Below are 72,089 nucleotides of genomic sequence, written 5' to 3' on the forward strand. Positions count from 1 at the left end.
TTGAGTTTTCTTTAGCTCAGTTCTGTAGAAAATGGTATCTAGGTTGTGGGTGAACATTCATACTTTATACTTTTCTTGTTCCTTGATTATCCATGTACACTTATTAAATCAGATCCTTGCTTGGTTCATGGTTTCTTTTTCAGCAGTGATTTTTTTTTTCACCCAGTTTGACCTACTCCCAGTTCCCCTTTGAACCTTCACCTAGTGATTAAGAATTCTAGTCAACACACTCTCTATTCTGCAATTTTAGATCTTCTCCCAACTCCAAGGATTTTAGTTGTTTGATACCTTGTTTCATGTTCTCCTAATCTCCACAATGATTTATAACTACAAAGATAAGAGCACTAATAGTAATGGTCAAGTGACAATGTTGACCTCCTCGAACACAACACTCTTCTGCACCTCTTTTACTTCTTAACCCAATTATTCTTTTCTCTTTCTGGAAACGTCTAGGTACTGCTAATGTCACCCTCATACTCAATGCTGGGAGACTGCATGGTGTCTCTTAAAGATCGGAAACGAGGACATTTGCTTCCATCACTTTTATTTACCATGTAACAGACATGACTGCTTTTGTCTACCAAGACCCGTATGTGAATTTTTATAGCAGGTTTTAGAGTCAGAGCTAAGGAAACTACCCAAATGGAATCATAAAATAGGAACATTAAATAGTAATGGGCACAAAGTTCATTAGGTGTAGCAGTCTGGATGAATCTCACAAACAAAATCCTGATCAAAAGAAGCTAAAACAGAATATAGCACAAAAGTTAGGAAGAGCATATGCCTTGCATGCACCTGACCCTGTCAATACCACATGGCCCTTGAGCACTGCTGAGTTAGCCATGGAGGCCCCGATGGCCCAGGCAATCCCCAGCACTGCAAGGCCAGATCATCTCTGCATCTTTGTGCCCTAGCATTGAACCACCAGACTTGGTTCCTGGCCCTCTGGACACCACTTGGAGGAGACTCCCCAAACAGGAAAAAAAATCCAAAAAAATAAATACATCTTAAAAATGTAAAATAAGGCCTAAACAAGAAAACTGTTGTTATAAGTCAAGAAAATAATCTGGAGAAACTACAGTTATTTGATCAATTTAGAAATCAAATTTTGTTATGTCTAAAGGAACAGAAGTAATATAGGGTATATAGTTCATCCACAATATAAACATTTTGTTTGATAGTTGGGTTTGAATGAATATGTGAAAATTCACTTGCATAGAATCAGAATTATAAAACCTTCCCACAGAAAAATGCATAACATTGTTGAGTGATAATTTAGAAATATATGGAAGAGGGGCTGGAGCAATAGTACAGTGGGTAGGGCGTTTGCACGTGGCCGACCCAGGTTCGATTCCCAGGATCCCAAATGGTTCCCTGAGCACCACCAGGAGTAATTCCTGAGTGCAGAGCCAGGAGTGACCCCTGTACATTGCCGGGTGTGACCCAAAAAGCAATATATATATATATATATATATATATATATATATATATATATGAAAGAATGAATATCCTAATTTATTTCTTGGGTATTTTGTGTTGCTGCAATTTTAAACATTTAAAATTTTTACTTTCTAAATGTTTTGAGAGGTCTGTAGCATATGATGGATTTTTTTTTGCACAGTAAGTAACTCAAAGCAAATGATGTTGCTGTATATACTTATTCCTTCAGTCTATTTGGAGATTCAGAAAGAAGTCATCCATGGAATATTCAACCCTGTTCCATTGGTCTGCCACTCTGCCTTTGTTCCAGTACCAAGCTGTTTTAATGACTACCGCTTTGTAATAGAGTTGGAAGTTAGGGAGGTTGATTCCTCCCATTCTCTTTTTCCCAAGAATTGCTTTAGCTATTCGTGGGGGCTTATTGTTCCATATGAATTTCAGGAGCGCTTGCTCCATTTCTTTGAAGAATGACAAGGGTATCCCTATAGGGATCGCATTGAATTTGTACAATGCTTTGGGGAGAATTGCCATTTTTGACAATATTAATTCTTCCAATCCATGAGCAGGGGATATTTTTCCATTTCCTCATGTCTTTTATTTACTGAAGTAGCGTTTTGTAGTTTTCATTATACAAGTCCTTTACCTCCTTAGTTAAGCTGATTCCGAGGTATTTGATTTTTTGAGGCACAATTGTGAACGGGATAGCTTTTATCATGTCGCTTTCTTCTCTCTCACTATTTGCATATAAGAAAGCCATGGACTTTTGGGTATTGATTTTATAGCCTGCAACTTTACTATATGAGTCTATTGTTTCTAGGAGTTTCTTGGTAGAGGTTTTAGGGTTTTCTAAGTATAATATCATATCATCAGCGAATAGTGAGAGCTTGATTTCTTCCTTTCCTACCTGAATGCCCTTAATATCTTTTTCTTGCCTAATCGCTATTGCAAGTACTTCCAGTACTATATTGAACAGAAGAGGAGAGAGTGGGCATCCGTGTCTTGTCCCTGTTCTCAGAGGGAAGGGTCTTAGTTTTTCCCCATTGAGGATGATGCTTGCCGTAGGCTTGTGGTAGATGGCTTTGACTATATTGAGGAAGGTCCCTTCTATACCCATTTTGGCGAGAGTTTTCATCATAAAGGGGTGCTGGATCTTGTCAAATGCTTTCTCTGCATCTATTGATATGATTATATGATTTTTATCTTTTCTTTTGTTGATATGATGGATTATGTTGATTGATTTCCGAATGTTAAACCATCCTTGCATCCCTGGGATGAATCCCACTTGATCGTGGTGTATGATCTTGTTTGATGAGTTGTTGAATTCTGTTTGCTAATATTTTGTTGAGAATCTTCGCATCTGTGTTCATCAGGGATATTGGCCTGTAGTTTTCTTTTTTTGTGGTGTCCTTGTTTGCTTTTGGTATTAGGGAGATGTGAGACTCATAGAAACTGTTTGGGAGGGTTTCTGTTTCTCCAATTTCCTGGAAAAGCTTGAGAAGAACTGGCAATAGGTCCTCTTTAAATGTTTGGAAGAATTCGCTAGTGAATCCGTCTGGGCCTGGGCTTTTGTTTTTGGGAAGACTTTTGATTACCGTTTCAATTTCCTTGATGTTAATAGGACTATTCAGGAACTCCAGGTCTTCTTGGTTCAGCCTTGGGAGATTATAGGAATCCAGGAATTTATCCATTTCTTCTAGGTTCTCTTGTTTCGTGGCATACATATTTTCAAAGTAGTCTCTGATCTTTTGAATTTCATTGGTTTCTGTTGCGATGTCCCCCTTTTCATTTCTGATTCGACTTATAAGTGTTCTCTCTCTCTCTCTCTCTCTCTCTCTCTCTTTCTTTGTGAGTCTTGCTAGTGGTTTATCAATCTTATTTATTTTCTCAAAGAACCAGCTCTTGGTTTCATTGATCTTTCGAATTGTCTTTTGGGTTTCCATGTCATTAATTTTTGCTCTAAGTTTTATTATCTCTTTCCTTCTGCCTGGTTTGGGCTCCTTTTATGTTCCTTTTCTAAGGTCTTTAGCTGTGAAGTCAAGTTATTTATGCAGGCGCTTTTTTCCTTCCTGAGATGTGCTTGCAGAGCTATAAATTTTCCCCTTAAAACGGCTTTCGCTGCGTCCCACAGGTTCTGGTAGCTCGTGTCTTCATTCTCATTTGTTTCCAGGTACCTTTTGATTTCCTCCTTGATTTCCTTCCTGACCCACTCATTGTTCAACATCGAGTATTTAATTTCCAGGAGTTTGATTTATTTTTCTGCATCTGTCCATGATTAACTTCTATTTTCAGTGCATCATGGTCTGAAAAAATAGCTGGTACAATGTCTATTTTGTTGATTCTGTTGAGGTATGTTGTGTGGCCCAGCGCATGGTCTATTCTGGAAAATGTTCCATGTGCACTGGAAAAGAATGTGTATTCCCTTTTTTTTGGATATAGAGCCCTGTATAGATCTATTAGCCCTCTCTCTTCTATTTCTTCCTTCAAAGCTATTATTTCCTTGGTGAGTTTTAATCTTCTTGATCTGTCCAGAGGTGATAGGGCAGTGTTGAAGTCTCCAACTACTATTGTGTTGCCCACAATGTCCTTCTTAAGGTCTGTTAGCAGCTGTTGTAGGTATTTAGCTGGCCCCTCATTGGGTGCATACACGTTTAGGAGTGTGATTTCTTCCTGCTGTACATATCCCTTGATTAATAAAAAGTGGCCTTCACTATCCCTTCTAATCTTTTTCAACCTGAAGTCTATGTTATCTGATACTAGTAAAGCCACCCCAGCTTTTTTGAGGGAGTTGTTTGCTTGCAGAATTGTTTTCCATCCTTTGACTTTGAGTCTGTGTTGAATACTCTGACACATCCCCCCAAATATATGACCATCTAATCTTTGATAAGGGAGCAAAAAAGGCGAAGTGGAGCAAGGAAAGCATGTTTAACAAATTGTGCTGGCAAAACTGGACAGCTACATGCAAAAAAATGGGCTTAGACCTCCACCTATCACCATGTACAAAAGTCAGATCAAAATGGATTAAGGACCTCAACATCAGACCAGAATCCCTAAGGTACATTGAAGACAAGGTCGGCAAAACCCTCCACGACATTGAAGCCAAAGGTATCTTCAAAGCTGACACGCCACTGGCCAAGCAAGTGAAAACAGAGATAAATGAATGGGACTATCTCAAACTAAGAAGCTTCTGCACCTCAAGAGAAACAGTGACCAAAGTACAAAGACAATCTACAGAATGGGAAAGGATATTTATGCAGTACCCATCCGATAAAGGGTTGATAACAAGGATATACAATGCACTGGTTGAACTCCACAAGAAGAAAACTGCCAACCCGATCAAAAAATGGGGTGATGAAATGAACAGAAGCTTTCCTAAAGAAGAAATCCGAATGGCTCAGAGGCACATGAGAAAATGTTCCACATCACTAATCATCAGGGAGATGCAGATCAAAACAACCATGAGATATCATCTCACACCACAGAGACTGGCCCACATCCCAAAAAACAAAAGCAACCGGTGTTGGCGTGGATGCGGGGAGAAAGGGACTCTTCTTCACTGCTGGTGGGAATGCCGACTGGTTCAGCCCTTTTGGAAAACAATATGGACGATTCTCAAAAAATTAGAAATTGAGCTTCCATTTGATCCAGCAATACCACTCCTGGGAATATATCCCGGAGAGGCAAAACGGTATAGTAGAGATGGCATATGTATTTCTATGTTCATTGCAGCACTGTTTACAATAGCCAGAATCTGGAAAAAACCAGAGTGCCCCAAAACAGATGACTGGTTAAAGAAACTCTGGTACATCTACACAATGGAATACTATGTAGCTGTCAGAAAACATGAAGTCATGAAATTTGCATATAAATGGATCAACATGGAAAGTATCATGTTGAGTGAAATGAGTCAGAAAGAAAGAGACAGACATAGAAAGATTGCACTCATATGTGGAATATAATGTAACTGAGAAGTACAAGTTGGCAATGATGCAACTTCTGGCAGATATCTCTCTGGACTTAGTTACTAAAATACAGAAACCCAAAACCGAGAAGCCGCTAAGTGTGGTCACTCGACCTCATACCTCTTCATCCTTAGCAATGGAAAAGAAATTATCTAATGCTTCCTTTTCAGCAGGTCTGACTTTAGGGGAGAGACTCTCCAAACAATAATAGTGAGTTTTGTTGAAATATTGAATGCAATCAAAGTGAAAGTAAAGTGAAATTTATTAGTTACACAGGCGGGGGGGCTAAGGGTGGGGGGGCCAGGGGCGTGGGGGGGCTAAGGGGGGGGCTAGGGGCGTGGGGGGGTTAGGGGTGTGGGGGTTCGGGGTGGAGCTATACTGGGATTCTTGGTGGTGGAATATGTGCACTGGTGAAGGGATGGGTATTTGAGCATTGTATAACTGAGATTTAAACCTGAAAACTTTGTAACTTTCCACATGGTGACTCAATAAAAAAAAAAAGTCATCTATGGAAAACAGTGTTCATTTCCAGTCTTAACCCACCTTGTGTTAAACTCCATTCTCTTCTGTTTCCATTAAATCATTGGAGATAATTTTATTTCCATAAAGAATTCACAGAAGAATCTCTGTAACTTCAGTTTTATGCAGGCAGCAATTTTCTCAGGTTCTGTCTGGAAATTTCTTTCACCTTAAAAAAAAACCTTGATAAAATGCTACATATATTATATATAAGCATACACATAATTTACATGTGGGTGAATTTTCACACAGCAACTCACTGGAACTCTACCAGATTTAGTTTCCTGACTTCTAATAGAGCATTTCCTCTCATCCTTTGTATTTCAAATACATATATTGCGCATTACCAGATGCTCCCCTTACACTTCTTCTGCCTTAGACCACATGTCTCTTTTTCTGTGTGCATATATTATGTGCATATTTACATCAGTGCAGCATTTTAATTTACCATTCATATTTTGGTTTTGTCAGTTGATACAATCATACTTAAAAAAATTCTTCTTAGATCAGATCAGAGCAAAGAATCTGATCTAGGTCAGAGGTTACATTGAGTTGTCAGCTCTTTAACCTCTTTTGCTCTGAAACATTTCCATAGCTTTTCTTGGCCCTTGACAGTGGTATTTTCAGACTATAGTCTTCCTAGTCCCATTCTAAGAGGAGTTTTCATATCAAATCCATCGTGTCAGTGTGCGTTGCACAGGACATCATCTCTGGTGTTGTGTGATGTCCACCTGTTCTCATCATCCATCTTACTCTTGATGCCTTAACCAGGTGTTATCCACTCCCTACTGAACTTGGGTGTTTTTGTATTGTGTTTTGTTCAGTAAGTGGTTTGTGTGAGGACAAAATCTATTCCTCACTGGGTTTCCCCTTGAATTTGTATCCACTGATGCTTAGCTTTTACTCGTGGGGTCTACACCTGGTGGTGTCAGAAGGAGCCAGGCCATGCTTGAGATTGAACCCAGACCCACACACATGCTAGGCATGTGCTCTACCACTGGAGCCATATCCCTTCCCCCACTGATGCTTTTATTTTTAGAGAGGAGGGACTTGTCTTCATCACAATGTTCACAAAATGATCTTCCAAACCTGGCACCAGAGCTCCTTCCTTTCTAAGAAGTTATTTATTTGCTTAATAACTAAAGAACTTCCTATTAATTTACATAATTTTTGTGTCCTCCTGAGTCCCTATTGTCCAAATATTGTTCATAATTATTCATCTTTGTGGATGCTGAAATTGTCCCAGGTGAGGCCAGTGGAAACCCTTTCAAAATGGTTCCAGTGTCCTTGCAATATTTGTGCTCCACTCTACCTTCCACACACACCTCCATTTTTTAAAAGCACTTATTTTCTGCTGTGACAAATCCAATCAATCATTTCAAGTCTATCTCGTTCAGATGTTGTCTTTTCCAGAGCAACAAGGCAACCTTGGGGACAAACTTTGCAACAAAGATGTTTTTTTTAAATTTTGTATTTATTTTGTAGTTTTTTTTCCTTTTTGGGTCACACCTGGCAATGCACAGGGGTTACTCCTGGCTCATGCACTCAGGAATTACTCCTGGCAGAGCTTGGGGACCATATGGGATGCTGGGAATTAAACCCGGGGTTGACCGCATGCAAGGCAAACACCCTACCTGCTGTCCTATTGCTCCAGCCCCAACAAATATGTTATTTTTTGAGCACATTAATGTATAGATTGAACTTTCATATTTCTTACCTTAGAACTTTTAGTTTTCTTGCAGTTTTTAAAAATTCAGTAGCTTGTGCTTCATCAGGATCAAAATCTTTTTCTTTCTTAAAAAAATCCCTCTGGAAACCTCACATTGTTCTAATTATACAATAGGTGCTTAGTAATGCTATTTTTTAGGGAGGAAGGAAACAAAGAAAGCAAGTGAGCAAATTGACTCTAGAAGAGTGTTTCTGTTTAACAGTTTTCAATTTATACCTTGATTAGGAATGGGCAAAATGTTGATGCAAATTAGGTTAGGAGGCAAAAGCGATGGGATTTGAATGGTCTCTATGCTAGTGACATAGAGAAGAAGAGTTAGTGACCTCATTGATGAATATTTAATTATCCCAGTTGCCTAATTGGCTCATAAATCATAATTTAAGGCAGTTTAATTATAATATTTTAGCAGCGTTGGTGTTCACTTATTGAGGCATAGCTGATATTTTAATTTGTTTGGGGGAAGACTGTCTTTGTTCTCATCAGAATTTATTTCTTGTATAGAGTATTTTAGTGGTTATAGAAGTCTTAGGGTTTTGTGGGGATGCATTAGTTTATTGTCAGGAGGGAACAGTAAAAGCCTTTGTCCTAGATGAGGCTGAAACAATCCTATCATGTCTCTTTCTCATGTGGCCTCTAGACCTGAAGAGTGGGAGAAAGTATGTCAGTGAGTACGCCTCTCTACTTATACCCCAGCGTATATAACCTTCTTCCACTTACTGAGTTAGGAAAAGTTCTCATCTGAGCTAGTCCAGGAGATTAGTGAATATCGTAATACTTAGATAATGAAAATCTCTTTTTAAAAAGGTAGGGTTGTACCAGGAACTCATCAGAATATGATCATTTTGCTAAAGGGCACTTAGAGACTTGCTTTGCTAAAAATAATGAACTACTATTCATTTTTATGCAGTTGGAGATGTTTTTCATAGACTCAGGGAGGTTTGTGCTTGATGTAACTAGGGCAGTCATGGATTTAGGGCCCTCTCATTTTACAAGTCAGATGATGGGGACCCAGAGGTCAGTGAAAATTAGGGGTAGAGCGGGTATAATAATCAGCTCTTCTGACTTCGGTATCTCAACACACCTGTTTTTCCGTTTGTTAAAATCACTAGCCTCATGGTGTGCACACTATACCTGATCATCTGCTCAGTAAACATTTATAGTTTGAGAAAGCATGGAAACTTCAGCCTACTGTAGGCATTGCCTTGATCCAGATATCTGAAGTCTAAGTTTATGTGCTATTACTGTAGTTGTATCTAAACTACGAGACACTTAGGAATCTTTTGGATAGAAAGTGAGTTTGCCATACACAGAAACTGAACTAGAAGTTTCTATAGATAGGAATTCAGATTAATTTGTATTCTAGTCACATTTCCATGTTATAGTAAATATTGATATTAGCGACAGCATCTTATCTGTGCTAAGGGTCAGGTCATGTTACATTAATTACCTCTTTCCATGCTCAGCTGCCTCCCAGCAATTTTGTTCATTCAACAAACAGTTGTGATTTATTATGTACCAACCAGTGCTTACAACTGGAGATACAAGATAACTTGTAAAAATCAATTGTAATTCTTACAAAGCCTTATAGATAACTGAAAACTTAAACTATTAAAATTAGAAATGATAATAGAGGAAGAGTATGGAGCAATTAGAATGTAGGCCAGTATGATATACTATTTCTGGATGTGATGTTGAATCACAAAGTATTGTTGGACAGGCCAAGACCACCCTGGACAGAAGTAAGCATGTGGGAACACCAAGAGGCAGGAGTGATTTCAACAAGAACATCAGCAGCTGGGACAGAATTAAGGAATTACAGGAAGAGGGGAGACTCAAGAGCTGGGAGAGAGTCTAGAGGACTTTGAAGACTACCTGAGAGCAGTCTGATTTTATTCAAAGCTACTACAAGGCCAAAGAAAAGACGCTTACCTCTCTGGAAAACTTGTCTTAATGGGTGTGCTTGCCTGGTAGACTGCATTCCTTGAGTGAATGTTTTGTTGTTGTTGTGTTTTGAATTAAGTATAAGGAGAGACTGGAGAGATGTCATAGGTGTTAAGGCACATGGGTTGCATGAGGCTGAACTCAAGTTTAATCCCTAGTACCACATATGGTCCCTTGAGCACCACTAGGAATTATCCCTGAACACAGATCCAGGAGTAAGCCCTGAGAACACTGAGTGTGACTCTAAAACAAAACCAAAAAACAACTTGCTACTCTCCACTGGGTCTATCTCTGATAGCATACAAGCTTCCTAGCTTCCTTTGCACTTGGAGTTCTGTTCAAGGGTTTCTGTAGCATAGGGAGGATGAATATCTGTGCTATTATAGAACTATGTCCCTAGGATCTGGTGTTTTCACCATACCTCTTAGAGACAAGCTTCAGAAATTAAAATGGAGTCCTGGAGCATAGGGTAAAAAGGTCAGCTGACTATGAGAGCATGGTGTTTTTGTTTGTCCCTCACAACAGTAATTTGGGGTTAAATAGTAAATAGCCAGCAAATAGTATGTGTTAAGAAAGCCCCACAGTCCTGGACTCATTCTTTCCAGGGGAGTGTTGACATTGCAAGGCCTCCCTACTTGGTGACCCCATTCTCATCACCCTCAGAGCTCTCCGTGCACTTTCCGCCATGTTTTAAATTCAGTCAGCCTCAATCATTGCTATTTACAGAGATGTGCTGGGGTTTAGCATAAAATCTTGACACTATTGAGTTATTTTGTTAATTCTTTTTTGTTCTGTTTTAATCAGGGTAAAGAAGTAACAAACTCATAAAAATAGAGTTTTTTTGACAGTGGGGTGCCAGTCTGGTTGCTTTAAAAATTGTTTTATCATTAGATGAAATATTTTTCTGATTTCGGACCCTTCAGGGTAGGTAGCGCAGACCTTCATTGAGTACTTATTGCCATGGAAACCAAATCTAGGCTAACTCTGTTATTTCCAAAATGTTTATTGGTCTGTAGGTTTCTTGTTGAAGCTCTTTGCCAATACTGCAATCCCTTATGATCCTTCCATTAATTAACACATGGATGTCTGTGTTCTGTGTGCTTCAATTGAATTAGTTACTTTGATGCAAATCTGTTTCTAAATGTATTCTATGGGTTAGGTCTAACCACGGCAGGTTCCCATGATCATATATGTAGAAATTTGATTGATGGAATAAATGCCATGAGTTCCCTCAGAGGTATAAAAAGGTCATTTTTGGGAATCTTCCCTTAAAGAGGCTGTTGTTTTTCCCTATAATTGTGAGTGTGTGTATGTTAGTCTGTATGCATGCACACATATGCAGGAAGGTGATTACCTTGATTTCAGATCAGGCTATTTATTTCTCTTCATTCATGTGACTCAAGTTTTATTAAATATTGTTCTAAATTAAGTTTTGGAGGTAAATCTGGTTTTCAGGACTACCTCACTGTCCCAACTTACAGAGTGCTAATAGTCCTCCAATCCAGTCCACTGTAGTTCCTTCATCCTTTCAGTTCCCTTCCCCTCCTCCTCTGGTAACCTTTGTTGTAATCAGAATATAAGATTATGCTTTTGCTTGGCTTGGTCTGTTACCCTACTTGTTTCCTTATAATCTATATGTAGAGAATTCATCTAGTATTTATTTCCGTCTGAGTTATCCCTCCTCAGCATGACCCCCTTCAATTGCATAAATGTAGAAAAGCAAGATTTTATTTTTTTGCTTTAGTTCTGTATTTTTTTATGAATAAAAACCTCGTTTTCCTTATCCATTGATCTATCATTGGGCACTTGTGTTGTTTCCAGATCTTGGCTATCGTTAATAAGCTTCTATGAAGACAGGAGTGTATGTGTCTTTTTTGAAAACTGGTTCTTTGAATAGACACCTGGACTAGAATTGCTAGATTATTTGATCTGTTTTAATTTTCCTATGAAATTTCCAATTTTTTCCACTGAAGCTGGGTCAATTTAAATTCCCATCAACAACTGAAACCCGCTCATGAACAGCTTTATAACTGTGTATCTCATGGTGATTCTATAAAACAAATCAAAAAATTCCCATCAACAGTGACTCAAGAATTCCTTTATCTTCATTTTCTCACTAGTACTTGTAATTTTTTGTTCGATTTTTCTATTGATTGAGATTCTGTTGTTTACAATACTGTTAATGATGGTTTCTGTGCACATAATTCTAACATCACACCCACAAAATGTGCCCACATCCCTCCCCTGAGGACCTTAGTGCCAGTCCTTTCCAACACCCCGCCCCTACCCCTCAACTCAATTGTGTAGATCAGCTCTCCTGTAATGTATTATCTGTGGCCCTTTGTTTCCAGCTTGCTGTGTACCTTTAGGTGCTGTATTAGAAAGATCATTCTGTATCTATCCCTTTTCTTCTAAAGAACTTCCACTCAACATATCTACTAATTCCATCCATATTGCTGTAGATTGCATCATTTTATTCTTTCTTGGAGTCAGAACTTTTTTTAAACTTTTGGAGCAAGGGCATTCTCATAGGTGTGAGCTGTTATGTCTTTGTTGTTTTGAGATGGTTCCTATCAGTAGGATGTCTTTTTTGTTTAACAATAGTTCCTTTAATCCCATTGTTTCTTCCTTTTTTTCCAATTTGCCTAGGTAAGGGACCATCAGTTGATTTTTATCTATGTGAAGAGCCAGTTCTTGATTTGATTGATTCTTTTTGTGTTATCTTTCTGATTTCTGAATAAATGCATTCCATATTATGGCTATTTTTAATCTCTTCTTGATCTAATGGAACAGACATATTATGGATTGGACTCTGCTATCTTTCATTTGAAACTCATAAAATACTAATATGCAAATCAATATTAGAGTTCCCTGACATTACCAATTTAGATGTTCCTTAAGTGAGTAGGGGTTTATATTTCAGGCTGAAACCACGCCTCAGTGGAAAATATAGAAACTAAAAATACACAAGAAAGTAATGATGTCCTTTGTAGAAGTGATAGCTAATGCAGTGCAACGGAAAGACTTTACTGTATTCTGCAGTTAAATCCAAAGTGTCTGTTAACTGATGGGACTTCAGCCCACTGAGTCCACAATGACCTTCTATTGATGGAAAACTGTACGGTGGTCACTTTCATTGTCAGAATGATGGAGACTAAGAGGCTATATTTGCTTTTTTTCTGAGCAATCTGGAAGAAACTTCAGTGCGTAGTAATCTTGAGCAGAGCACTGAGAGGATCAGAGCACTAGGAACGTGGGTGTCCTGAGTTCTAGGCTACTCAGTGGGTCATCTCAGGAGTCAAGTGAATTTGTACAGGGATGAGTAAAATTATTTGCTAGCTCCAGTTCTTAAAAAGTCAATTTTTCTTATGAAGTAATGTGTAGTGAAGAGAATGGCTATAAGTCTGCCCCTGTTGGGGACAGAATTTGTATTCATGATATGGGAACTGGATTAGAAAGTAAGGAGGTTTGGTGGAGTTGGAGTGTTTAGCCAGATAATGGAGGAGACCTTTCTAGGAAATGACAAGTGACGTTCAGGATAAAGAGTGGTCAATCAGCTGAAGAAATCAGATGATATTGCCAAAGGAATAGGAAGGAAAAGAATGGCAAGGGGAGAACTGTAATTGAGGCTGGTGAGGAAAGCAGGAGACAGACAGCAGAGTCATGGAGTCTAGTTTTCTATGTTGGCTTTCACTCCTAGGTCACTATAATTCATTGGAGAGGGGTAAAAGCAGCAACAGTACAGTCTGGTGTATGAATCTTGATTTGTTTTAGAATAGACTGAGATGGTATGGGGCTGACAGGAAGCAAAGGCTAGTTTAGTTACAGAGGCTTATAAGGGTGTAAATATTTATCAGCTTCAGTGGTACAATGTTACCATGCCACATCTGTCGTCAAAGTGCTAATTCTTCTCCAGGAAAGTACACTGCACCTTTCAGTCCACTCTTCCAACCAATAGGCAATCATTTTTGTGTCCAAATTGAGTGCCTTGATTTGCTTCTTTATAGCCATATATAAGTGAGATCATCCAGTATCTGTCTTTCTCGTCTGACTTTTTCTCAGCATGACCCTCTTCAGTTTCATTGAAGTTGGAAAAGGCAAGATTTCATCATTTCTAATATTTGAAGATTATTCAGTTGTACATAGGCACTTACCTGCCATTGGGCAGTGAGTTGTTTCCAGATGATGACTGTTGTATAGAGTGTGGCAACAAACATAAGTATTTAAAGGGGGAAAAAGGAAAACTAATATGTAGGGTGTTATGAGAAGTTTATAACCATTTTTATTAGAAAAACATGCATATTGACCACCCCAATTGTATGAAACCTAATCTTTGATAAGGGAGCAAGAAATGTGAATTGGAGCAAGGAAAGCCTCTTGAACAAATATTGCTGGCATAACTGGTCAACCACATACAAAAGAATGGGCTTAGTCCCCAGCCTAACACCATGCACAAAAGTCAGATCAAAATGGATTAGACCTCAAAATCAGACCACAATCCGTAAGGTACATTGAAGACAAGGTTGGAAAAACCCTCCACGATATTGAAGCCGAAGGTATCTTCAAAGATGACACAGAACTAAGCAATCAAGTAGAAACAGAAATAAACAAATGGGACTATATTAAACTAAGAAGTTTCTGCACCGCAGAAGACAGTGATCCAAATACAAAGGCAATCTACAGAATGGGAAAGGATATTCACCCAATACCTATCCGATAAAGGGTTGATATCAAGGGTATATAAGGCACTGGTTGAATTATACAAGAAGAAAACATCCAGCCCCATCAGAAAATGGGATGAAGAAATAAACAGAAGCTTTCTCAAGGAAGATACATGAATGGCTAAAAGGCACATGAAAAAATGTTCATCATCACTAATCATCAGGGAGATGCAGATCAAAACTACCATGAGATACCACCTCACACCACAGAGACTGGCACACATCCAAAAGAACAGAAGCAACCAATGTTGGCATGGATGTGGGGAGAAAGGGACCCTCCTACTCTGCTGGTGGGAATGCCAACTGGTTCAACCCTTCTGGAAAACAATATGGTCTCTCCTCAAAAAATTAGAAATTGAGCTCCCATTTGACCCAGCAATACCACTTCTGGGAATATATCTTGAAGAGGCGAAAAGATATAGTCGAAATGACATCTGCACATGTATGTTCATCACAGCACTGTTTATGATAGCCAAAATCTGGAAAAAACCCGAGTGCCCAAGAACAGATGACTGGCTAAAGAAACTTTGGTATGTCTACACAATGGCATACTATGCAGCTGTCAGAAAAGATGAAGTCATGAACTTTGCATACAAGTGGATCAACATGGAAAGTATCATGCTAAGTGAAATGAGTCAGAGAGAGACAGACATAGAAAAATTGCACTCATCTGCTGAATATAAAACAACAGAATGGAAGACCAACACCCAAGAATAGCAGAAATAAGCACCAGATTTGCTCCATGGCTTGGAAGCCGGCCTCACATGCTGGGGGGAAGGGCAGCTCAGATAGAGAAGGAAATACCAAGCAAAAATGTGGTGGGAGGACCTGCTCGGGATGGGAGAGACGTGCTCAGAGCAGATTATAGACCGAACACATTGGCCACCCAGACCTCCATTGCTAACCACAACACCCAAAGGGAGAGAGGGAACAGAGGGGAATGCCCTGCCAAAGAGGCGGGATGGGGAGGGGGCTGGGGTGAAAGTGGGTGGGAGGGATGATGGGGTCATAAGCGGAGGATGGGCACTGGTGGAGGGATAGATACTCAAGCTGTATATGACTGAAACACAAGCACAAGAATATATAAACCTGTATCTGTACTCCCATGGTGATTCATTAATAAAAAATGCATGTTGATTATTTTCATATGCATGGTAGTTATTGTAAAGCTGCCAAACATCTGCTTGGCCTTAGTGGACCATAGCTGACTTTAGAGTCAATATTTTTTTTCCTCGGGCTGTGCAAATCCCCCTCTAAAGTTTTTTTTTAATCAAGACCTCTTTAAAAGCATGTTTTCCTATAAAGTGATTGGTTGTAAAAATGCTTTTAAGAGGTAGAAAGATTGAAAAAATCACTTGTTATTCTATTACTTAGATATATGTTTGCTAACATTTTGTGATAGAGATGTTCATCAGATCAGATTAATATGAAGTCGTGAAGCTTGTCTGGTACCCTTTCGAGGTTATGATAGGGGACCACGTGATTTTGTAGGCATCCTTTTGGTATTCTTTCCACCAAATGGGTCTACTGAGTATTGTATAAATTTAGGCTGTGGGACAAGAGAGATAGAACAGGGGTTAAGGTGCTTGCCTTGATTACATTTGACCCTGCTTTGATCTTAGGAAACACATGTGGCCCCATGATTACTACCAGGAGTGATCCCTGAGCCCTGCTGGATATGGCTCCCAAAACTAAAAACTGAAAATAAAATTCTGTATGAAATCAAAATCCTGAGTCAGATATGTGGCTCCAGTGGGTAGAGCAGATGCCTAGCATACTCAAGACACCGAGTTTGATCTTAGGAACTACTTGAACTCCTGGAACATCACTGAGTGTGCACTTGGTTGCCCCTGAGCAGCACTGAATAGCACAGAACCATCAGGTCCACATGGTGGGCCAGATATTGCAGAGAGTGATCATGGGTTTTCATGAGCTCTGATGGGGGTGGTCCCTGTGGGATCGTATTTCTACCAGCTCTTCTCTCTTAAAATGTTATCAATGTTGTTTTGTGCTGTTAGTCTAAAATACAATTTTAAAAGGATCTTTCTTATACCTATATAGTACTTCATTTAATTAAATGACCACTTTTAATCACTATGAATCAGGCTGTTTTCTCTGTGCTCATGTGTGCTCCTCATTAAATTAATGGAAGGAACAGGCCATCCCCTGAGATCTGGGAGTAGTTCTGGAGTGAGTGTTGCTCTTGACATGGCTCTTTTCAGGAGTAGAAGTAAAATAATGTGTGTGAATCATTGGCGCTCTCAGTATTTCTCTTCCCACTACAGCCTGGATTTAAGTTCACTTTGGAGTGATTCTTGTTTTAGTTAAAACCAATGACATTTTCTACATATGAAATAAGTTAATTAAAAATTCTACTTGGTAATGTTTGTTTAAAGCTCTTTCAATTAGTAGTGTGCTCATTAGAACTGTTAGGTCAGTTTAAAATATGATATCTGGCTACTTCAGGGAGATAAAAATAGATTGGGTGGATGATCTCTGCACAGTATTTGCTACATAATTTTTAGACATATAATTATAACAGTATGAAATCATAATGGATTTCAGTATAATGTTTTAAAAAATGGTATTGGAGATAATTTTAGGAAACCAGAAAACTTCTAAAAATAGGTGATTTAATCTCCAAGAGAACACAACTATTTACCCTCCATAATTCTTGAACTAACCATGACTTTACAAAGGTAAATAAATTTAGTTTTCAGATAATGCAAACATGATATCTTTGCATGAAGTGGTTTAATACTAAGTATTAAATTGACTGTTCATATGTAGGTGTTAAAACCATTGTTGACTGTAGGTTGTTGGCTATTTTCTGCTTTGGGACCTGTTTATATTGTATTTTTTACCACCAGTGGTGGTACTTAAATACCTAGGGAAGACAACTTCCAATCAACATGACAGATAAGGGAAGTGTGGAGAGCATTGCCAACTGAAGTTGTTCCAGTGAAATAAAGTCTGAAAAAGGACACACAAAGGAATTAAGTGGGAACAAAACTGGAGCATGACTGTAGGTTAAATTCTAAAGATGAACCGAGTTGTGGAGACTTGGCATGATGGGCTAGACTTGACCTAAGGAGCTGGAGTTTTTAGAGAGGGTGGGTTGAAAATTTTCACAAGAATCCTGGGTGCTCAGTGTAAGTCACCTATCTACACTGGGATCTGAAAAACACTAAACTGTGTTGCCTGTAAGTCAGCACTTAGGACAGTTCACTCCATGGCCAAGGGACACAGCAACCACAGCAGGTACCATGGATAATGAGCAGGAAAAAAGTCTCTGTGGAGAAATGCAGTCTTGAGCCTCCTTGGAGGAGGAAGTTGAAGGATTTTTTTTTTTTTTGTAATACAAATTTGTTGAGAATTGGTATTGCTAGAATAGAAACAATTGGTGGTGTTAGGGGGAAATAGAAACGAAAATCACAGGAACAATAGCGCATTGTTCTTCCTCACCTCTTTCAGTCACCTGAACAGATAAAACATGCTAAGGGACATGCATGAATTCCAAGTGGCCTTTAGAGGCAGTGCAGTAGTCACCACTCTTCCTCAATTTGGTGGCTACGGCACAGTGCCTTTTCAATACCATTTTTTTTTTGTCCTAAGACCTGGGGGTCAATCATCTTCTGCCACCAGTTAGGAAAGAGGTTTTCCATGCATTGACCCTCCTGTGTCTACAAAATTCTCTGCAAAGATCCTTTGAATATCACAGAAATGGGCTGGTTTACAACAAGGACTATGGAGGTAGATAGCTTCTTACTGCTGTTGCTCTCGAAATCAAGATAAAAGGTCAGCCTCACTAGCTCACTTGGTTGTTTCTTGATGTCCTCTGATCTGCATGGTCTGCCTTTGTGGTGGTTAATAACTTACTTTCACCGTCAATAACGTCACAAAGGGAAAGTAGAGCAAAATCAATTAGACCCAGGGTCCAGCAGAGCTTGGAAGGAGGAGGTTGTGATGGAAGATTATTCTATCTTGTGAATTGGTGTTTCTGCCAAAACAGAGGGAGCCCTGACCTTTGGGGATGAGGTCAGACTGGAACAGTGTTTTATTTACAGGACTGATAAGTATGTGACTGCATCACCCAAGGAATATATTTAAAGTCCCCCTAAGAGATTAAATTATATTCTTTCCACCTGTGGATTTTTTTCATTAAAATCTTGAATATATCTGAAACACAGCTAAGATTATCTCTACTTTTTTGAAATTTGGATAGTTCTTTTATTCTGCTATTTTACATCATGATATAATTGCAGATCTCAAATGAGAACTTCTGATAGTCTGTATTTTGGGATTACGTGGCCTGGAAGAGGTCAAATATGGTTTTCTCTGAATTTACCAAATGCTCTTTGAGGTTTATGCAAAGAATTTGCTCATCTAGAGCACATGCTTTGCATGCAGACAACTTGTGTTCAATCCTCTGTACTGTACATGGGCATTACCAAGTACAGTCCACCAAAATAAGAACCAAAAATTGTTTTTAATATGTGATTGTTGGAACCAGGATTTTTCTGGAATTTTAGGCACTATTGTCCTTGATATCTGCATCAATGTTCAAATTGGCATAGCAGTTTCTTCCGAAGTAAAAACTTATGCATCAAATGCAATTTAATACATTTGAACATATTTATAAAAGAGTTTTGACAATCCATACTGTGCAAGCTCAAAGTTCTGCAGAAAATGGTACTAGAGAGCCTAAGATGGTTGGCAAAGTCCATGTGGAAAGGAGAGCAAGTCACCATATTGAATTCCTGAGGTCTTTATCACCCAGGCCGTCATTTCTTTTTGTAAAAAGGGACTCCCCCGGGGTGCTGAGGTGGTGGGGCTCACTCCTGCTGATGCTCTCCTGGCCTCTAAGACCTGTGCATCTAAGGAGCAGCTCAGGCCTATTTTCAGTCAGTGGTGCTTGGGGATCACTAGGGTCACACATAGTGGTGCTTGGAACAGGGGATATGTAATGCCAGGGGACATAGGGCCTTGCACACGCTGTACATGTGTTCTATTACTTGGTCTATCATTCCAGTCTCTTGTTTAATTTTTAAAGAGTTTTTGAGGTCAGTCTATGTGTTACATGTGTGCAAACTGAGTCTTGCTAAATTTCAATTCCTTGCTAAGCAATTTAGGACTCTGACCCCAAAGCCAGAGCTTTCCATATAATCCCTGTGATAGCCATAAGTGCACCAAAGTGGTCAGTGAGGAGTTTTCTCATAATTTGTTGGCTTAGACTTCTCCTTAGTGACTTGACAAGCTTCCAGACCACGATGCTTAATGCAGTGTGGAAAATTTCTTCTATATATCCTTAAGCTTCAATATCAGTTCCATAGTCTAGGTTATCTCCATCTTATAATTAAAATATGAAATGTTTAGCTGATCAATAGTTCTATGGACATTTATATTTAAGTTTTACTTGGATTTGTGGTTTTATATGTTGGGCGTTAATTTAGGAGTAGAATTTTTTTCTTTTTGGGTCACACCCAGTGATGCACAGGGATTAGTCCTGGATCTGCACTCAAGACACCCCTGGTGGGGCTCAGGGGACCATATGGGATGCTGGGAACTGAACCCGAGTTGGCCGCATGCAAGGCAAACGCCCTATCCTCTGTTCTATTGCTCCAGCCCCAGGAGTAGAATTGTTTTATGGTAACTGTTACACATTTTGAGGACCTGACAAACTGTTCTCTAAAATGGATGCTTATCCATTTACATTATTATCAATAACTTAGAGGATTCTCTTTTAAACACTTCATAATAACTAAATTATGGAAGCTACCCTAAATACTTGTCAGTTGATGAATGGGATATTTAATCTTGGGGGTCTAGTTCTACTGCCACTTGACAGGACAGTTAAAAACAGGGTGATGGTTGTGGAAATAATTTTTATTAAGCAGAAAGCCAACAGTTGGCAGATGATAGACTCAGGTTTTAAAAAGTCCTCTTCCTGCACTGTCACACAAATCAGTTTCTCTAAGAGAAGAACAGGGAACTGTTATATTTTAGATGGAGACATCTTGCAGACTGGTGAGCACCAGGGTGACCCATAAGGTTGGAGTATTCTGACAAATGTTAACCTGGTGGTCCTTGGATCTGATTCTGAACTGAGAGGATTCTGGATAGTGGGCTCCTGATTCTCTCCAATTCTGCTTCCTCTATCCTCTTTGGATTGCCACTGATTTCTTTCTGTAGGTGCAGGGAAGGGCAGGGTAAAGGAACAACTGTTTTTTGCTGGATCAGTCTGTGCTAGTTCAGTCTGTGCACTCAAGGGCATGTGCCCAGAGGAGTCCCTTGTTTTTAAAATTTTAAGTTCACCTTTAAATCCCCTTTGCTCACCACTTTTTTTTTTTTTTTTTGCTGGTCTCAGATAAACAAAATGTGGTACTTGGTTGGTTACATGTAGAAGCAAAAAGCAATAAAATACTGGTGGGAGTTCTGTGGTTGAACCTAGAGAATAGGCTAAATCAAAGAAGCCAGACATAAAAATGTCCCACGCTATGGAATTCTGTCACAGCAGGTATCCATCATCTCCGGGCTCTTGTGGGTGGCATGTAAGATTAGCATACCAGCCGCCAGAGGTCTTCTGTGTTAACAACTCTTTCATTTAACAGCTTTTTACTAACAGTTTTCTTTGGTATTTCTCTATTGCAACAAGGACAACAGGAAACTCCACTCCTGGACAGAAACTCCCAAAGCCTCCCTCCTTTTCCTCCTCATCCTCCTTACCACTCTTTTCCACATGCTGCTTGCCACTCTTACTTTTCTTCTACAGTCTCCACAGTTCCTTCTTTTTCCGTACTGTGACCTTAGTTTATATACAATGTGCCCTGTCCTTTGTCGTTTCTGCTCTATGGTTATATACCAGTCATGTTACACCTGACCTATGACCAGTCAGATCACAGACAGATATAGATATAGATATAGATATAGATATAGATATAGATATAGAGAGAAGGGGGAGGGGGAGAGAGAGGGAGGGGGAGAGGGGGAGAGGAGTTGGGCTAATCCCATTTGCCATAATTGTCATTCAAGGAGCCAAGATCTTTACTCCTTGGTGCTTATTTTGTTTCCCTTGTTACCTGTTTAGTTTGTGGGACTGACAAATTGGATCACATATGAGGAACAAACTGAAGGTTTTGATTGCTCAGTCTTCCTCTCCTTTCCTCCACATCTGGCTCCTTCCTCCTTACTTATTCTGTAAAAATTTATCTAGCTGAAATGTGAGAGTATGTAGATCGTTAGGGACAGAAACTAGATTAGTAGTTGTGAATACTTGAAACATTGGATTTTATACTTTGAAAGGTTGGATTTGTGGGAAATAGATTTTGTTTCTACAAAACTAATAATTACTAAAGAAAACAAAATGATGAAAGGTTTTACATATTTAAAGCAATACGTAAAATAAATGAAAGACGTAAAAATGATAAAATCTGTTTACTCACCTTCCAGCTTAAGGCATAGAATATTATCAATTTTAGTTTAGACATAGAATTTAATAAGACAGATTATTGCCAATTTTTATGATTCTTGTATATCTTACAATTATAGTTTCATATTTTCTTCCAAAGCAATCCATTAACCTAAATTTCTAATTGAGTATTTTCTGCCATTTTCCACTGTTTTCTTAGGTATATAAATCCCAACACAATATAAACTTAACATTAAATTTAAAATTTAAATTTAAATTAGCATTAAATCAAGTTTTAAATTTATATTGAACATAAATTCTATTTCAGCTAAGAATTTAATGTTAATTTATATTACTTGTGGATGGAATTCTTTTAAATATTTGCATTAAATAACATTTTATGAATGAACTATAATTTATTCTACTGATGGGCATTTATTTATGCTTCGTTATTTTTGAACATTCTATATTCTCAAGTCCATTCTCATGTTAATCTAGGAAAAGACTATATATGTAAACTAATATAGAATCTTGGCGTATAATGTATAGATGTATATTCTTTATATATTATAAAACTATTTAGGCTTACTTGAATATACTACATAGTTTACACAGGTGGTTACTTCAGCATATAGTCCTGTAAGCAAAACATAAGAATTGTCTTTCTTTACATATTTGCCAGTAACATATTAGTTTAGGAATTTTTTTCTGACTTATGTCATTAAATTTTTTTAATTTCTGTTATAAGCTCTTAGAACTATAATTTCTGCTGATGTCTCTTGCTTGTAATGCATGCATATTGCCCTTTGAGCATCTCTGTACTTACATTTTTGACATGTTGACTTTGTGTTAAAAAAGATTGTGAATTAATTTCATTAACTCATCAATAGATTCATTCAGATTTTCTTTCTAGCAAACTGTCTTCTGAAAAGATGTCTTTTTTTCCAACCCATATGTTTTATTTTTTCCTTACAATACCTTCATGCTAAGAATTCCCATTGAGATATTGATTAGATCTGGTAATACTGGACATCTGTCATGTTTCTAAATTCAAAGGCTAGTTATTCAATTGATGAAAAACCTGATAATTTATTGGACATTTGTTAGGTATAATTTTAAATTTGGGAAATTTATTTTTTCTACTTACTCAGTTTAATAAATATATTTTTAATGTTTTGTTTTCAGTGAGACTTAAATGGTTCATCTTTTAGTAGTCGTTATGGCAGTTTTTATTGATTTTGTAATTTTAAGATTAACTGATATTCATATTTTAAGTGAATTTCTTTGATATAACATCATTTACATGCCTTTGGACCTTGCTGTGCTAATATTACACCCAGCTGTGCTCAGGGCATACTCCTAGCATCGTGCTTGGGGATAATCCCAGGAGTGTTCAGGGGACCCTGCAGAGCTGGGGATCAAACCCAGGCCTGTGTATAGCTCACTGGGCATGTGCCTAACTTACTAAGTGGTCTCTGGAAGCTCTGCTGTACTAATAATTTATTCATAATTGAGCGGTATGGCTAGTCTATCAGAAATATGCTCTCCACTTTCAGTTTTCTTCCTTGAATTTATTTTTTTTATTATTCACTGTCTTCCTGAGTCTTTTTCTTTTCCTCCCTTCTCCTCTTGTCTGTCCAATAGTCTACCTTCTTTCAGTCCCATTATCTTCTTTTTTTCTGAGCTCTGATTGGTTCCAAAAAAACCTTCACAGCAATTCTCTTCAGCCAGATTGGGAGGAATCTACTTTGGATTTCACACTGGCTTATAATTAGAAACTGCAGCCTTTGAAGGACAGTCTCTTCAAATGACCCTGCACTTTTACTCAGGCCTGACCTCTCTCATCTAACTATGTCCCAAGAAGCCTGGTTTCTTGTTTAGGCACATGTCCTCAGGATAAAAATAGTTTAGTGCCCCTTAGCATGTACTGTCATACATGTATGTGACATTAACCATAAATATAACATATCATTCTTTTCTGCACAAGTATTTATTTATACCGATAACTTAATCTGCTATTAGCAGAAATAGAACATATTGATATGTTTCAAATGAGTCAGCTAACATTTTATTATTTTCTAGAAGAAAATTTTCAGAGAAGCTCTGCCATATTGCCAGTGTGAAAGTCTCCTTTTTTTACTGTTTATTTTTTAGACTTGTCTATTGAATATGTATTTGTTGTAAATACTGTCAGTTGTAAGTATCAGTGACCATCTTGGGGATACTGAGGGCCTGAGTCTGATTGTCTATTTACTTCTCTTATGACTCTTTTTTCCTTTGCAAAACCTGTGAGGAATCTTAAATTTCCTTTTAGGTTTTTGGCCCTGAGCCCAGTGCTGGGTTGCTCATCTCTGGCCAGAATTAATCCAGTGGAAGTTGTTTTTGTCCTACATAAGCTAGATCTCCAAAGTATAGCCTGCTGACAGGATCACAATGAAAATGAGCGCAGTTAGCTGTGGTTTCCCTTGATGACTGGGAAAAAGGTAGCTAGGATGGGCCAGGCGCTCTCCTCACTGCCTGTGAGCTGTGCTGAGATTGTTCTAATTGCTGGGCTTACAGGCAGACTATTCTAGATTCTCTATGCTTAATGTACTTGGGATCTAACTCATTTTAGGATTTAAAGTCTTTTACTTCCCAGTGTGCACTACCTGGTCCTTTAATAATATTTTTCCATTTCTATGTATATCCATGTATGTGCATCAATACTTTGTTTGAAGGGTTATATGCTATTCTGAAAGAACACACACACACACACACACACACACTTAGAGGGATTCATGCAGACACATCAAATACAACACATGCAAAGAGATTTCGACTTTTTCCTGAAGCCCCTCAAACCTCTTTATAGACTCTGCCTCAGGACTGAAAATTACAACAACTTGTTTCAACTGTTTCAGTATAAATTTTATTTTTATTTCTAAAAACTTAAGTTTTCAAGGATGAAAGACTTTTGGATATAAAATTGATCTTCACTAGGGGCTGGAGAAATAGTCCAGTGGGTAGCATGCTTGCCTTGCACTTGGCTGATCTGGGTTCAATCCCTGGCATCCTGTATGGTTTCCAAGCACTTCCAGGAGTAATTCCTGAGCACAGAGCCAGAAGTAACCCCATAATACACCAAATTTGACCCAAAATCAAAACAAAACAAAACATACTGATCTTTGCTTAATTTTCTTTCTGTCTGTCTTTTTCTTTCTTTCTTTTTTCACTTTCTCTTTCTCTCTCCCTCCTTCCCTTCCTCCCTCCCTCTTTTACCACACCTAGCTGTGTTCTGAGCTTACTCCTGAATCTGTACTCAGGGATTGCTCCTGGTGGGCTCAGGGGACCATATATGGTGCCAGGGATGGAATGTGGGCCCACTGCATTCAAGAAAAACACCCTATTTGCTGTATTGTTGCTCTGACCCAGTCTTCCTTGAATTTTGAAATTAATTTTTAACAGTAGGTTTTTAGAACTTTCACTTTGTCTCATCTGTTTCCTTTCTGTAGAATTCTCTCTCATTGACTAATTTTCTTTCCTTGACTAATTTTTTCTTCTCCTTCACCGAGGCCTTTCTTGACTTTCTCTTCTATGTAGGTTTGTACAGTTTTGTGTGTTTTCTTCTGCTATACTGGTTCTATGTTGTAGCTATCAGGCAAGAGACTCAGAGACAAAGCGGGTTCCCTACCAGTGTAGAACCACATATTCAAACATTGGTTTCGTGAGTGCCAAGCTCTGTGACTGTGAACTCATTAACCTCTTTGTGTCTCGGTGTCCTCTTCTGAGGACAGGTTAGTATTTCTAAGAGATGCAGTTTAATGCCATGCATGGAGAAGTTGACATGGTTTGGAACTCAGCACGTACAAATATGTGATATGATTTTTTAAAAATTCTAAGCATATTGGGGCTGGAGTGATAGCACAGCAGGTAGGGCATTTGCCTTGCACGCGGCCGACCTGGGGTTCTAATCCCAGCATCCCATATGGTCCCCTGAGCACCGCCAGGGGTAATTCCTGAGTGAAGAGCCAGGAGTAACCCCTGTGCATCGTCGGGTGTGACCCAAAAACAAAACAAAACAACAAAAAAAATTCTAAGCATATTGCATTGAGCTTTGGTTCTCTTCTGTGAGAGCTTCCCGGCCTATGCCCATGCTGAGATCAGTTTGAGGGGTGAGATTGTGGTCTCTATCCCCCTTCTCAACTCCTGGCATGGTGCCCGGGCTCTGGCCTGTTCTCAGGAAGAACAGGACTAAAGACGGAATGAATTCTTGCTTCCAGAACTCTCAACAGATGTTCAGGCCTATTTGGTGTTGATGTTATGACCTTTAATTCCCATTGCATATCTTTTCCAAAGCCTGATGCCAGGTGCACTAATACACAGAAGGTGTGATGATTTGTGGTGACAGGAATTGCAGATATCAATGATGGGCCTGGTTGTGTATATGTGTGTGTGATTGGGGGGGGGAGGAGTCAAACCTGCCTAAATCACGTGGCTGTCTTCATGGGCCAAGAACCCTTAGAGTCTACACCCCTACTTCCTCCAGTGCAGGCCCACGAAGAGAGGTATGTGGGCAGTAGCAGTCTCAGGGCCCTTGCTGCAGTCCCCTCTTGCAGGTTCCCCTTGTGGTAAATATGCAACATGGAAGCACCGGCCTTCCTGTGACAATGCAGAGCCCAGGGATCAGAGTGCAGGGCTTGAGAAGACCATCCCAGGGCAGCTCCTCTGCTGCTCAGTCCCCCTCTTTCTGGAAGTAGCGCGCCCCCCCCCCCCCCACACCCAGCCTGAAGGTGTGTGGTGACCACACAAGCTCACTGGCCAAAAGGTTCACTGGTAGTGACCAAGTTTTCAGGCTAGGGAGACAAGACCCAGAGACTTGTCTGACTTAGGCACATGGGGTCAAAGGTCAGACCTTGATGTACCACAGCACCCCTCCTGTTCTCCAGCACTGGGTGTTTGCCTTTGGTTTCCTGTGGACTCCAGGGTCCTTGGCAAGCTTGGCTCAGAATACATTCCCTGAGTCCGGTCACCCCATAGCTTTGTCCTTTGTCCGTGTCTTGCCCAGCACTGCCCTCCCAACCAGGCAACACCTCAAGTTTGAGAAAGGGTTACACTCGGAGTCAGAACCCAGCTTGTCCCTGCCTCCCCCAGCTCTCACTTAAGCCTTTCATTTCTAAACTGGCAACAATTCACCTGCTTTCTGCCTAGGCTGTAATAGAGGATTAAACTTGGAAATTAATTACAATCCCAATAAGGGTCTCTGAGTCTTGACTTTATTGATGTTGCAGTTTGGTACAATGTATTCTTTTGTTGGATTGTTTTTGTTTTAGGGGGACTGAAGTGACAGCATAGCGGGTAGGATGTTTGCCTTGCACACGGACGACCCGGGTTTGATTCTTCTGTCCCTCTCGGAGAGCCTGGCAAGTTACCGAGAATATCCCACCCGCACAGCAGGCAAGCTCCCTGTAGCATATTTGATATGCCAAAAACAGTAACAACAAGTCTCACAATGGAGACTTCACTGGTGCCCACTCGAGTAAATCAATGGACAATGGGACGACAGTGGTACAGTGCTTGTTTTAGGAGCCTTTACCCAGTGGTGCTTAGTGGTTGCTTCTGATACTTTACTCAGGGAAACCTTTGCTGAGGATGGAATCAAGGGCTCCAGTATGCAAATCATGCACTCAGTCCATTGGGGTACCTCCCTGGGCCGTGGTTTAATGCTCTCTGTCTTTCTAAGAGAGGAACAGCTGTTTAAGAATAGTGAGTAAAGCATATTTTGCAGTGGATCAAAGTATTGTATATTTTTCAGTGAACACCCTACATACACATCCCCAAAATTCATTGTATTTGAATTCTTTTTCCAGTCTCAAAAGTCTTTCTTGATTAACCAGGGGGAATTTGGGGGAAAAAAAAGTACTATTTTTTGTTTTCATGTCTTTGCCCTTCCTTTAAACATTTCTGTTCAAAAAAGAAAGGTGGTTTTAGGCTATTTCAAGTGCTTTTATTCAGATACTATTCCTGGGATCATTAGCCGCGAAAGAGATCAGAATCCCAAAAGGAAGCATTTTGCAGCTTAGAAGAATCTGTACATACCTGACATAATGAATTCTTTATGAACCTTACTGAGTTCTCTCAGACTGCTGGCTCCTCCAGGACAAAGATTGGACTCTATTAATCTTTGAATCACTTCATAGTAGGGATTAATACTGGCATATTAAATTAATAAGGGCATTCACAGAAACACTGTGGAAGAGTAGATTTGTCTTTAAACCGTGTTGCACTTTTCAAATTCTCACACATTTAGAAAGTATTTCTTGAGCTCCTCTAGTGGGCTCGAGAAGAAAGGCAGAGAAGACCCCTTCTCAGAAATCCCACATTCTTGGGGAGAATGGTCCAGTAAGCAGGGTACATTCCTCCAAGGGCCTCACTTCCTAGTAGGTTGTGAGGGGTCAAAGATCATTCAGGTTCAAACCATGAATTTTCCCAGGAGACCAGGAAATTCCTCTGGCAGGCTCTAGGGAGGAACAGTTTGCCCAGAAGGTCAGAAACCAGAGACCATTCTCAATCTGAGCCCAGGGCCAGTAGCTCCAGTCATCTTTCTATTTTACCTGCTGCCCTGGGAGGCTGTTCTCACTAGGATGCCTGAAGCAATGGGGCATAATCACATAAACCATTCTCTTAAAATAAAAGCTATGAACCATTGCAAAAACACTACAGGTTTCTGTTAGGAAAAATGAAGTCAAGAAATTCGCTTATACACGAATGGACATAAAGAGCATCATGCTGAGTGAAATCCGTCAGAGGGAGAGGGACAAACAGAATGATTGCACTCATTTGTGGGATACAAAAAAAAAACCCATATATGTGAACAAGACCCAGAAACATAGGAAGGAGTGGTCGATGGTAGGAAGCTTACCACAAATGGGGAGGGAGAGTGCAGTTAAGACAGAGAAGGGGCCACTGTGACAATGATAATTGAAAATGATCACTCTGGACAAAAACTGAGTGCTGAAAGGAGGTAAAGTGATGTGCATAATAATCCTTAAGTAACAGTATTGAAAACCACCGTGCCTAAAAGTGAAAAGGGAGAGAGGGAAAGAGGCAAGCTTCGGAGATGGGTTGTGGGGGAGGGGGTCACATTGGTGTTGGGAAATGCGCATTGGTGAGCAATGGGTTTGGAATGTTGTTATGACTGAAACTCAATCATGAACAACTTTGCAACCATATATCTCATGGTGGTTCAATAAAACAAAAAAAGATTTAAAAAAAATCTAGGAAAATCCTTCATACTGTAAGAAAATCATGCATGACTTCACATTTTTCAAAAAAGTCATTGAAGTAGCATTGGTTTATAGCATTTGAAAGGGTTCAGATTGCAGCATTGTATGTCAGCATTTGTATATGCCATGTTATGTTCTCATGTTATGTTCTTATTTCTAGCTTTGACCATAAAATTGATCTGATCTTAAAATCTAAATAGGGTGTCACTCAGATTCCAGTCTATAGTTTATAGATATAGTTTATAGATATATAGATATATTTGTGTATAGTTTATATATATTCCCCTGACCCTGTAAGAGCCTCCGGTATGGCATCGGCATCGTTGGAAGGACGAGTAGAGAAGGCTTCTAAAATCTCAAAGCTTGGATGAATGGAGACGTTACTGAGACTGCTTGAGAAATTCGACGATCAACAGGATGATGATGATGATATAGTTTATAGATATAGATATAGATATAGTTTATAGATATGCAGTATGCTCCCTAAAATATTGTGATATTATTTTATGTTCCTTCAGTCCCTGAGCTAAGCTCATTAAGTAAGCGTAACATATGGATCATTTGCAAACTTACCTTAACATCCCACACTGATTTATATATTCTTTTTCCTCCTTCCCTTTGATAACCAACATTTTGCCTAAGTTTTTTAATTTGATCATAATTTTTTGTTTTCCATATGTGAGTGAAGTTATAGAGAATTTGTTTTATTTGCTTTCAATAAGTGTAATATGCTCAAGGTTCATCCAAGTGTGGCAAGTGGCAGGATTTCCTCTTATTTATTTATTTTTTTAATTTTTACATGAATCACTGTGAGGTACAGTTACAGACTTACAAACTTTTGTGCTTATATTTCAGTCATACACTGATTGAGTCCCCATCCCTCCACCAGTCCCATTCACCACCAATGATCCCAGTATCCCTCCCACCACCTCCACCACCACTCCTTCCCCTCCACCCCGCCTCTGTTCCTCTTTTGAAGGTTGAGTAATCTTCTGTTGTGTTTAAATACCAGAGTCTCCTCATTCAGTCATCTGTCAGTGAGCACTTGTATTGTTTCCAACTCATGGCTATTAGAAGTTATACTGCAGTAAACGTAGAGGTGTGGTTATCTCTCAAAATTGGTGTTTTGTTATTTGGGGATAAATACTCAAAAGTAAAATTTATTGCATGCAATTAAAAAATTGTTTTTGGTATTTGGGCCACACCTGGAACTGCTCAGGGATCAGTCCTGGTGGGGCTCAGCAGACCATTTGCAGTGCTGAGGATTGAACCCAGGTGAAAGTACATGCCAGGCACAGAGGCTCACCCACTGTGAGCCTCTCCAGCTCCTACAATTTACATTTTTAACTTTTTTGAGGACTCCCCAAACAGTTTTCCATAATGGCAATAGATTTATATTCCCACAAGCTGTGGAACAAGGGTTCCCTTTTCTCTACACCCTAAAAACATTGTTTCTTGTCTGATAATAACAATTCTCAAACAGATGGGAGGTGATGCCTCACTGTTTATTTTTCCATTTAACTATGAGTTATAATCATGAACACTTTAGTTTCATTTTTCTATGAAGATTGTTTTATACAGTTGTGATTAGACTATAAGTAGTTTTAAATACCTGAAATTTATGCATGTTTTTCTTAGCAGCTTTTTGGTAATAAATTTCTGACTCCAGGCGGCAAAACAGTCCTTATTTGTGTATTGTTGATACTGGAGATCTGATTTCTGAATGCAGAACTGAATTTTTCCATTATTATACTATTAAAATTATACCTTTTGTATTAAAAGCTGTCTCAAAGTTCATTCTTTACAATGCAGTGCAGATTTATTTTTTCAAAACACTTAACCTGCTTGGAGCCCCTGCTTTGTATTTATTGCCTGTTTCACTTTAGTCTCACCTGCTGGAGGGATTCTCAATGGAAAAATATCACATTGTGTTTCTTAGTAGGCAAAATTAGGGTACTTTGTTAAAAGTTCCACTTTGATCTTGTTAATAATGTATTAAATGCTTCTTGTATGTTAGCATATTCTTTTGTGGCCTATATAGTCTTTTAAAATATTTTTTTTCTATTAAGAGGTAGGGAGTAGATTAGATAATTTACTATATTTTGTTTAATGTAAACACACATATGGTATATACGTGTGTGATCTTGATGACTTTTTAAGTAGTTATATCTTTAATAGACATTTAGTATTTAGAGGGGTAATTTGGGCCACTGGCTCTGTGCTCAGGGCTTGTTCCTGGGACCATCTGTGGTACCAGGTATGGAATCTGGGTCAGCTCCTTGACCCAGATTCCATCCTATAAAGGTTTCATATTATAAAGTGCTTTACCCAAATAATACCTCAGACTCCAACATTTAATATTTTCAGGTCATCAGTTGTGTCAGTATTCTAAGATTTGGGGTTTTCCTTTTTAAAGATTTCATTCAGTCCTAGAATGTTCTTTCCTGCTTAAAGTAGATGAATATTCAACTACACTTCCTTCTGTTTTTCAATGTCTTCATTTTACCATTAAATTCTTAACCCATCTGGAATTTATTTGGATAATGGCATGAGAATTGAACAGATTATTTCCCAAATAGCTAAAAGATGGGCATAACACTGTTTCAGTGTGTCTATCTTTCTCTCTTGTGATGGGGTGTTAATTTTCTATATATACCAACCTTGCTCCCTTTTTTACATGGCTTCATAGATTTGCTCATATATTTTCTATTAGTGCAACACAGATTAGGTTTCTATTGTTTTAACATCTCGTGTGTTAAATAAAAAAGTCTTTATTCTTTCTTCAGCTTTTTTCCTTAGCCCTTACAGATGAAATTTGGAATCATTTTGTAAAAATATTTAAAAACACAGTTGGACTTTTATGGGGAACACAAAAAATTTTCAGATTAACTTGAAAGGAATCTATACTCCTTAGTAGTCTTGTCATCCACAAACCTGGCTTCTCTATTTTAGTCTCCCAGTACTTGGGTAGATTCCATCTCCTCCCCGCCCCCTGTCCCCACCAGTACAAAACTTTATACTTTAACTTGTACTTCCTTTTCCTTAAAAATCTAGTGTCACTCAGATTCTAGTCTACAATTTATAGGCATGCAGTGTCCTCTATAAAATATTGTGACATTATTTTATGTTTCCTCCAGCCCAGAGCTCATGTTAAGCTCAGTAAGTTCAGGTTATGGATCATTTGCAAATTTACAGTAATATATATACATATATATTTATATATGTGCCTCTTAGAGAGCCCAGCAAGCTACTGAGAGTATCCTGCCTGCATGGAAAAGCCTGGCAAACTCCTCATGGCATATTTGATATGCCAAATACAGTAACAATAACAGGTCTCATTCCCCTGAACCTGAAAAGATCTTCCAATCATTGGGAAAAATGAGTAAGGAGAGGCTGCTAAAATCTTAGGGCTGGGACAAATGGAGACGTTACTGGCTGGTCCCCACTGGAGTAAATCGATAACAACAGGATGACAGTGATACAGTAACATCCCATGCTATACCATGTTCACTGGGTATGATTTGGTTATATCATTATATTTCTTTTCTTGATTACACAATACATTCACATCCAGTAATGTGCTCATTTGCACACAATCTTTCAACAGACATTTGTATGGCTGAAGAGATACCTCAATGAGATGACCGCATGCATTGCATGTAGGAGGCCTAAGTTCAGTCTCCAGCACCAAATGTCTTGACTGAGTATGACCAGGAGTTACCCCCAAATACATAGTTGGGAATAACTTAAGTACCACCAGGTTTAGGCGCCAAACTGAAAAACCAAAAGGCCCAGAGACATTTGTAGAAAACTCAATACCAAAATGTCCATGGCTTTCCTAATACAAATAATGAAAGAGAAGAAAGATGTTTTTAAAGAAAGCATTGCAATGTGTATTAAAAGACATATAATGGGTTGGAACATGGTATGATTGAAACCTGATTATGAACAGCTTTGTTACTGTGTATATCCTGGTGACTCAAAACCCAAAACCATCTGTAGAATTTGAGATTTGTTAAAGAGATTGAGGAGACAAAAATTTGAATATTAGGTAAAACAGTTCAGGTATTTTGCTTCCCCCCCCCCTTAAAATGGTTTCAGATTCAGAGTGCTATGGTTGGGGGACAACGCTGCTTCCCATGATGCTCAGCCTTGGTGATGCAGGCATGATGGTTCAGTGCTTTGGCTCAGCATGGGAATCCAGGCTACACCTGACAGTACTTGAGCACCATGTGGTGCTGGGAATCAAATCCAGGGTCTTGTACATGGCAGGCAAGTGTTCTACCAATTGAACCATATCCTCAGCCTAACTGAGGATTTTTTATGTGTGTATGTGACCAGCCTCCTTTGAGATCAAAGACTGGTTAATATTTGTAGAGCAGACTCGGAGACAATATAAAGGGTACAGGGAGAAGCTGAGTTCAGGTGGAGAGCACATACTTAGTTTAGGGTGTCCCGAGTTCAACCCCCATCTCTGGCTGGCTGCCCAGTAGGTTTCTAAACCTTTTCAGTGAATAGAGATAATAGCTATAAGGGACTGGAGAGATAGTGCAGAATTTAACGTGAATGTCTTACATCTAGCCAACCCCATTTTCATCCCTAAAACTAGGTATAATTCTGCACACACTGCCAAGAGTGAATCCCTGAGCACAGAGTAAGCCCTGATCACCACTGGGTATGACCCAAAAGAACAAAAAAAATGGAAATAATATCATTACTAAAACTTTAAACATCCCCTCTTTTAAATAATAGCTAAAATGCAAACTTTTATTCAACTTAGATTTTATATCATCATCATCATCCTGTTGATCATCAGTTTTCTCGAGCAGTCTCAGTAATGTATCCATTCATCCTAGCCCTGAGATTTTAGAAGCCTCTCTTTACGCGTCTTTCCCAACAGTGCCACATTAGAGGCTCTTTCAGGGTCAGGGGAATGAGACACATTATTGTTACTGGTTTTGGCATATGAATACACCATGGGGAGCTAGCCAGGCTCTCCCATGTGGGCAGGAAACTCTCGTTAGCTTCCGAGAGGGAGAACTAGGCTGTAAGATATCGGGAGATTGGTTTTATAGTCTCTGGATGTTGGCTGTTGATGGGATTACACAGCATTGGAGACAGTTTCTGGGTGTGACCACCTAGCTACTGGAAAATGGGGGATCTGGGTGGAAGAGGCCCAGTCCCGATCCGAGCAGGCTTGGAGATCTCAGCCCTGGGTTCGCACACCTGGGTTCCTCTGCCAGTTCCTTCATGTGTGAGGCTCATCCGAACATGTGAAGAGGGGCCTTGAACATGGCTGTGACTGGCTCCAGAGGTCTTCAGCTGCTGGGGCTCTGCTTGTGGCAAGGAGGGAAAACTCAACCCACCCCCTCCAAGGGGCCCCAATGAAGACAGCCAGGCACAGGGTCAAGAGACTCTGCATGAACAACTTTATGAAAATAAAATTTAAAAATAAAAATGTTTAAATAAAAGAATAAATTAGAAATACAAACCTCTAGCTAGACTCATAAAGAAAAAAATATTCCCAAATGAATCAGATCAGAGAATGGGGAGAAATTACAGCAAACCCCTCATAAAATATTAGTTTTTTACTTTATACTACTATGTCACTAATTTACCTTATAAAATGATTTTCTAAAAGTAGTTCTAATATTTTTACTAATGCAATTAAAACTAAGATTACTTAAAAATGTTCTCAGGACCTACATTACCCACAAAGGGGTGCAAACTGCTGCCCCTTAATATTCTTGAAATAATTTCTAATTACTTGATCTTCATAATATATTTCTTTGTACTTTATAGTCGTGAGACACAGATTCAAAGATAAATATACAAAATGTATTTGCATATAAAAAGGGTCTTGCTTTTCTCTCTGAGCTCCCTTCACTGTTTCTTTGCTCTGAGTAACCATATTTTATTAGCTTGTGGCTTATCCTGCTATTTGTTAAGTGATCATACATTGGCTTGTGTTATTTTTTCCTCTTATAAAAGGTAGCATACTCTATGTATGCTTTTTTAAACTTTTTTTTCCTTTTGTGTTTAAATTTTTTTTATTAAAGAGCCATGATTTACAAAATTACTGATAGTTGCAATTTAGCCATAAATAATTTCAGCGACAATCCCTCCACCAAGGTCAACTTCCTCCACCAGTGTTCCTAGATTCCCTCCCCATCCCAATCTCCATCCCACTCCCACCTATCAACTTGACAGATTTCAGTGGTTGCTGCTTAGATCTCATCTCATGTTTTTTCAGTTCTTTTGAATCTGTATTTTGAGTATATGGCTATACTCATATCACTCATATCACTGGTATAGCTGAAGCTCTGATGCCTGTTATTCCATTATTTCTTGTTCCACCCCCTTGATTTCTTTCTTATTCTGTCTCCTTTCTAAACACTGGGGTTGAGAATGGTCTAAGAATACCCTCTTTTACTACAATACATTTCCTCATTAAGTAGTCTATATTCCACAGATAACTGAGATCATCCTATGTTTGTCTACTTCTGGTTTACTTCACTCAACATATCTTCCAGTTTCAACCATGTTGCATGATTTCATCATTCCTTGCAGCTGCATAGTATTTCATTATACACACACACATATATGACATATATATATATATACACCATGTTCATAATCCATTTATCTGTCATTGGACTCCTAGTTGATTCCATCTTAGCTATTGTACTGAATGCAGTGATGAATAATGGGGTGCATATGTCCTTTGGCAAGCTCCCCTTGGCATATTCATATGCCAAAAACAGTGACAATGATGGATCTCATTCCCCTGACCCTGAGGAGCCTCTAATGCAGCACCATTGGGAAGGATGAGTAAAGAGAGTCTGCTAAAATCTCAGGGCTAGGATGAATGGAGACATTACTGGGCCCACTCAAGCAAATCGATGATCAATGTGATGACAGCGGTACAGTGATACAGTAATATGTCCTTTTGAGAGAGTGTTTTTATGTCCTGGGGATAAATGCCCAAAACTGGAATTGCTGGGTCATATGAAAGTTCAATTTGAAGTTTACTGAGAACTTTCCATACTGGTTTCCACAGGGATTATACCAGACAACATTCTCTCTGCATGTTGAATTTTATTGCTATGACTTGCTATTGTATTTTATAACTCCTTCAGTTCCATTTGTATGGACTTTTTGATACCTTGGATCAATTTCTCTTTAAGCTGAATTTCTTGGGGGTTCAGTGATTGCTTTAGCTCAATGGCTGTTGTATAGAACATTGATTCAAGTTCATCATCAATGACGCTTGAGGTTTTATTTGAGCTTCGTGTTTTGCCAGGACTTCTGTCCCTTTCTGACAGAGCAGGTGAAATCTTTTGTTTCACCATTGTTCGTAAAGGCTTGTGGGTTCTAAAATTTGAGTTAAAGATGCCTGATCCAGGATGGAACAACAGTACTGCGGGTAGAGTGTGTGCCTTGAAAGCAGCCAATCCGAGTTTAATCCCTGGCATCCCACATGGTCCCCCAAGCGCTGTCAGGAATAATTCCTGAGTGCCGAGTCAGGAGTAACTACTGAGCATAGCTGAGTGTGACCACCTCCCCCAAAAAAGGCATTGCTAATAAGTCAATAATGACAATTTATACTTTGTTATGAATCAGAATAGTTGAATTATTTCCTTAAAAGAAAAACATAAAATTTAAAAAAATTAAAGATGCCTAATCTGAGATCTGATCTAATTTGTTATATTTCAGCAAGAAGTCCTCTTTATAATCTATTAATCTGACAATATATGTGCACTCTGGATGTTTTCAATTTCTTATTCCAGAATTTCCAGGACATGCTGCACCTTCAAGTACCACTTATCAGAGCCTGGAGGAACTACCAGTTCTGCCAGATGTTCTGTATATGCGTGGGAGGGGAAGGGTTGCCCAGGAACTGCTATTCTAAAGGGGGGGGTCTCCAATGAATTCCTCTAGTGGTGACCCTCATTGGCCTCTGCCCCTCACATTTAGTCCCTTTGGGTTTGGGACATCTCCTGTGCATCCCTTGGGAGGAACTGTTCCCCCATGTAGTTTGAACAGATGGTTGGACAGCTGTTCTCTTTGCTATGGCTTCCCTCAGATCCTGGCAATTTACTGACACTTGCATTTGTCCATGTTCCGAGCCAGATGACATCCTTGTTTCCTAGTACTCTGAGGGTTTTGTGTCCCTGGTACACAGACACATTCACACTGCTGCTGTGAAGAGCCAAGTACCTCTTCAGGTTGGTTCCTTGTTCACGTTGTGTTTGACTCTTGTTCTTTGGGTGTGTTTGTCAGTGTCCTCTCATATGAAGATGCTGTGTTTTCTTCCCTTGACTTTTATGTAATTTCCCACGACCTAATCCAGTTTCCCTCACTTCCTGGACTTCATGTATTTTTTCAACCTCTTCTGGGGACAAATGCTTAGAATAATGCTTCAGTTTGATAGTCAATGAATACTTGAGTCATTTAAATCAATCATGGTATCCCCCTCTTTGTATTTTCACCAGAGCAATTTTCTTTAAAACATGTTGTGTAACACCCCCCAACTCCATGAAAATAGTGGCCTCTTCCTCAGTCTTGGCCACCACTGTCTCCCTTTCTGTGGCATTTCAATGTCCAGGCCATTTCTGACTCACAGATCTCTCCCATGGTACTTGATGAAAGTGAGGGAGAGGTCAAGATGAGGTTAGGAGTAGAGGTCAAATGCAACTGCAGGATTCATTCAGGTGTCAGATTCACAGTGTATTTAGGCTCAGTTTAAGCTTGAATCACAGGCTAGTACTTCTCATCTTTGAGAATGTGGGAGTAAAACCCACGCAGAAATGAGAGTCTGCATCAGGTATATGTACGTCCTCTCATTTTTCTTGGTCTCAGGTGTGGATGACAGGCTGTAGAGGAGCCACTGCCGAACAACACCTGGACTTTAGGCCAACAAGATAAATGTTGCGCGTAAGGCTCACTAGGTTCTCCTAGACTCCCCAATTCAGGGTTGATGGGTGTGGTGAACAATCTTCCCTTCCACTGAGGGTAATTCAGGTCAAATTGGGGGTCCTCAGCCAAGAAAGACCCAGAATATAGGATTTAAAATTATTCTGTATGTTTTTATTCTCCCTCCCCCCTTTTAAGTGACCTAGACCACTTTTGACCCAGTGCTCAGAGGTTGCTCCTAGTGGTACTTCGGAGACCAGGTGGTACCAGGGATTGAACTCAGGGCTCCAACGAACAAAGCACAACCACTAGCCTGTGTTCCACCTCCCCAGCCCTTTTCTGGTGTTCCACTGTCACTGCCATCTGTAGAAGCTATTGCTCTTGGCCACAAAGCAGCTTTTGTCTTGCCAACCAGAAAGGTCTTTTTCCTAAAGCTGCAGGATGAGTGGCATGAGGGCCTCTGCATCCTTCCTTTGCAACCTCTTATCCTCTTACCCTGCAACAGAAGCTTGTGGGAAGCAGAATCTGGAGCGGATCCAGCCTTGGGATGGCAGCCCTCTACCCCAGCACTTCCTCTGCCTTGGGACTTTTGCACGTTGACAGATACCACTGGGTGCTGAAAGGGCTTGTTAGCTTATTGTGCCAATGACTCCTGCCAAAGTTCGAAAGGGGAAAGAGCAGCTGAGATGCCACCATAACAGCTGTGACCATCTGCTAGTGGAGCAAATGCATTGCTAAGAGCAGCACTGTGAGAAGGGGAAAAAGGGGGGCCGGAAGTATGCCAGCTGCCTGGCTTAGAGGCCAGAGCACAGCAGAGTTTATGGATGGCTTTTTTTTTTTTGCCTTTGCAAAGGGAGCCATCCCCCTTTACTATTCTGCATTTTCCTGCTCTCCCCTTTTGGGGCTGGTGAACATTTTGACAGTCAGGTCCGTTTCTACCTCCTTTGTGGGGACTATTTTTCAGAGTCTGTGCTCCTTCCTGCAGAGCAGGGAACATTGGACCTTTGGGTCATCAGTTCTAGTCTTGTCATTAAAATCAGTTCTCCCTTTGGCTCCCGTCAAGTCCCTGTCATGAAGCTACCACTGGTCAGGCAGACCTTCCCGAGAGGCCACCACGTTTCTGCTATGAATATGCTGCTCAGTGAGGTCTGTAAACCAACACCTAGATGTTAAGTCCAGTTCTGTAGACCTCTGTGTTCTCATTGCTAAAGCAGGAGGTAGAATTGAGATGCTGACATCTGCTGAGCACCTCATCTGCCAGATACTCATTTACGTGCTTTCTGTGACTTCACTTGATCCTCATGACAACTCGGAAAAGTTGGCATTATCAGTCCTCTGTACAGATGAAGACAGAGGAATAGAGAGATTGGTCCTTTGTGCCTGCAGCCGTAGATGATGGGGCAGGATCATGTCCAGAAAAGGGGTTCTGATCTCGTATTTCTCTCCCCTCCATTTTATACTGCTTCTCCCGAGTTCCTTCTGTTTTCAGAACCCTTTTCTTCAAGTTTCTAGCTTAGCTCCTTTTCCTTATGGAGGCTATAGTAGTTGCCCTCACAACCAATGATCTCATCCTGAAGACCGCCCCCATTCAGTGCAGCTCCAGTCCTTGCTACCTTTATTACTTTCCAGCTGCATGATGTCCCCACTTTTAGGCACAGTCCTTCTTTAGTAAAAATTGTGTTCTTGTTTTCCTCTCTTCTCACTTTATTTTGCCCCTGAACATTCTGTTTTCAAATTGAAACCACTTTTTTGTTGTCTTTCTTTTTTGTTGTTGTTGTCTTTCTTAATTGGTTTGCTTCATTCACAGCACTTCTTCACCTTCCCCTATTGCATTCCTTGGGCCCTCCCCAGCAGGTGAGGAGGCCACCCGCTGAATTCTTACAATCTGACCTTGATTTTTAAAAAATTTTTTATTAGTGTATCACCATGAGGTATAGTTACAGACTTACAAACTTTCATGCTTGCGTTTCAGTCATACAATGGTTGAGTATCCATCCCTCCACCAGTGCCCATTTTCCACCACAATGGTCCCAGTATCCCTCCCACCACCCCCACCCCATCTTCCCCCCCACCCCACCTCACCTCTGTGGCAGGGCATTCCCTCTTGCTCTCTCTCTCTCCTTTTGTGACCCTGATCTTTTAACCTCTGGACTTGTCCACCACAGTTTATTCCTGTTCATTGCTGTCTGATGACTGAGAAAAAAAATAAAGCTGACCTTATCACTCCCTTACCTCAGAGCTTCCAGTGAGGCTCCTGCTTACCAATTCCCGCTCTGAATCTCCCCCTCTCCTGGCTCTCCTCTGCTCAGTGAGTCTTAGTAACATAGAACTAAACAGAGTCCCCAGAAGCCACCTCCGACTTTGTTCCTGTTCCTCCTGAGTTGTCAGTTCGTTCTTTTAGTTGCTTTCCAATTCCTATTATCCTCAAGGACTCTAACCACCTCCTCCAGGAAATCTACCTCCCAGGCTTCCCACTCCATGATTATGCTCCCATAGGCTGCCCTTTCACATTTCAACATTCTTAAATTACAATCTTATAATTGTTATGTGCCCACTTTCCCAAACTCGTTCCGGGGCATAGAGTGGTATCAGCTACAACTGACATTTTGGATCTTTGCATTGCTGAATTTTGCTAACTAAAGTATCTTGGCCTGAATAGACCTGGATATCCTTCTTTTATTGATTAGTAAACCTCGACTGAGAAAGTTGAAAGCAGCTTCTTCATGGTCTCAGGTTAGAAATGAGAGCCCACTTGATGTTGGTCAGTGCCTTAGAGTTCTTAGTTAAGTAAGCATTATGTAGATATCAGTTATTCATCATTATATATAGCTTTTCTATACAAGTTATTATTTAGATGATGTTGAATATTTTTAAATTTTATATAAAAAAATCGCTTCCCTTTTGAAATGAATCTCTGATCTACCTTTCCATCTGTGTCCTCTCTCAATTCAAGCATATAATGGCTCTGTTTAGTGGATTATCTGTTTTATATATGTTTACATATTTACTGCTTGTCTCTACTCTTTATGTCAGGGGATGCTGCTTCTCTTGCTTCGTTGGGATCCAGTAGGTCAACTTTACTGACAATCAGTGCTTCTGACTGAAATACATCAATGTACGAGAACAGCACACTTGCCTACTTTAGGAAACAGTTTTAAAATCCTTACTCTATGCCTAGTTCTTCTATGGTTCCCCTAATTTCATCCTCTTTAAGTATACTTCTCCAGCTTCCCACTGCACCTCATTTCTCCAGTGGCTTGGCTGAGCAGTTCTGGCATCTGATGGGGCCTAGGGAGAGTTGTCTTCTTGCCACTGCATGATAGAAAAAACAAGAGTGTCAGAGGCTCGGGCCTGTGCCTGAGTCCTGGCTCTTTGGGTTCTCCGTCTGTCATCCAGAAGTTGGGTATCACATTATTCTTTAAGTTCCAGAGTTAAGATTAAGTTACACTCCCCAGGTGTAAAAGGAGATAATGCAGATGAAACTTGAAAAAATTATGTGGCTCTATGCACACATATTTTTATACATAAACACTTGTTTATAGTAGTATTGCTACATATACATAATATTATATATGTGGCATATTATGTGAAAACTATATACTATATTATAATTGATATGATTTGTGGACTCTTCAAATTTGCCTAAAATTGATTTATAACCTTAAAATCAACACTGCTGGTGATTTCATGGTTGTTTGTTGACACGGACAGGACTGTGAAAAATTTGAGTCATTCAGCCTGCTTGTTTCCACCTGAGTTAGGGCAAGTGATACTTTGCCTTCCTGGTATTTCTACTGTAAGCAAGTGTCCTTTTTAAAATCTGTGGGGTTTTTTTTTTTTTTTTTTGTGTGTGTGTGTGTGTCCATGATTTCATAGTTTAGAATATAGTGCTAAAACACTGTCTAGTTTCCCAAATGCCTGGAGCTATGATTTATCTTTTTGGGAAAATGTATGTGTGTAGTAAGCTTCATTCATGCTGACTTACGGTGTGGTTGGCTCTAAGGTTGAAATTTATATATCGACAATATGTCATTAAGCTAGATATCTTTAAATAGAGCAAGGTTGTGTATCCACTGGTTGATGAAAGCTTGTGGCCAGAGAGCCTGTGTTTGTAAAAGTGGTTGTTTCATTCTCAGTAGTTGTGTTCTGGGTAAATTTTTAGAACTTCTGTGCCATGAATAGTGTCATTCCCCTGTAAAAGATTCAAAAAGATCTATCTAGTTGAGGCTGCTGTAGTTAGGCTATTCTGTCTCTGGTCGTTCCCATTCCTCAAGGTGATTCTGACATAGTTTGCTTCCTTAGAGTCAGGAACAGCCTGAGCTAAGCAGACCCCAGTCATAACTCCATAAATGGGCAGCTTTCCTGGAGGAAGCGGCCTAAGGCACACATAGAGAAAACCTTTGACTCAGACTCAGGGCCAGTGGGGTGGGGAGGTAGGTCTGGAGAGCCACTAGCTTTTGATCTCAGGGTTTAGTCAACCTCTTGGAGACTTTCTCTTCAGCCTGCTTCTCTGTCATCATCTGGCCTGCCTGGATCCCTGTGTGCATCCTTCTCCTGTCTCTCAGAGCTGCTGGAAGCAGACCATAGGGAAGGCCTTGGAGGGGAGGAAGCAGGGAAGCCCCACCAGCACCAGCCACTCAAGCTTCCTGTGCTCTGGAGAATCCTAGGCCCACCCTATTCTTCAGCAGTTCCTTGCAGTGTACCCCAAGAGACAGATGCAAAGCTAAATTGTCTCCCGACCTCTGACACCCCTGTTAGACACCTGCCTCAGAAGCAGCCAGGATGATGCAGCACATTAATGCCTCATTCCAGGATAAGAGGCAACGGCGGCCAATACTTAAATTCATCACGTTCATCAAGGGAATGCCAATTACTTATCTACAACCATTTGCTTTTCCAATTAATCTCTGCTCCCAAACATGACAGGAATATTTAGAGACTTTTTTTTTTCATTTTTTCCCCCTCAAGATGAATACTTTATGATGTGTCCAGTCGGGAAGCAAAATACTTCTGAAGCCTGGGATAGGAATATGGGGTCCGTGCCAAACTCAGGGTTGGGTATTTATATTTTCATGGAGTGAGGAGAGGCGGGCATGCAGTGGCAGTCTGGGTCTGGGTTCCCGTGCTGCTATTTCCTAGTAGCGTGATCTTTGGGAGATAGCCTCATGAAGAGGAAAGGAGGTGATGGTTTTGTGACTGTTAGAAAAGGTGCTGAAACAACTTCCAGGAGGTGGCTTCCCATTTCTGTCTCTGGCTGTGCCCCAAATTCCACATGAGGTGCCTCTTCTCTCCTTTCTCTCCTCCGTTCCACTAACAGTTTCCTTTTTCTTTGGCCTCATGTGGAGATGGCCTTAACTGCTGAACTCATGTTATGCTGGTGTGGTTGTGAACAGGAAGGAGTTAATGCCTCACCTTTCCCAGGTGACTTTGTTCCATTTTCATCAGGGACTTTCTGGGAAAGTATTCAGAGGATTTCTGAGTGGCTCCGTCTGAGGTGGCGGCTTCTCTCCAACCAGCAGCTGTCAGGACGTAGAAAGGGCTCGTCCTGACTGAAACACGTTATTCATCCAAGATAGCTGGAGGACTCTTTATTTTATTTTTTTGCTTTTTGGGTCATACCTGGCAATGCACAGGGGTTACTCCTGGCCATGCACTCAGGAATTACTCCTGACCATTTGGGAGGCTGGGAATTGAACCTGAGTTGGCTGTGTGCAAAGCAAATGCCCTACCCACTGTGCTATTGCTCCAGCCCCAGCTGGAGGACTCTACTCAAACAAAGCCAGCTGTCACTATAGGCACTGTGTCACCTTAGGCAAATGGCAGCCCTTCTGAGCCCAGGATTCTTACCTGTTGAGAATAGCAGTCCTTGTTTCCAAGAGATTTTGTGAAGAGAATCAGTGTGTTCAGTAAACATCTAGCTCACAGGGCATCAACCAATGATAAATACTACAGACATGTGAGGTTGGCTGGAGAAACAGCTGGTGAGCTCAGACACTGTGGCCAGTAGTTTCCATTTAGATGCACAAATTACAACCATGACAACTAGTTATGATAATTTGGTATAATCTGATTTTGCGATGAAACAGCAATTTTTCTCTACTGACAGTTAACCACTATTTGAGGTCATTTTTGAATACGAATCTTTTCCTTTTAATATTCCTAAGTGAGAAGGGAGGCATGGGTTAGCAACCAGTTATCTGGACATGTACTTTTGCAAGTGTATCTTGGATGTGACCATCCTTCATTGTGGATAGTAAGTGCAGTGCCACTGAAGGGAAGTAGTGCCAGAAGCAGGTGTTATCAGGTGTCACTGATGACACCCTGAAGGACCCCTGATCCTCATACACGTCACAGTGTACCTGAGTCCTGTGAGCACACCCAGTTAGCTGTGTGAGACTCTCTATATCCACGCCCCTGTTCTGACTGGTATACTGCCACTACCCTTATCTTACTCTGGGTACAGATTGGCACAACCTTGATTCTTTGGTTTTGATGGAACTGAAGTTTCCCATATATATCTAATGGCCCTACGCCTGGAATTCCTGACTTCACTCAATTGGTTGTTTGCAGCATTTCCTGATAGATGAGCTGGAGAGTTGTCATTAGCAGACTGAGATACACTTTAGAAATAGGATTTATTTGTCCCTCAAAAATTAGCACCTCCTTCCCCTTCTGTCATATTTATTCAAATCAATTACTCTGAGGTGTTGACAACAGAGAGAAAGAGATTGGTCTCATGAACGATCTACCTTCCCTAGGTTGAGTTGGGCATCTCTTCTGTAGGAGTCCACTGCATTGTCTTTGGTTCTTTATTTCTTTTGTTCTTCTGATTTTTCTTTATAGTTCAAATATAGGCTCGTAGAAAATATGAAGTAATTTTTTAAAATGGCCAGATACTTATATTTGTTCAGTTTCAGGGATATTGAGCACGGAGAGGGGAGCTACTTTAAAAGGAAGCTTCCAGGAGACACGTCAGAAGGCTTCAGGTTTGCAGCAAACCACGCAGAGCAATAAACAAACAAATCAGGTGCTTATTGAATTGATTGCCCCAGAAACAATGGCCCATGTGGTGTTTAGGGGCTAGAAAATAGGTAAAGTAGGAAACAGGAATGGTTATGAAGTCAGCCCTGAGCCAGGAATATTTATAGTCAGTTTGCTCACCATATAGGAAGGCAAAGGCACAGGGCATGTAAGTGATTTATCCCTGATCACACAATATACATTACACAAATAGGACACCCAGAATTTGAACTAGATTTGACTTCCTTACCTCCTCTAGCATTCATACACCACCTAAATTTTGAGGTATAAGTGGATGTGACATAAGGATCCCTTCAGTTGTAACACAAGCATTTAGATGGAGTTGCTCCAACATTACATCAGCAGCAACAACAATAAACCTATGCTTTTCATGGAAAAGAAATTGGAGAAATTGAGACCAATATTGTTACCACTAGGTAACAATAAATATATTTGATCACATCACCACTAAGTATTTCTATTCAAGGACACCATAGATTAAGAGATGGTACGTTACAGTGAGATGCTTAGAATAAAAAAATCACGTCTTATCTAAAACAGACAAGGAACCACTATGGCAATGATAGTGCTGAACATAGATAAAGAAAGAAGCATGGAAACCTCTCAGTATCTGTATTGCAAACCATAATGCCCAAAAGGAGAGAGAGAAAAAAGAGAAGTGCCAGCCATACAGACAGGCTGTGTGTATGTGGGCCGGGGTGGAGAGTGTGACTGGAGGGAAACTGGGGACATTGGTGATGGGAAATGAACACTGGTGGAGGGATGGGTGTGGGAGCATTGTGTGACTGAAACCCAATCATGAAGAGCTTTGTAACTGTGTATCTCATGGTGATTCAATAAAAAATAAGTAGATAAAATAAAAGGAGACAAGAAATTTCTCCATTTTAGTAGGAAAAGACAGGAGCCATTATAGCAGGTGGGCAGAAAAAAAATGCTCCAAATAGACATTTTTTAAATTGATGAAGTAACACCAACTCAGAATCAGATGTGTAAATAAATTAAACTCCCCCCTTTTCATTTTTACTGGATGTATATAAATTTGTTCACACTGGGTGTTACTAAAGAGTGTGGGTGTGTGGTGTGCGTGTGTGTGTGGTGTGTGTGTGGTGTGGTGTGTGTGGGGGGTGTGTGTGTGTGGTGTGGTGTGTGTGTGGTGTGTGTGTGTGTGTGTGTGTGTGTGTTGGGAGGGCAGGATCCCTGTTCTCAATTAGTGCGATTCTGGGGCACGGACTTACTGTGACACCTGGGGGCAGTCCTCAGTAAAGTCAGGGCAGCTGCCATTCCTGGGGCTCGAGACCGGGCATGAGCCCACATGAGGATGGGCAAAGGGAAGGCTGGAGCCACACTGGAGGCACCCCTGAGCTCGCAGCAGCAGCTTGATGGCAGGTGCAACAAGCCATGGAGAGAAGACAAAGAATGAAGTCAGTGATGCGGTCCTAGATGCACTAGTTCAAGACCAACCAGATTGTTAAAAAAATTTTTTTTGGTACCATGGTTTAGAATACTGTTAATAATGGAATTTGGCATATAACAGAGTCCAGCACCTCCACACCCACCCCAAAGTGTCCATTTCCTCCATCACTCTGTGAGGATTCCCTATACCAATCCCTCCCTGCCCCACCCACCCCATACCACTCACACACACAGATCCTGCTGTAAGCTTCCTACTCAAGACCAGTACTCTTTTCCTTTGCCTTTCAGCCTTTGTTTTACCCCTATTTGGTTTCTTTATACCCTGCATATGAGAGAGATCATTTTGTGTCTGTCCTTCCCCTCTGACTTCACTCATCACGATACTCTCCAGAAGGTCAACCAAGTTTTACCAGAAGAGTGACCAATGTCAAGTGGACATTGTGATGATACCATACACATAGATAATTGTCAAAGGATTTTCTCTGTCTATGGATGAAAAGACATATTCATTATCTCATAGATTTTTTTTTCTTTTTAGTGAACTCATTTAAACTGTACTGTCTCAAAAAGTTTAAAATCAGCATTTTTAAATGAAAAAATTCTGCTCTCAGCAAATTTCACTTGTGCAATACAAAATTCCCATCTTTAATCATTGATGTACTTTATGCTGTACATTGATGCCTAAAATCTGTTCACCTTATAGTTGAAAGTCTGTGCCTCTTTGAAACATAAAGTCAGCTTCTAATCTCAAGGCCACTTTTCTACTCAGTTTTTTCCCAGATATAAGTGATAAATGTATATTTGTTTTTCTCTGGCTTATTTCACTTAGCATTGCCCTTTGGATTTATCCACGGAGGCCCAAGTGGCAGGATTTTCTTCTAAGATAGTATCCCATTGTGTATGTGAATGAATACATGAATAATGTTGTGTTGTTTATGTTAATATTTATCACATTTTCTTGACTTATCGGGCACCTGTATGCTGAGAATGTTTCCGTACTCTGAGTATTATGAATAATGTTGCAGCAAGCAGAATATGGATGTTTCATAGAAAAGATAGCTTTCTGTCCTTCTGATAATAGACCCAGAAACAGTTTTTAATTTTTTGGAAAAAAAATTGCCATACTGTTTTCTATAGTTTCTAAACAGAAGCATACAAGGAGTTCCCTTTCTATAGGTTCTTGATAGAATTTAGCATCTTGTGTTTTTCTAATGATAGCTGTTTTGCCAGGGTCAGAGTAACTCATTGTGGGTTTGATTTACATTTTCCTGATGAGTTGTGACATTGAACATTTTTAATATACTTGATGGTTGTTCAGATATCTCCCTTGGGAGAGAAAAGTTGCCAATTTCTTGTTTTTTTTTTTTATTGCTATTGAGTTGTGTAAGTTGAGTTCTGTGTATATTTTTGGAAATTGGCCCCTAAGTGGATATATAATTTTCAAATATTTTCTCTTTCATATTTTGCTTATTCACTTTGTTGCAGTTCTCTTTGCTTAGCAGAAGCAATTTAGTTTGATAGAGTCCAATTGTTTAGTTTTGTTTTTGTTGTGGTTAGTTTTAGTGTCAAATCCAAAACTCATAGCCAACCAGTGATCCTTGAGCACAGTGCCAGAATTGTGCTGTGAACACTGGTAGGGTGACCCCCAAATAAACAAAAGACAAAAAAGGAAAGAAAAACAAAAATAATAGCCAATATGAAGTTCCATGTCAAGGAGCGTCCTGATTTTCTTGGAGCTTTATAGTTTCAAGTCTACCTGCAAGTCTTTAATCCAGTGTTAAATTGGCTATACATTTACATTCTTCGGGAAATGAATGTAAATGTATCCAGTTTATCAATGATGTTTTAAAAGAGACTCACTCTGGACAAGAACAGAGAGCTGAAAGTAGGGAAAGTAGTACCTGTATTGCAAACCAAAATCCCCCAAAGGAGAGGGAGGATAAGGGAGTGGGAAAGAGAGGGGGAGGGAGAGGGAGAGAAAAATGCCTGCCATAGAGGCAGGCTGAGGGCGAGGTTACTGTTAGGGCGTGGATCGAAATCTCCCTTACCGACAAAGAGTCCAGAGACTGTAAACAGCAAACAGAGTTTATTATAAGACTGGCTAGCCAGGGTCCAGCTGCCTACACGGACACGCAGGTCCAGCAGGTTGGGCAAGACCCTGAGCTTCTCCAAAGGAGATCTTATATAGGCCTTCCTTAGCTGTTAAAGCAGAGCCCGCACATTTCATAGCCAATAGATTTGTAATATTACAAACTCTCTTTTTTTTTTAATTTTTATTAAATCACCATGTGGAAAGTTACAAAGTTCTCAGGTTTATATGTCAGTTATACAATATTCAAACACCCATCCCTTCACCAGTGCCCATATTCCACCACCAGAAACCCCAGTATACCCCCGCCCCCACCCCTACCCCCTACTATATAACTAATGAATTTCACTTCATTTTTTCTTTACCTTGATTACATTCCATAATTCAACACAAAACTTACTATAGTTGACATAACTCTCTCTCTCTCTTTTTTTTTCCTTTTTCCTTTTCCCTTTTTTTTCCTTTTCCCCCCTCATCCCCCTTCCTGCGCCTCATAGTATGGTGTACGCCACGCCGCGTTGGCCAGCGTGGGGCTTTTGCTTAGTTCACAGTCCAGAGGTGGCTGCTACATTAAAAACCTTCAATATTTCAACCAAAACTTACTGTTATTATTTGGAGTTTCCCCCCCAAGTCAGACCTGTTCAAATGGAACCGTTTCACATTGCTGACAGTTATAAATGTTAAGTCGCGCGGACGCGGCAGCATCCACGCAGTTTTGGATTTCTGTATAAAGTCCAGGGAAAATTCTGCCAGAAATTACATAGCCCAGCTCACAGTCCCAGTGCATTGCTGTAAGAAGTCTCTGAATTCAAAGTCTTTAGGCGCAGAGGGTCCGATTTGCGCTCAGCGGCTCCGGATTTATCTGGGCCGAGGGCGTGCCGGTTACGCCCCCTTCCCATGAGTTCCTGGGAGCCCCAAAAGTAAAATCTGAATACCTGTGGGTTTGGAGTCACAGAAGATGGCGCCTGCCACATGGGTGCCGCCAGCCCGCCGCTTTCCGTGCAGGAAGACAGGGTGGGGAGAAAAAAAAATCCACCCCCGGCAGCACAGAGTTGTAGCCCAGTTCGGTGTCCCAGTGCATTGCTAACGGACGCTCTGCTGGATGCCCGAATGTGTTACATCTTTGGAATCAAAGTCTTTAGGCGCAGAGGGTCTAATTCGCGCTCAGCGGCTCCGGATTTATCTGGCATATTACAAACTCTCTTAACCAATCCATTTAAAAGGACATCACTCCTTAGCCTATGGTTTTAGAGATCAGTGTTCGCACCAATATTCAGGAATGTCCTGGTTCTGGGGGCAGTCTTGAGTCTTGTGACATGGGTCTTGTGATATGCATCTGGTTATCTGGTATGACCACCACCCTTTTTGTGACCCAGGGTGCCTGTATCCAAATTCCTTGCTCAGGGACAGATAGACAAGTTATTCTACAATGCAGGCTCCTGTAAAAAGTCTTAAGAAAGCTAAATAGATTCCTGTGGTCTGTCCTGGGCCAGTCCTTCACAGGTGGCAGGATGGAAACTGCAGACAAAAATTGGTGGTGGGAAATGAACACTGATTAAGGAACAGGTGTTGGAACATTATGTGACTGAAATCCAGTTATTAACAACTTTACAACTGTATCTCATAGTGATTAATAAAAATAATACTAAATGAGTGAAATGTAATATAAAATAATATTAAAAATTAATAAAAATAACTTAAAAATAGACTGCTCTTTCTCCATTCTATACTTTTGACTCTTTGTTGAGAATCAATTGATCACATATGAATGGTTTGTTTCTGGACTCTACTTTGTTCCACTGATTCACTGTGTCTGTTTTTGTTTTTTGAATACTATAGCTTAAAATATGGTTGGCATTAGTAAATGTGACAGGGTCAGTTTCATTCTTTATGATCAATTTGACTATTTGGGGTCTTTTGTGATTCCCTACAAATTCAGAATTCTTAATTTTGTGATAAGTGCCAATTTTGATAGGGATTGAAGTGGGTAGTAGAAACAGCTCCGCAATATTGATTATTCCAACTTATGAGCACAGGGTGTCTTTCCATTTATTTGTGTCTTCGCTGTCTTTGAAGCTTTTGCATTCTTTGTTATATTTATTCCTAAGTGGATTTTTTTAATATACTATTTAAATGGAATTTCAAATTTATCTTTCTGATAGTAATTTTTATTAATGTGTAAAATGCAACTAATTCATGTTTTGTATTATGAAATTTTATTAAGTACATTTAACTGTTTTTAATGTTTTAGTTTTGTTTATATATGTCATCTGAAAATTAATTGCTTTACTGTTTTCCCAAATGACTATTATTACTATTGCTGTTAAGTGCTCTGGGTAGGGCTTCTAATATATGTTAATTAAAAGTGGTGAGAGTGAGTATACTTGTCTTGCTCCAGATCTTAGGATATTTTACTTTTCACCAATACATATGATGTTAACTGTGGCATTGTCACAGTATATTCCCTCAATATTGAATTTGTTGAGTGTTCTATTATTTATTTTTTAATCACAAAATGATGTTCAATTTTTTCAAATGCTTTTGCTGCATCTATTGAGATGATTTAAACCTTAGTTCTATTAATGTGGTACATTATGTTGATTGGTATACAGATGTTTCATCAGCCTCCTATCCCTGGAATAAATCTATTTGGTCATGTTGTATGATCATTTTCATGTATTACTTGAAATTGCTAATATTTTTGTTAAGAAGTTTGTGTCTGTGTTTATGGGAGATACTGGCCTATTATTTTCTGTGTCGTTGACTATTTTTGATATCCGCACAATGCTTACTTTATATAATGAGTTTGGAAGAGTGCCCTTTAGTTCTGCTTTGTGTGTGTGTGCACGCGCACTTGGGGGGAAGGAGGATGGTGGTGTTAGAATTTGAGAAGGATTAGTATTATTTAAATGTGCCCCCTTTCTGTCATTTATCGGAGTGACAGTTTATGGGGACATTAAGGCGATGGTCCTAGATGAGGCAGGCCCTACCAGAGGTTAGTGTGCTGTATTGTAATGGAAATTGGCTTTTATTGGTTTAATTGGATTGGAGCAATAGCACAGCAGGTAGGGGGGTAGGGTGTTTGCCTTGGCCTTCGTGGACCCGGGTTCAATGATTCCTCCATCCCTCTCAGAGCCCAGCAAGCTACTGAGAGTATCTCGCCTGCACGGCAGAGCCTGGCAAGCTACCTGTGGCATATTCAATATGCCAAAAACAGTGACAACAAGTCTCACAATGGAGATGTGACTGGTGCCTGCTCAAGCAAATCAATAAACAGGATGACAGTAATACAGTGAAATGTTAGGATTTATCAGTGAAGCCATCTGATCCTGGATTTTTTTTTTTTTAGAAAAAATATTTTTTAATTGAATCACTATGAGATGTTACTGGTGCCCACTCGAGCAAATCGATGAACAAAGGGATGACAGTGCTACAGTTAAATTAAATATATTTACATTTAATGTAATTGTCTTTAGGTATGGAACACTAGTTCATTGTTTGTTCATTGTTTTCTGGATGTTTTCTTTTTCTCTCTCTGTGGTTTGATACTATGTCATAGTTTGTTTATTTTGACTATCTTCTTACACAAATCTTATTAACTTGTAGGATGACATTACTTTGCCCTTTCCCTCCTTGCCACAAGTAGCTTGTCCCGGTTTTACCCAGAGTTTAGGCTTACCCCAGGCTCACCCATCAAGGTGTTCCCGAATCTCTCCCATCCTTTTGTTTAGCTATAATCACTTCTCCATGCTCTCTTCCCCAAAAGAGTTAATCCTCAGCTTTCCCTTAATCTGACTCTGCTAATTTGCAAGGTCAGAACTTCCTAGGATACTGAATTTATATTATATAAGTTAATATTGCCTTTCTCCTCTTCTTGTGCCTTTTGAATTATTTACTTTAAAGCTATGACTGTTTTGTATAGACACAAGAAGACAATATTATGTTTTTATAACTTGGGAATTAATTGGCCTCGAATATTATTCCCTCCCAGGCCTCTGCTTTCTCCACTTAAGCCTCAGTTGCCCTCAGTTCCTAGCACCCCAAAGTAGGGTCCCCGACGTGGGACAGGAAGGATCCAGGGCAAGCGGTGAGTTATGTGCTACCCTGGCATTGAGATGGGCCTGGCCAAAGTGCCTAATTCTTAACTATAAGTTAAGAGCTTGATCATAGACAAATGCTGTCATGATCCAATAGTAATTATGAGACTGGGACCCTGCCAGGGATAGGAAAGACTGATCTGGCCTGAGCACTGTAGTCTGAGATTGAGATGGCCCCAGGAGAGCAATTCTATAAGCTTTAATGCATCTCTTATTGTGTCCATACAAAATAATTAATATTATGAATTCTTATATGTTTGCTGGCTGAGGAGAAGAGAAACACATTCATGGGACTCCGCCCTTGGGTGGATCCTCCTGCTGAAAGAGAATTAAGTCCTAGGAGAAGCATCCCCTAAGGGAAAGGACCTTACCCTATTGATGGTGACCACACCTATGTGTATGCCCCAACCCCCTGATGCTGTGGAGATTTAACTAGGCTGTAAGAGTGGGTTGGGGGGCCAGATCCACGGGGCAGATCCACGGGGAAAGATCCAGGAGAGCGGGAGAGAATCGGAGGGAGAGAATGAAATAAACAGATCGAGCAACCAGTTTGGCCTTCTTCCTTCTTCCTTCTGTCGCCTGCCCTCGACTGACAGCACACACAGCTGTTCTGGGGCACCGGACGCAGGCGGTGAGACAGAGCCGCCTGGAGAGCCCGCAAGTGCACGCGCCCCTCGGCGTTCTTTAGTTTTTTACACTACATGCAAAAAAGGTCTACCTGCTTTTGGTTTTGGGGCCTCACCTGGCTGTATTCAGTGCTTTTACTCATGGTTCTGGATTCAGGGATCACTTATGGTATGGCTCAGGGGCCATATGGGTGCTGGGGATTGGACCTGGGTCAGCTGTGTACAAGGCTAGCACCTTACCTACTGTACTCTTTCTCTCACCAGCCTCAGTAATAGGTCTATTTTGTGTATTTACTGTGGGATTTGTGAAGCAAGTTTCATTGGCTATCAAAGTCCGATAATTCAGTGTCTCATGTCTCAGGAAAAAGTATATCTAGGGCACCAAATGTATGTATATCAAATATATGTATATCTCCCTGGAAGGGAGACACTGATAACTTTACGTCCTTCTAGGATGAGAGAGCAGAGATAGCATCCAGCATGTTCTAAGGAAAGATCTCAGGGCATCCATGCTAAGAAGTTTGACCAGAGTCAGCTGCTTTAAAAGTGTGCGGATGGATATATTTCAGGGAAAGACCAAGGAATTGTTATTTCTTGTCTGCTTTCTCTGTGCTTTCCTGGTGGAACAGCGAGTTCAGAATTGCTTATTTTGCTACCTCAATATAGGTCTTGTAAATTAAATTTTTTTAGCTCTGAGAGAAGGGAAATCTAGACACCATTACTCAAGCAAAGTTCAAAAAGCTGTGGTGTAGCCATGTGTCCAAGGTCCTTCTGTGGTGATAGTGGTGGCAGAGTGAGTGAGTGATATGGAGAGGGCATAAGAAGTGACTGTCTTCTTCCTGATCTCCAGAGAGGATTTCAACCTGCTCTTAGTTAGGCTAACTTAGAAGCTAACCCATAGGCTGCAGTTTTCCAAGTATGAAAACAGACCTTCTGCCTGCAAAGAATATGGCATTCTGCTCCCTCTGAGCCTGAGTACTATGGGGACACTCCGGCAGTCCTCATGTACCCATTAACAACTGATTGTTTATTATAGATTTGTGGTCTCCTGGATGAAAGTCTCATTAGCTTTCAGAGTTATGTAGTTGGGGGACTCATAGTTTGATTGGAACCTTGAACTTTGGAGCACTGAATAAGGATTATAAACCTTTAGTCTCCATAAAGACGCTAGAAATTGGGCAGTTTTATGACCACTGTATACCAATTGTATCCTGGGCTAGGAGTGCAGCTTATGAAAGTGGTTTGAGCCTTTCCTGCCTGTTTCATTGTGACTGCTTTCTCATTTGCCTGATGAGTAGAGCTCATGCAATGGCATTCTGTTTTCCCACAGAGGCAATTGCTCTCTGTATAAGCTGTACATTGGTGTGTCTGTGAGTCTGGATTATGTTTAAGAGCCTCCTATGTTGCCATATTGGTTACAGCCTGTCAGAAAAACATTAAATTTTTTTTTATTTTATAAGTATCACTGTATCACTGTCATCCCATTGTTCATCGATTTGCTTGAGCGGGCACCAGTAACATCTCCATTCGTCCCTGTTGTGTGCTAGTTTAGCCCATGGTGAATTGGGGGATCTTTCAGGGTCAGGGAAATGAGGACCATCATATTGTTTTTGGCATATCGAGTATACCACGGGTAGCTTGCCAGGCTCTGCCGTGCAGGTGGGATACTCTTGGTAGCTTGCCAGGCCCTCTGAGAGGGATGGGGGCTTTTAGGGCAGCCTCTAATTGCCTTTACAGGTGTTCCCAGTCAGGTATGTGTGTGTGTGTGTGTGTGTATGTATATACATATATATATACACACACACATATATATACATACATATATATATTCCCCTCTGTGATTTGTTGCCTACTGTCTGAACCCCACCAAATACAGTGTGGTAATTATGTAAAATGAGTAGGGAGTGTCTTATGACGTGTTGCACAGTTGTGCCATCTAGGAACATGTTCATTCATATGCGAGGCTCAGCCCGAGCGTGTGGAAAGCAGCCCAGAGTGTGGCGGCATTTGGGTTGTGGAAGTCGGCTCCCGGGACTGGGTCCCTTGGGGTGGGGAGGGCTCTCACCTGCCCCCCTCTGGGGTTTCCCGAGTGAAAACATCCTGGCGAGGAGTCTGGTAGTTCACAATATTTGATTACATTTAATATTAAAACACCAATCCCACCACCATTATACCTTCCCACCACCATATTTGGGACATTTCCATCCCAACCCTCAATCCCTGTCCCAAAGCCAACAGAAATAATATATTTTGTATTGTCTGTTGTGGAAAACTGCTGAAAATGCTACAAAAATGATCCATAGAGGAAACAGTGTGAAGATTGTTCTATTTGGCATGAGTCATTAAGACATTCTTTAGGATATCGTTAACATTTTGCTAAAAGTTAACTGATGTGAGCTTTCGTATATATATCTGAAAATATGTATATATGTGTATATATATATTTACCTCTATGATTGGCTGCCTACTATTTGAACCCCATCAAATATGGTGTGGTATTCTTGGATAATGGGTAGGGAGTGTCTTATGGTGTGTTGTGTGACCGCTCCAGGAATATGTTCACTCATGCATGAGGCTCGACCTGAGCGCGTGGGGAGTGGCTTTAAGCATGGTGGCAATTGGGTTGTGGGGGTTTTCAGCTGCCAGGGCTGGGTCCCTTGGGGCAGGGAGGGCTTTCATCCACCACCCCCCCTCTGAGGCACCCTGAGTGAAACAGCCTGGTGCATGGTTATGGTGGGCATCATGTTGCTCCCTTCTGAGAAAAACATTTTTATACAATATCTTTAATTTTATTTGTGGAATTTGGGGTCACACCCAGCTGTGCTCAGGGCTTATTTCTGGCTCTGTGCTCAGAGATCCTCTTGGCAGTGCTCAGGACCATGTGTAATGCTGGGGGATTGAACTGGTGTTGACTGCATGAAAACCCAACATTTTAACCCCTATATTATCTATCCAGCCCCTAAAAAACTTTTTTTAAATGAAGAAAACATGGTTATTAATATCTAGCGATGGGGTTTAATTTTTGCTTTTTCTTTCTTTTTTATTGAGTCACCATGAGATACACAATTAGAAAGCTGTTCATTATCGGGTTTCAGTCATACAATGTTCCAACACCCATCCCTCCACCAGTCTCCACCAGTGCACATTTCCCACCACCAATGACCCCAGTTTCCCTCCTGCCACACCCCCTAACCCCCTCTCCCAGACTACCTCTATAGCAGGCACTTTTCATCTCTCTCTCTCTCTTTCTCCCTCCCCTTCTCTTTCTTCCTCTCCTTTTGGGCATTATTATTTGAAATATAGGTACTGAGGTGATTATCATGTTTGTTTCTTTACCTACTTTCAGCACACAGTTCTTATCCAGAATGATCATTTCCAACTATTGTGGTTGTAGCGGTCCCTTCTCTACACCAACTGTCTTTTCCACAAGCATTTGAAGCAGCCTTCCAACCTTGAACCAAACCTCCTGTCCTTTGTTACTACCATCCTTAGGCATCCTTAGGTATTGGTCTCATCTTATGTTTATTTACATCCCACAAACGAGTGCAGTTATTATACGGCTTTCCCTGTCCTTCTGATTCATTTCACTCAGCATGAATATCCATATCCATCCATTCTGCATCTCAAAAGAAACAATGACCAAAGTACAAAGATAGCCCACAGGCAGGGAAAAATTATTTACTTAATACCAATCTGATAAAGGGTTACTATCCAAGATATACAAGGCAGAACTTTACAAGAAAAAAAATCCAACCACATCAAAAAAATGGGGAGAAGGAATGAACAGAAACTTCCTCAAAGAAGAAATACAAGTGCCTAAAGACACATAAAGAGTGTTCTGCATTTATATCAGGGAGATGCAATTCAAAACAACAATAAGGTATCATGTTACACCAGAGACTGGCACACATCAAAAAGAACAAGATGCGTGCCGAAAGTAAACTATAGACTGAACATGATGGCCACTCAATACCTCTATTGCAAACCCAGAAGGAGAGAGAACAAAAGGGAATACCCTGCCTCAGAGGCAGGGTTGGGGTGGGGGTGGTGGGAGGGATACTGGGAACATTGGTGGAGGAGAATGGGCACTGGTGGAGGGATGTAAATGATCACTGTATGACTAAAATGTAAACATGAAAGTTCATAAGTTTGTAACTGTACTTCACGGTGATTCACTAATAAAAAATTGAAAAAAAACCCAACAAGAGCAACCAGTGGTTCTGGCATTGATGTGAGGAGAAAGGGACTCTGCTTAATTGTCGGTGGGAACGCCAACTAGTACAGCCTTTATGGGTATTCCTCAAAAAGCTAGAAATTGAACATCATACGACCAAGCAATACCATCTCTGGGAATATTCCCCAGGGTCCAAAAATTTCCTGCAGAATTGCCATCTACACTTCTATATTTATCTCACAGTACTATTCACAATAGCCAGAATCTGGAAACAACCCTTGTGCCAGAGAACAAATCTTTGGTTAAAGAAACTATGGAACATCTACACAGGGGAATACTATGGAGCAGGTAGGAAAATGAAATCAGCCTTGGGGTTTAAACCCATAAAAATGCACCAGGACTGAAAATATAGCTGAGAGGACTGAGTTTATATCCTCAGCATTGCAAGGTCCCCAAAGTACTGCTAGGAGTGACACCAAGCTCAAACCTGGGAGAAACCACTGAGCACCACTGGTGTGATCCATAAACAAACCAAGAAATGCATAGGAAGGAGAAAGTCATATATTTTCCTTAGGCACACAGGTTGCTTTGTCAGATATATTTATAATGTATATAATAGTATATCTAAATATTTTATTTACTGAGGGATGTTTACTGAGGGATGAAGATACAAGGTACTAAGTAAGGTGTCTTATAACTTGTTCCTCCAGCTTGGTTTCTAATATTTTCAAAGCAAATACTTTTCCTCTTTCAGTGGGTTTTCTAAAATTGGATTAGGAGAAGGAAATGGGTGGATCTCTAGATGGTGAAAACTCTCCCTTTTCCTAAGTGAAATAAACAGACATTCCCAGTGGAGCAAGCAAGTAGAAGCCTGGTTACAGGTGTGTCATCAGTAAATTGGCAGAGAGGAAGGCAGGGCTGACATAGGGCAGGAACATCTGAAACAGATGCCAGAGAGGTGGAGCATCTTCACGGAGCTCAGCACAAATGGGGTACATTGGGCAGGAAGCACTCAATGTGACTTCAGAGCCATGATTGAAGCAATTGACTCTGTAAAGTAAGGGATCACAAACTGAAGTGATGGCAGCTTCATTTTTGAGCATAAATGATGTCAATCTTAAGGTCAGCTATTCATTTTTAAAGATGACATCTGCCTGTATTACAAAGTAATCTACACAGTCTCTCTCCAGTATTCCCAAGCAAACTTGCTTGGGTAGAGTGCCCCTCTTAGCCTGTGCAATGAAGTGTGCCAGCAAAAAACAGAAAGTTTTCTGTTGCATTCAGCTCAGTTCCATAGGTATCAGAGACCAGTAAATTCTATGGAATCAATTGCATGTTATTCATAAAGTAAGGGATATTTGTCATTTTTTTGTTTGGGGACCACATCTCCTAGTGCTTAGAATTGATAAGACTTTGTGCTGGAGGTCAACCCCAGTTGTGCTAAAATTTAGACCATGGGATGTCAGGGATCAAATCCAAGCCTCTCACATACTCACATACTATGCGTGAGCTTAGTCTTTGGGGATAGCTTTCCAACTATTTGTCACTTATTTTGATGGCCCATCATCATCTTCTGCTTATAATTATCTTACAGTCAATCTTCTGCTATGAAAACTTTGTTTCATTTCAGCCTCCCTGTATTTAGGGGCCAGGCACATGACTTACCAGATGTGACTTCCTTGAGTCAGGAACTGGAAGAGTAAAAGAAAGAGGACTGGATTTTAGGAATAGCAGTAATAGCAGCCCAGGGGTTATATTCACTAACTAATGCCCCTAGTGGTTTGGTTGTTGTGGGGTGTCTGAAGTTCAGAAGTGACAGTGTCCTCTGTGTTCTGATTTTGTGGGTAGAGGGATCTTGGCTATGGCCCATGTTAATACATTAGCTACTCTTGACTGTTTTCCAAGCCTGACCTTCCTGGCAACTATGAACTACCCAGAAGCCTCTCAGTAAATTTGTTTTCTGCTTATGTCAGCCAGAGCTGGTTTCTTTTGCACCGAGTAAAGCTGACAAATGCAGGATGCATACTTGGATTGTTGATGGTAATTGCTTTTTGGAATCAGCTTTGTGACCTATGGCACATCCACATACAATTTGTCTCTGCAAGGATCTAAGGCTATTTTATAAATAGCTTATAATGTTTTAAACTCTGAGTTCAGTGTCAAATCTTTAAAGGTATTCTGCAATCAGCATTTCCTAACTCCCTACTATGTGCCGGATGTTTATTCTAGAAATGGAGTTGGCAAGTCGATCCTGGTATGGTGGTCACTCTGAGAAGTGAGCTGGTCTCCTACAGAGGAAGTTGCAGTAGAGCTACTGAGAAAGGTTGGGAAGCAAGAAGAAAGGCCATCTTATCCGGCCCTATGGGAGACTGAGTGACTTTATATAATATATCTTCACCTGGACATTGTTCTTTTGTCTTTAGCTCATCCTCATCGTCTACCTTCTGCCTTATTACCTTCTTGGATTTCCATTGTAGCACCATTATTTTGAAGTTTCTGTACCTGGAGATTCTTTTCCTGAATTTTCTGTTAACATAGTTATTCAAATTGCAAAACAATGACACATACATAAAACCCACAGATGACTCATTAAATCACTCTAAATGGGTGGTCTCTATTATTTTCTACTCCCCTCTATTGAATTTCAATTTCAAAAAAAAAATCTACCTGCAACCTACTAAATTAATTTCATGACTTACATCTTAATTACCCCTTTAAAAAACTTTTAGAGTCAAACTTTTGTTAGAGTCAAACTTTCCCTTCCAACTAGATCCCTAAACTTTCTTTAAGCATTAGTCTCCCATCTGAAAGCAATAGCTATGGACAGTAAATAAAATCTTCCTTCAACTCACATTCCTCTACTATCTCCTAATCCTAGCTTAAAGGACCTCTATTTTCTTTCTTCTTCATTCACTGAAATTTAGTTTCTGTCTCTCTCTCTGTCTTACCCCTGTCACTGTCACTGCCATCCCGTTGCTCATCGATTTGCTCGAGCGGGCACCAGTAATGTCTCCATCTTGAGACTTTTTACTGTTTTTGGCATATCAAATACACCATGGGTAGCTTGCCAGGCTCTGCCTTGCGGGAGAGATACTCTCAGTAGCTTGCCAGGCTCTCTGAGAGGGGCGGAGTAATCGAACTCGGGTCTGCCACATGCAAGGCAAATGCCCTACCGCTGTGCTATTGCTCCAGCCCGTCTTCTCCCTATGTCCCTCTTTTCACTGTGCCTGGGATTGAACCCAAGCCTTCATGTATGCAAGGCAAGTGCTATGTCATTGAAACAGAATTTTCTAAGGTTAATACCTATATCCATATTTCTAAATCTGATGAATGTATTTTACTTTTTTATTGCTGATTATCTCCCTCTGTCAGAGACACTTGCTTATATGTTTGCTGTAATCTCCATCCCTCCTGCCACTATTTCTGATTTCTTCTTACTTTAGGTCTTCTTTCATTTCTCTGATTTCTTGATTTTAGGTCTTCTTTTATTTCTCCAACTTCTTCTTATTTTAGGTCTTCTTTTCTAGCATGATCTCTTTAAATGGTCTTTTAAGAATTTAACCTAATTTTTTTTTTACTCTCAATTCTTGATGCTTACAGCTTTAATTTCTGTATAGAAACTGATGTCTCCCAAATATCTATCAACTGCCCCAGGGCTCCTCAACATTTATATTGCAGACCTTTGAGTTGGGATAATTATTTTGGAGAGGGGTTTTTCTATGAATCGTCTGATGTTTAGCACCAGTCCTGCATTCTTCTTGCTGGGTGGAAGGAGTAACTGCCCCCAGTAGTGATGATCAAAATGTCTCCAAGAATTTTCAGTTTTCTGAGGGCCAAAGACCTCCCCTGTTGAGAATCAACCTCCCTCTCTGACTCTCATCATCAGATTAGGCTGCATTTCCAATCACCTGATCAACATTTTTACTTGAATATTTCAAGTATATTTCAAACTTTTTGTATCAAAATAGAATTTTACTTACCTAGCAACCATGTCAACTTTCCTAGCAAACCTGATCTTCTTCTAATAATCTATTCATCCCAGTACAATTCATCTATGTCTAATCCATCTGTTTAAACAATGAGAGACAATGCTTGAACCTTTCCACTTTCCTCCTCTTTTGGTCTTTGTGATTCCATTTTCATTAGTGTTATTACCATTCATCTCTTCCCAAACTCAGAACTCATTGAAAATCATCAAAAGTCAAAACCTTTAACTCTTTCTATTGCATTACTTTGAATTCTCCTTGAAAATTTTATTTGTCTCTAAACCATTTTCCAAAAATTTTCTCTTCAGCATTGACCCTTTTCATTTCATACTGTAGAGTACCAATACCCTTCTTACTACTCTTTTCTGGATTCAGTCTCTTTTTCTGTCTTGCAATATACTTCTAAACCTAGAAATATCGTCTGGAAAATTTATTTATTTCTTTAAAACTATATGTTCACTCATTCCTCTATTCAGTGAACCATAGTCACTGAATTTTTACTTTGTACACATTCTCCACTATGATTAATATAGCTTTTGAGGAAAAAGAGGAATTTTCTTTTACTAAATAGCTATAGGGACCAGAACAGTACTGAAAAAAAATTCAAAGAAAAGGACTTTCTTTCTTTTTTTCTCTTTGGGGCACACCTGGCTTTTGCTGTGTTTGGGAACTTTTCTCAGTGGTGCTCAGAGGATGCATTACTGGGAATTTTACAGGCCTCCTGCTTGCAAAGCATGTACTGATCCCATTGAGCTCTCTCCAGCCCTGCCACTTCTAACGGAACTTAGCGCTGGACCCCACTCAAATATGCCCTCAGCTAATGACATTTTGACTCTTCTGACGTATCTTGTCTGGATATATTTTTCAGGATCCTGTCCTCATCTGCAACTTCACCTTTTCTTCTCCATTTTACCCAAATCTTTGTCCATGATGGTAAACTAAATAGATCCCCCACATCTATCTCTCCCATGAACACTGGAGTGTTCATTCCTCACTAATATCCCATATGTACTTTAGTAAACACCAAATTTGTTTTTAATTGCTTAATTTATTTTTTAATTTCATGCACACTCGATTTTCTACTGCTAGCTTTATGGCAAGTTTATTGGAAGCAAGATCTTCATCTAACGTGTCATCTGCAGGCCCCACTTCATTGCTCAGACTGGCATATAGTACATGTTTAATGAATGTTTGGGTACACGTTACTGGATTTTTCTGAAGAAGGCAGAAGACCAAGTTCTTCTCTACACCCTTATTGAATCCATTACTTTATTGCCTTTTTTATAGCTATAAATGAAGATACTCTCATAAGTGTAAAAACCTGTGTCCTCCTTTTACCTTCTTGAAGTTTTTTTCTTTTTTTCCTTTTTTTAATAGAATCACTATGAGATACACAGTTACAAAGTTCATGACTGGGTTTCAGTCATAACAATATTTCAACACCCTTGTGTACATTTTCTGCTACCAGTGTCCTCAATTTCCCTCCTGTCCCCTCTTCCCTACCCAGCCTGCCTCTATGGCAGACACCTCTCTCTCTCCCCACCCCCCTCTCTCTGTCTTTAAGCACTGTGGTTTGTGATACTGTTACTGAAAGTTATCATATATATCATATTTTATCCTTTTATCACTCAGTTCTTGTCCAGAGTGATCATTTTCTTTTTTAAAAAAAATTATTATTTTTTTTAATTAGTGAATCACCATGAGGATAGAGTTACAGATCATTTGACTATCATTGTCATAGTGTTCCCTTCTCTGTCCTAAAAACACTCCCCCACAACTTGTGACAAGCTTCCTACCGTGGACTGTTCTTACTGGCCCTCATTTTTACTGGAGTAAAATTTTTTAAAGATTCAATTTCAGTAAAGATTTAAGTGCCTTTGCGGAAATTTTAAATTTACTTTTTAGTTGCAAATATTGGTACCGTTCTCTTGAACTCACTTTTGGAACCCCACTGTTCTGTTTTTTAAAGAGGAATAAGAGATGGAAGTAATAATGTTAGGCAATTATTGAAAAGTCAATGACTGTTGGAAAAAATAAAATGTGAAGAATGAGTCCATCTCAGATCAAAAAAGAGGCATTGGATAGCCTTCCAGAGTCACTTTCTAAAAATGGAGGATGAGTTTTAATATTTGAACATTAAACAGGTGAACTTTGCTGGGCACAGTGCATAAAAATAGCCTCTTGTTGCTAAGCAAATTACTCTGAAATGATTCGGTGTTGGAATCAAGTGGGATTTTGCTAGCTCTCAGAGAAGATGGAGGGGGAGGGTCTGCTTTGTCAATGAGATGCTGGTTATCCACCCAAGCCCATCAATCAATATCCAGAAATGATATTGAAAGTCCTGATGACGCTGATAATACCCAGGGAAATAAAGATCTTTCAGCAATTGTCCAGAGGAAGAAAGGATTTGGGTTTCAGTTTTATCCCCTAGAGATGGATTCTGCAATACTTTCTCTAGGATCATGCTTAAAATTCAGTTTGCAAACTATTTTTGAAAAGGCTACTCCATTTGTTGGGTCTCTTTGGCAGATGTGTATCCAGTGCTTCTTTCAGAATTGGGGTTCCATAAACAAGGTTTATATTTATACTTGAATGAAAAATGGAATATGTATCACACCTCCCATGTGCCAGATGCTGGTGTTGTATAGTTGCATGCTTTATATGTTTTCAAAGCAGGTGAACTCACACATTTGCACATAACAGCATGAGATAGTCCCAGCAGGCTGTTTGTAGCATAGGTGTCACATTTGAGGCCTTTGATACACAGGAAGGTAGTAGGAGCACTTTGATCAGTAACTGTTGAGATTTGAGATTACTACTAGCAGGTAAGACAGATATTACCGTACATTTATCCTTGGCCCCATCACACCTATTATATCTTGGCAGCTGATCCATACCATGATGTGACTTCCCTAACCCTTGAAAGCATTTGGGTTTGGATTCCTGCTCCAAGGCCTCAGAAGCTAATATAACTTCCCCTGGGAGCTGGTGATTTTAGTGCCTGACTTTTTCAGTCTTCCCCTAGAAGATCATATAACTATTCAAATGGGCCCGAAGAGGGTGCATTTTCTCCAGAGAGCAGTTAAAGTCTGTCTCCCAGACTGAAAGCTACAGCCTCCTCTTAGTCATCTTCTTATTCAGGATCGCAAAAGCAGATATTTGAATTTGATGGAGGTGGGGTAAAGGCTCCATCCTAGGGGCAGAGAGGAATACAGACAGCAGTATCCCACTGTTGCACCTCTTCCTTATTAATTGGAAATGATAGCAACTCTGCGATCTGGAGAGAACGAGAACTCCAGGGCTCAGAGTTACTTCGGGAAGAGGCTCTGAGTCATCCTACCAGATGAGCTGTGGGTCTGGGTCAAGTCACCCAGACTAGCAGAAGTGCCGAGTAAGGTGGAGGGAAATAGTTACGGTGTCAGGACCAACTACAGCAGTTGGCGTAGCAATTCTAGCCACTTTCTGTTCTCAGCAGTTTCTAACTGCGACCAACTAGAGTCTTGGAGGAACAGTTTTCCTGGTTTGTGCCAAACACCGAGAAATAAGGGGATGTAAGCGGTGCAGGGGTTGGATTAGTTACATGCTTTCAGATCCCCTCATCTGTGTGCCAACTCACAGTTGCTATCTATTCTAGCTGCTCAGGACCCATGACTTCCCCATCTTGGGAGACTCATCACTGGTGAACAAGAGGCATTTTTCAAGGAGAGTCTCCCAGCCTTCTCCATGAGGAGTCAGCAGTCAAAAAAAAAAAATGCTGGCACATTTCCTTCCTCCCAAGAGTGGATTACTTGTTAATCACTTGGACAAAATTACTAGTCTAGGCTCTACATCTTAAGAAGCTGTCTTGAGTCAAAAATCTGACTTTATATATGGAGCCAGAAGTAAAAGATGATGTGAAGGAATGAGGATGCTGATGAAAGTACAGTGAGAAGAGGAATAATGAGCAGTAGTTTGGATGGACTCTCAGAAAAAGAAAAGCTAGAGAAGACATAAAAGAGAGGGAAAAAGGAGGAGTGAAAAAGCAGTAGAATGGATGAGAGTGCATTGTTACAATTAGCACCTATTACTTTTGGACAAAGAAATCTAAAAGAGTGTTAGAAAGTCTGGCAGTCATAGTAGTGATGGATGAGGAGAGGCTGTCCAATATGCTGATTAGAAATTCACTTGTAACCTCAGAAGGAATATTGCCATATTTGTTATAGAAATTTTGTGTATTTATAGATCAGTTTATATTTGTGAATTTTATGGAATTCTGTGGTCTACTTCTCAGTACATTCAGCAAACATCATTTTTGCTTAATTCAGGTTGCATATGTAGAGACCAAGCAGAAGTTACTAGAAGCTCTGTGTTCTGTGTGCTTTGAGCATGAAATTTGGTCTATGCTGGATAAAAGTGATCTGGCTATGGCCTCTATCACCCCAGTTGATTGCCAAGGTTGATTGGGCTGCTCTGGTTGGCTGGTGTCCACTTCCTCCCTTACCACTCCAAGAGCCTCACTCCCAAAGCCACACACGTGGTCAAAAATGATGGCTCTGCGCTACTTAGACATGGACTATTCTTTGGTCTGTAATATAGAACTGCATTCCCCTGCTAGTACCACCAAGCTCTCAAGATTCACCTATGAAGATACAATGAATTATTTTATAAGTTACATTACAATAAATAGGCTGGCCATCAGTAGTTATTAAAAGGTGGACTTTAAATTCATTTCTTATATAAATATATAAGCTCTTCTTAAAGAATTAAGCATAAAAAATGACTTTTTTTGCTCTTTTAGAGCAAACTTTTTAATAGTTTTGACAAGGGGAGTATCTCAGTAAAACAAACTAAGAAGCCAGAGATTAAAACATGACATAAAAATTTTATGCAGAACAAAAAATTATAGTATTTAGTAAAAACTAAGAGTGGAATATGAATGCACATATATATATATGTCTACTCTTATAAGATTGAAAAATGTGTATTTTTATGAGTATTTTCTTATTTTAGAAATTTGTTTAGAACAAAGATCTTAAGTTAAACAATAACTATCCTCATTATAGTATTACAGAGTGAGAGACTCAGAAAGCAAACTTTGTAATACTATTAAATAGTAAGGAGCAGAGTAAGAATTCAGCCCTTGACCTATTATGAAAAAGTTTGAGGTTTATAGAAGAGGCAGAAATTATAAAGTGAATTTGTTTATGTTTAGCACAACTTTCTCTGGTACTGACATCTTATATATCTATAGTAGGATTAATAGAACTAAGAAATCAGTATTGGTGGTACCATTAATTGAAATACAGAATATATTGGAATTTTCTCTTTTTTTTTTTTTGCTTTTTGGGTCACACTCGGCGATGCACAGGGTTCATTCCTGGCTATATTGGAATTTTCATGTTTTTCTTCAGCATCTTTCTCTGTTCCCACTTCTATCTAATCTCTTGAACTGCATTGTGCTATGACTTTTTCATAGTCTTTTCTAAATGTTATTTTTTCAGTCATCTCTTTCATCGCCATGGCATATATGAACATTCAAGGTTGGGTATTTTTTTATTAAATATTTCTCAATTGAGGTCTGTCTTACATTTTCCTATTGTATTGTAGATGCATTTTTGGTGAGAGTTATCAGAGAGGTGTGTTGGCTTTGTGACTTCATGGTGGTATCAACATGCCTTACAGGCTAACCCTTGTCATCTGATTAATGTGGCTTGGGGCAGGTTTTTTGAGCTAATTTTATTTTTTTTTCCTGTTTTGGTAAGTATTTTGGAGGTTTCCTTGACTATGTACCTATATCCTGTGTTGACTGTTTTGAGTATTCACTCATGACTCTTACCTATGGGCAGTCATTACTGTGTTGTCCAATGGGACTAGCTCCACTCTTTCTATTATTCACATACTTGTGTATAGAGCAATTGTCATTTATATTTTATTTATTCAACTATTGTGAACTTAATCAATTTTTTATTTGAGTTTGGCTCTATTAATATAATTGCTTTTTTTCTAACTTTGGCCATGGAATGCTCTTTCAGATTGGCTTCTGTGCCCCTTTGGAATATCTTGTTCCTCCTTCCTTTCATCCGTTTTTCTACCCTTCCAACCTCCCTCCTTTGTCCCCACTGCCACCCCTCTGTATCACTTCTTTCTTCCATCAAGATGCTCAAGAAGAATAGATTTTAATAGTCAGTGTTCTCCTTCTAACTCTGTCACCATAGCTCCCATCTTGTTGTCTGTCCTGTGCTTGGCTGTCCTTTCAGGCCTTGCTTCCCAAATTGCCTGGGGGAAGTCTGGGAAAATTCAAGCCTCCACTGCTGCAGCTCATACATCAGAGAAGGAGACGTAATTATTTCTTGCAGAAACTTAGCTAGAAGTATTAAATATTAAGCAAGGCTGGGGCTGTAACTTGGTTCTGCTATCACTACCATTTGTGGGTAACTGAAGGCTCATTCCAATCTCGGGGGCTGGGAGTGTCATTATTTTCATCAAGACCGTGGGATGTTGCAGAGCCCTGAGTTGAGGCAACCTTTGGTCTCATGTAACTGCTCTGGAGGTTACATTTTCAAATCATCTTCAGCTAGTCAAGATTGTCCAAGAAGAGATGATCTTGACTTGAGATTTCCACTTGTCTTTTCTTCCTCCCTCTTCTGTACTGAAACTACTGGACTCTGTTTCTCATTTTAGCTGTTACTTCAGCACCCAGCACACTGCATTTTCATCGGCCACCAACCTTGTGGAGATGGTGGATGTGGGAAGTAGCTGTGGTTTAGTGCATGAAATTTGGAGTTGGGGAAGGTTTCAAAACCTACCTGCTCATTTCATACCAATACTGTGACCTTGGAAAGTCTTAAAATACCCTCAAGGACTAATGATAAAATGAGGGTAGTAATTCCTACTTAGAGAACTATGAGGATTTGATAGATTTGTTTATGTAAAGTTTAGCGCTGAGTTTAGAGTTACTATAAATCATGTAAATAGAAATTATGACAATTAGCACTGGTAGTGAAGATATATTGCTGACTTCCATGTAGCAGGACACCACAGACTTTAGTTATAATCTGGCTTGGTTCAGGTTTTGTCCTTCACATGACAGCTTGTGACTATTTTTAGTTCCAGAGTCACTTTTCAAGGCAACAGATATCTGGCTGCTCTATTCAGAGGCCCCATGTCATTTGGCACTCCCATCCCTCTCCCCCTCCCAAAAGTGACAGTTGGTGAGAGTTGTCTGAAGTTAGAGTCAGACTCCCCTTCTCGGCCATTCGAGACCCCTCACCCAGGCGCATGGGCTTCCCATCACCAAACGAGCTCATCCCAGGGCAGAGTTCTGGCGTTCAGAGATCGGCCTGCCAAAAACACGCTCTGATTCGTCTGTCACTGTCAGTCCACCTCGAGCGGCGTTCCAGTGATCAGCCCATCTGGGCTTCTGCTGTGCAGGCAGATGGCATGGATTGTTCCAACTAAAAATTACCCTCTGACTTGTTCTGTGAAGTTGCTGCTCCTCAGTGGGGGGAGGGGGTGGTGGTGCAGCAGCCTAAATCTGAGGATGGCAGGTTCATACAGGCTCTGACGATGTTGGGGTCTTGAGGGGGGGAAGGCAGTGTGATGACTCCCACGGGTGCTGCAGCTTCCGGGAACCCCATGGGCAGACTGCTCCTCTGTGTGTGCTCTCCCCGGGAATTCTTAGCCAAAGGAAGAGGCCTTTGTCCTTCAGTGCCTCTGGCAGCTGGTGGGACTTACTGGGATTTTGTTTATTCTAATCCAAGGAATTATTTAATTGTTAAAGCAATACAGGATTACATGAAAAACTTACAAATATCACACTTGAATGAAAAAGTTCACTCCCTACACACATACACATACACACACTCCTATTATCTGAAAACAATCAGTTTGCATTGTTGCATTGGGATTTTTTTCCTTATAAACTTAAATTGTTTCTCTATTGCCATCCATTTATTGGTCAGTAGACTGGAGCGATAGCACAGCAAGTAGTGTTTGCCTTGCACACACCTGACCCAGGTTCGATTCCTCCGCCTCTCTGAGAGCCCAGCAAGCTACTGAGAGTATCTCGTCCCCATGGCAGAGCCTGGCAAGCTACCCATTGCATATTCGATATGCCAAAACAGTAACAATAAGTCTCACAATGGAGACGTTACTGGTGCCCGCTCAAGCAAATCGATGAACAATGGGATGGCAGTGCCATGGACAGTGCTACAGTGTTATTGGTCAATGGGTCAGTGATTAGCTTTTACCTTTTCACATTAGAACATTCCATTTATTAAGGGCCAACATGCTTGGCAGCAACTTCTGATAGGTTTAGGTCAGTACTGAAAATTCTGATTTGCTTAGCAGGGAGCATCCAACCCAGGTCAGGCAGAGCCAACTGTCTGCAAGCCACAGAGGTGGAAAAGAAGTTCATCTCCAACTACAGACATAGTTTGTCATTCTGATATTCATAGATAATCTGCCCTGAGGTTTGGCAGCCACTTGCCACCCTGATGAGACTGGCCTTTTGAGGCTCTGTCCTGAGGATGAAGGAATGGGTGGCGGATATCAGATGTGGGTTTTTTTTCTTTTTGGGTCACACTTGGCAATGCACAGGGGTTACTCCTGGCTCTGCACTCAGGAATCACCCCTGGAAGTGCTCAGAGGACCATATGGGATGCCGGGTCACTGTACTATTGCTCCAGCCCCCAGATGGGGTTTTTGATGATGCTGTGAAGCTGGCTAACAACACAGTTTCTTGATAATAAATAGTGTTTGTCAAAGGCTGTAACCAAAGACAATTGTTGTTGTTGTGTCTGTTGTTACTTGCTCTTGAATTTTTCTTTTAAAAAAATGGTGCTGGCCGTGGCTGCACTGAGTGAGGGGCTGAAGATTTGGATCTTAGAGTTAGTGATCACTGTGTTGTGCCTTTGGATACTGTATCTCGGTCAGGCAGTTACTTTAGGGAAAATGCCATTGAGCTGATGCTGCTCTTGCCTCCTGTGTCTGTATGAATTTGGAACCCAGATTCTTCATGAATTATTTGCATGGCTGGCCTTAGAATTTATTTTGTGAAGTGTTTTTAAGTTTGGCAAAGAGGATGATATTTTGCTGGCACGTTCCGCTCTGGAGTCGGTGAATTTGCCATTTGTCTGCTCCTGGAAATGCTAAAACACTGTTCGTCTGCTTTTGAACAGCTTCTCTAACATCCTGGAGAGAATGTTGTTCTGGCGATTGGTCAAATCTTACCTGATTCTGCTCGGCAGAGAAAGATAAAAGAGAAAGATGATGAAATTTTCTCTCTAGAAAAATGAAAGAGTCAATAAAATGTGATCTACTGAGATGAGAATGTGATTGGCAGCTCTCTACAAAATGTGAGACTGACTATGTGATCCATGGATAATGTGACTGGGCACCTCTACTTAGCTCTTAAAATATACCTCTTTTTTGACATCTCTCTTTTAGAATAGTGATAACATTGTGTTGAAACATTTTCAGCTGCTTTGTAGTAGACTAGTGTGTTTCTAACCTACACAAGAGAAGGGTATACTCTAGCAGAGCCACATTTGTCTGTGGACCAGTGGTGGAAAAACACTCCTTCTTCTTCACTATCCTCCTGTCTTTCTTTAGCACCTGTAAGGGTTATCTGGATTCCTTCTGCTTGATTCTGTGACAAGATTGATTTGCCTGATAGATTGATGCTGAGAAGAGTTAGAAATACAAGTAGAGAAAAATGAAAACTGACTTACAGACAAAACATCACTTTTGAAGTGGATGGTGTATCTGAACATAAATAACATTTGGAATAATATCTCTGTGGGTCTGGCTAAGGAAAAACTCTAAAGAGAAAAACTTATCTCTACTCTTAAGATAAAGAAATTTCTTACTAATTAGGACTCTGCTCCAGAATATCTCTTTCTTAAAAAGATGGCATTATGAGCATGGTGGACACTCTCATATATCACTCAAATTTCTTTTATTATTATTATTATTATTATATTTTTATTTTTGTTGAATTACCATCCTTCCCAACGCTGCTCTATTGGGGGCTCTTTCAGGGTCAGGGGAATGAGGCCCATTATTGTTACTGTCTTTGGCATATTGAATACACCATGGGTAACTTGCCAGGCTCTGCCATGCTGGTGGGATACCCTTGGTAGCTTGCCAGGCTCTCTGAGAGGGATGGAGGCTTTTAGGGTGGCCCCTAACTGCCCTTACAGGTGCTCCCAGTCTACCAAATACAAGCTTTTGGTTGACTGGCATGTTGTAATGATCTGCACGCTGACAAACACATGCCTGCATCTCTGGGCAACACCTGTTGGCTCACTCTTCACTGGTTGGCACCATTGCCACCCTCCTGCCATGATGAGGTGGTGAACCATGGAGGGGCAAAGAGAGGCTGATGAAATCTCAAGGCTGAGGGACTTTACAATGGGTCTGCTCTGCTGGGCCGCTCCAGACGGGGGCAGGTGCTGTCCCACGGCCTGCCCTCTAAAAGCTCCAGTGGTCGCCATTTTATAGAAGCCAGCAAGAAGTACCAGGTACGAGCCATGGTGATGGCAAATGGCAAGTCTCACGGGACAGGGGAGGAGTGTGCCGGCCTTCCACTTACCCCAATGGGACGCAGACCCCTTACCACATCTGCCCACCATCCATCTACTTAAGCTCCCATGTGGCCATGATCCAGAGACACACAGAAAGCTTGGACCCAAGTAACTTGCAGCAGAGATAACCCAGGACTTTGCAACAGGCCTTCTCTGCTGGGCTGCTCCAGACGGGGGCAAGTGCCATCCCACTACTTGCCCTC

Source organism: Sorex araneus, chromosome 3 (genome assembly GCF_027595985.1).
Source record: "Sorex araneus isolate mSorAra2 chromosome 3, mSorAra2.pri, whole genome shotgun sequence".
Taxonomy (NCBI): Eukaryota; Metazoa; Chordata; class Mammalia; order Eulipotyphla; family Soricidae; genus Sorex; species Sorex araneus.